This window comes from Passer montanus, unplaced genomic scaffold (genome assembly GCF_014805655.1).
Source record: "Passer montanus isolate IOZ18808 unplaced genomic scaffold, ASM1480565v1 scaffold11, whole genome shotgun sequence".
In the NCBI taxonomy this organism is placed as follows: Eukaryota; Metazoa; Chordata; class Aves; order Passeriformes; family Passeridae; genus Passer; species Passer montanus.
This window is the reverse complement of record NW_024357613.1, coordinates 2,431,217-2,488,467: the sequence shown is the minus strand read 5'-3', so window position 1 is coordinate 2,488,467 and position 57,251 is coordinate 2,431,217. Positions and strand designations below refer to the sequence as shown.

At 41.0% G+C, this 57,251-nt stretch overlaps 1 protein-coding gene and 1 long non-coding RNA gene across 7 annotated transcripts; one reads left to right on the top strand and one right to left on the bottom strand.

Annotated features, from left to right (window-relative positions):
- Positions 1-21,881: 21,881 nt before the first annotated feature.
- On the bottom strand, positions 21,882-25,043 carry LOC120510725 (translation initiation factor IF-2-like). Of its 3 annotated transcripts, none has more exons than XR_005629570.1 (3): positions 24,860-24,904; positions 24,262-24,732; positions 21,882-23,085 (listed from the first exon to the last, which is right to left on the bottom strand). XR_005629570.1 is itself a non-coding variant. In XM_039726853.1 (3 exons), the coding sequence occupies exons 1-2, from the start codon at positions 25,026-25,028 to the stop codon at positions 24,308-24,310; spliced, it is 531 nt and encodes a 176-aa protein (XP_039582787.1). In that variant the 5' UTR covers positions 25,029-25,043; the 3' UTR covers positions 21,882-23,085; positions 24,262-24,307. The 3 variants fall into 3 exon arrangements, 2 of the variants coding, with proteins under 2 accessions (XP_039582787.1, XP_039582795.1); XM_039726853.1 differs by lacking the exon at positions 24,860-24,904 and adding an exon at positions 24,923-25,043; XM_039726861.1 differs by having other exon boundaries at positions 24,864-24,913.
- On the top strand, positions 23,014-43,836 carry LOC120510737. Of its 4 annotated transcripts, XR_005629575.1 has the most exons (6): positions 23,014-23,148; positions 31,870-31,996; positions 32,669-32,772; positions 34,343-34,458; positions 35,484-35,636; positions 38,192-43,836. It is a non-coding gene; the product is annotated as an uncharacterized LOC120510737 (long non-coding RNA). The 4 variants fall into 4 exon arrangements; XR_005629573.1 differs by lacking the exon at positions 35,484-35,636; XR_005629572.1 differs by having other exon boundaries at positions 34,343-35,636.
- Positions 43,837-57,251: the final 13,415 nt, after the last annotated feature.

The following is a 57,251-nucleotide window of genomic DNA, read 5'->3' as shown; positions in this document are numbered from 1 at the left end:
TCTTTGCTATTGAGATGTGTCAAGGAATTTCAAAGGCAAACAAAATTTTGCCATTGAAAGCAAAATTCCTACACTGTCAGGCAACCCTTGTCTTAGACATTAAGACTGAATTTTTATTTTGCAAATTATTCAAGTAAGAGAAAGCATAAAAACCCCCCAACTCAGTTATATTCAAACTCATTTGAACAAGGCACTGTGGATCCCAAGCTAGTGTAAAAGCTGGTCCAATTATGAGCAGGGGGTTGTACCATAGGAGGGCTCCAGAGGTCCCTTCCAACCCAAATTATTTTATGTTGCTAAAATAAAATATTTTAACATCACAATTTCTATTTTTTCTAGACTAACATGAATTTAGACTTCTTCCAGATTTGAACACTTTTTAAAAAAAAAATCAAAACTAGGCTCAGAGCTCATTTATCTTTTCTTGATTATCAGTTACAATAAACAAATCTGTTACCGTCAACTGGAGGGCTAGAAAATAATTTAAAATTACAACAACCTCTTGGTGTCACTTTAAGAAGAGTGAACAAATGCTCAAGAGGAATCTTCACAAGGCGTTTTGCTAATTCACTTACTGTGTAAGAAGGCATAACAGAACCAGCAAGACGTCCTGGCTCATATTATAACCAAGCTTTATTCTGTAACAGCTTCAATGCACTAGCAAAAACCTTACGTCTTTATTGCCCAAAACCATTGCACTGCAGCTAACTGAAATTGCCTGATGTTTTAAACTTACTTGCATGAAAAAAATCTCTGTAATTTGAGTTTTTCTCTGGATCAATCAGTGGAACACTTAAGAGTACAGAAAGAGGAGAAGTGTGGCAGACAGGCTGAGGTGGGCTCCCCAGTGCACAGCTGGACTCTCCCTTTTGCCCACACTTAGGGAACGCACCATTCCATGTACACAGTCCCCAGAGGAGTCAAGCAGGAGGGAAGTCTTATTTATTCTAGAATCCATGAGCCTGCATAAGTGGAAATTGTTTGTTTTGTGAAGCTATAGATCAATCTTCCAAGCCTGTTTCTTTTAGCATGGCTCCTGTGGGTTTTCAGGAGCTAGAACTACCCCACCTGTGACTGAGAGTGACTTAGAGTGACTGTTTCTGTGTCTCAGGCACAAAGAGTTGTTATTAGAAGATGAAAAGACAAAAATTGCAATAACATTTATTGATTAAATGGCCTCATCACTTTTATTTTGAATGCACATTCAACGCTATCCCAAGATGTCACCCAGTGTCAGTGTCCACTACTGCTTTTGGTCCACATGGCTTCTCCTTTCATTTGCTCTCCTAGGGGTTGAGGTTCTGTCTTGTCTACAAATACAGAACCAGAGGAGGAAGCAGCAGGAGGAGAAAAACCAGCAGCAGTCCAGACAGGACAGGAGAACTTGTGTTCCCAGCCTGTGAACATGGAAACCTGAGAGAGATTTGTACCAGACCAGGATGAGGTTTACAGCATCAAAATTCCACACAAGTCCTAACACCTAATGTCTACTGTTGGACATTTGTTCATCTCCTAAAAAACATTGATTAAAAAAACCCACACCAATAATTTTTAACTTCATCTCCCTAATCCCTAATTATAAAATGTGATTATCAAAGAACAAAGAATTTGCCCTACTGTCTTTATGATGACAATTTACATACTACCCCATCCTCGCAGTACAGTAATTTTTAAAGGGCACTAAAATATGATAATAACAAGTATTATGCTTGCTGATGTATTATGAAATGTATCCCATTAGTCACTTTATATCTGAAAGGCAGAAAAAATTTCAACCTAGCAACAGAAAGGCTTTTAGGATTAAAAAAAATATTTGGCAGGCAGTAGGCGTGTTAATCTATGCCAGGAGGAACCCAATTGGAGGTTTCTAGAGACAACAGGAGCATAAATAAGTTGCCATCCATGTCGCCCACCACAGAGCTGGAAGAAAATTCAAAGCTTTGCAACCTGAAGGAGCAAAAGAAAAGCAAAGGACAGCTTGGTGGCAGCTGGCTCTGGGATCCTGGGGAGGAACTGCTGCCCTCCAAAGCCATGGAGAGAAACACAGCAGCAGAAATTCCAGCTCACCTGGGCCCCACTGTGCCATGCTCCTGCTTGTCATGTGGGTCACAATAAAGACACCTCACTTCCTTCACTCAGAAGAACTGATCCACTACCAAAAATGCTCAATTAATGATGGTGCTGATGAGACAGATTGAGAGATTTTTGCCAACACTTCTTTTTTCCCTCCTACATAGGAAAATTGCTAGCACTAGAGATTTTACTGGAAAGCAGAGCAAGCAGAACTCTTCAATTTTGGACACAAAGCAAGCCAGGCAAAAGACAAGAATATTTCCTGTTCTTTATTTATATCGGTGACTACTAGAAAAGTTTGGGTGTTGTTTTTTTTGCTATATCTCTAAATTATTCTGGAAAGAAAGTCCCTTCATTGGCCAGGCAAAGACTTTTCCCATGAGAAGTGTGTTTTAATCACACCAAAATTTTCATTCAATCCTTTTTTGTTTGGACAAGGAGCTCTTTCAGCATTAGAGGAGCATGCAGCCAGAAATTCCCTGTATAGCTCAAGACTGATCTGCTAAAGAAAAAAAAGGCAGCAAAATTTCATTTCCCAGGTGTGTCCAAGCTCAGGACCAGGCAGTTCAGAGGGGAGACTTAGAACTTCTACAGGATTTATTGAAGTTAAGAAATATCCCCCTGCCTCAGCAGGACACATACCTCAGCCACACAGTGCTATATTCTCTAATGTCATCCTAAAATGGGACGGAAAAATTGCTTTTTCCACTTTTGAAGGGACACTGCTTTAATGTCTGAACACAGCAAGTAAAATGAGCAAAATGAGTATCAGCTGGAAGGATATCAACCTGTTAGAGAGCGTCCAGAGGAGTACCACCAAGGTCATTGGAGGGATGGAGCACCTCTCCTATGGGGAAAGGCTAGAAGAGTTGGGATTTTTCAGCCTGGAAAAGAGAATGCTTTGGGATGACCCAATTGTGACCACCCATCACCTAAAAGGAGCCTACAGGGAAGATGGAGAGAGACAATTTACTAGAGAATGTAAATGTACAGGATAAGGGGGATTGGCTTTTAACTGAAGAGAATAAATTTAGGTTAGGTATTAGGAAGAAATTATTTATTGTGAGGGGGGTGACAACACTGGAACAGGTTGCCCAGAGAAGCTGTGTATGCCCCATTCCTCAAAGTGTTCAAGGACAGGTTGGAGGGAGCTGGAAGCAATTTGGTCTGGTGGAAGGTGCTCCTGCCCAGAGCAAGGGGGTTGGAACTAAATGACCTTTAAGGTCCCTTCCAACCCAAACCATTCTGTGGATCTGTGGTTCTATTGAGTGAATTCATTATGCATGCCACCCCTGAGTGCTGGAGAGAGCTGGCCTATTCAAGGACACCCTTTCTGCTGCACAATGCAGGCCAGCAGAGGAAGGAGCCTGAGAAAGGACAAGCCACACCTGCAGGAGTCAATGCTCCTGCTCTCAGTGGGAGAGGAAGGTGTTTGCCTTGTTTCACTGGCAGTGTGTGACACTGTTCCTGCCAAATCCTTGGGAAAAGCTCTATACTGCACAAGAGGGCAGCAGGGTTGCTGAACTGAGTGTTTCACAACACCAACAAACAAAGAAACACTGTCTGTGCCCCTTGCAACCTGGCCCCCAAATGCCAAGCACAAGGGGCCTGGAGGCACCCCATGGAGGATGCCAGTGAGCAAAACACTGCTGGGCAGGAGAAATGGTCTTCTGCTGGTTATCTGAGAAGCCTTCAGATGCTTCCTTTCTTACTAGAGAGGCTGCTGGGACTGACAAACCTCTGCCTGGAGTGAAACCCTTCCCACCTTTTATGTTAAACAGAAGCCACTTTACTCCAGTTTGGAGACAAGTCGTAAGCAGTAATTCGAGGATACCTAAAATGGCTGTGCACTTCCCTTCTGCTCAGCCCAGTCTTTGTGTTCCCTCTCATGAATTAGGGAGGGCAAACACAGCCAGACAAAACACGGGCTGAAACCTGCCATCAGAGCTCGGCCCCATCACACACCAGTGCCCGAGGCTGGAATTCGATCATGGGAGAGCTAATAATAACAACACACAGCAAAGAGCAGAGTACCTTGCTGCTGCTGCTGAAAGCATGAAAAATACCATCTTAATTTAGAGACTTTTTATGGCATATTATGGCAGGGCATGCCCACAAACGTGCTATGAAGTGCTATGCTAGGGTATGTACTCTTATTGCAATAATAATAATAATAATCGTAATAAAAATACCTGCTGAAAATACAGTTAAAAAAAAAAAAGGACATTCTGCTGTTTATTCAACAATAAATAGGAAAACTATGACATCCACAAAATACTGTCTCTTTAAAATAGTCTAAAATAAACTAAAATGAGCCAAGTCACTTTTTTACTTCTGAAAGCCTGTTAATGCCCCCTTGGCCTGAAGAATATTTCCCACAAATTATTCTGATCTTTTTCAGGTTTGTTTTACATCATGTTAATATATTCATTTTGTAAAATTTTATTCTTAAAACTAGTAAAGCTCACACTCAAAGAAACACTGGAACTTCAAAGCCTGGTGGCATTTCATGACTTTCATTTTACCTGAATTTGAGAAAAAACCCTAAAAACTCTAAGAGATTGCTGTGAGCTCAGGTAGGATGCAGTGCTTGCATACATGTCAGAGGCAGCACATGTGCAGGACCCATTGCTAGGCTGGCTTCTTGTGCTGCTCCTGCTGGCAAACAGAGGGGAGCTGAAGATCTGCTGTTGGGTTGAAGTAGGATCTCAGCTTCAGGCAGCCTGAAATTCCTTGCTCCTCACTGCCCTTGGCTCCCAGGAACAGGACAGGTGGAGAAACTTAGGCATACCACGGGGCTCCTGTCCTTGGACATCCCTCACCACTGGTACTCTGCACCAGGGCTCCCCAGAGCCAGGCTGGATTCAGGCTGTTCTTTGCTCTTTCACAGCATCTCCTATAAACCACTGTAGTACAGGAGCAGGCTGCACCACCACCAGCACTGTCAGAGCTTTCCACATGCACCCTGGGAGGTGACCTGCATTTCATTTAACAGCAGCTTATAATTATTATCTGGGGTTTCTTAGTGAAATATTAGAGAAATCCTAAATTCGGCTGGAAAAAGATCAGCCTTTTCTGTTTGCAGTTACTTGCTGGAGAGATTATTCTCAGGAGTTATAAACCATCCTCCAGCAAGGAAGGAGTGTTTGGGATTCCCAGCATTAATGCTCCTAAGAAATCATTTGGCTGTCACTAACGTTATGTAAATAGATGGTTCATGTTTATACTCTACAAAATGCATTTACAAGAAAAAGGCTGACTAATTCAGAGGTCAGCTTCTAATTCAAGGTTAGTGCTCAACAGTTTTTTTCCCCTGCCAAATAAAACCACTAAAGGCTAAATTAAAACCATGTGCTCTAACTTACCTTTATGTAGTTACTGATATAAAGAGGGTGGAAGCAATTTTGCTGTCACATTTAATGTCTCTGTCTAAGGAGTGAAGTAAAACATCCTACAGGAGCTTTTGCACAAGGGCACACATCAAGGGTGCCTGACCTAGAACGTGTGAAGTGCTTGAGTACATGAAAGCCACCTTTCAGTGACCTGTCACTGTTACAGACTAGAGGCTTTATTTCCCAGGAATACATTGAAATAAATAGCAATTGAATGAACAAATCATCTTGTTACAGGGAAAAAAAAAAGATCAGCATGAAGACATTTGACCCATACTATATGGTAATATTAGAGATGGTTGCCAAATTTCTGAAAACTACCAACTTCCAAAGTTTGTACCAGCATTTTATTCTCCCTTCTAGCCATTTGTTTATTGCTGCTTAAATGTTATACAGTGTTTGAAATTTCACTTAAAATTGAAATGAAAACTAAACTCTACTCCTTTTTAATAGCTTCTCTGGTGTAAATATCACTTTAAATTTATCCATCACTTAAAACATTTTTCCTGGAGAGAGTGGGAGTGCTCACCTGAGGATGTGAGCAGCAAGTCAGTGATGCTGTTCAGCTTCTGCCAGACTAGAAGTAGGGAGTGATGTTTCTGTTCAGCCCCATGAACATGCTCCCAAATTGTTGAAGGACTGAGATCTGTCAGGCCCCACCTCTCAATCCCTCTGTGTCTCAGAAACGTTTGGCCCAGGACTGTGACTGTGTGTCAGGGTGACAAAACCCCAAGCAGATGTAGTGCTTGTTGAGCGGTGACACTGAGGTGTGCAGGCAATGCCCATGCAGAGCCAGCCTGGTCAGAGCTTCCCAGCTCCCTGGTTTCTGAGCTATGGACCCTGCTTGGGGTCACGTAGCCTCTCCCACAGGTCCCAAACACCTCTGGTGTTACAGTTGTAGAAGAAAACCTTTGGCTTACGAATGGAGAATTCAGCTGTGTGGCATTCATCTGTAGAACCAGCCAGCTCAGAACGATTTCTTTCTGGCAAAATTATTGTGGTTATCTGACTTTGAAGTGTAAAATACAAGCTGAATTATGAAATAAATTAAAAATGTTTGCACTTCTTGGCCTCAGTAAAAACAACCACTTAGTTTGTATTATGGAAGTTTGCATCTGTTCCACAGCATTAAAAATGTCACCTGTCCAAGAGCTCGAGTTCCCCACAAAGTCCAATTGTTATAAAACACTCACACATCACAGTGGCCAAGTGCATACCACAGACTACAGGTGCTGAAGGAAATACAAATCACAGCCAGCTGTAGGATGTGTGTCCAATTCACTGAAGGCCAGGAGATAAAGAACATCCATCTATTTAACTGCACTGGGCAGGGACAGCATGGGCATATGGTGGCAGAATGCAGGGCTGGGTTTCCGTGCTGGCTGCCTGCTTCCACCTGGGTCAGGAGGGCTCCTCTGCCCCCACAGCACTGGAAGGGTCCCTACAGCAAGGGTGGATGTGTCAAATGAGTCTCCCAGGTGCTGGGTGTTTGTGTCACCTGGAGATGCACCCTGCCCCGAACAGAAATAACAGGGATGGCTCCAGGTTCAAGGCACTGGCTCAGACATCGAAGTGACGCCACAGCCTGAAAATTACTGAATCCATTCAGAGCAAAACAAAGATCTCACAACTACTGTGAGAAGTGCTGAGTACTCACTTTTTCAAAAGGATTTCTCAGATGCTGAACCTCACATGTTTCTGCTGAAGTCTCTCATTTCCCAAACCCGTGTCTCATTTCAGGCTTTATGTTCATATTGTACCTTTAAACCCAATGAATCCTAAATTTCTTTGCTAAACTGAACTATCACTGAATGTAAAAAGATCCATTTTCAGTATGTGCCCAGACTAGATGTGGTGACACCAGAAGAACTGCTGCTACAGTCATCTCATATGCAAATGTTTTTGTCTCTAAAAATGGTGACCACATGCTTTTATTGTGGGCTCAGTCCGTAGGTCAAGCACAGTGTCCAGGGGTGGGACCCAGCACTGAAGGGGAATAATCAGAGGATTTATTATCTAACACTGAGCCTATATAACTTTAATAACTCCCATTGCATCTGTACCCAGATTCTGACCAGGACTGTAGTGGTAACATGCCTTCCACGAGGCAGGATATACTGCCTGAAAAGAAAGAGCTTTAGGTTTTTGGATTAAGTGGAGAAACGGTTTTGAGTGGATCAGCCAAGATAGCAATAATTGTTATGAGGCTTAACGTAGCTTGTGCAGAAAATATTTCTCAATTGCTTATGGTGGATTGTCAGATGTAAGAGCAGGCAAATTGAGCAGACTGTGAAAATAATCCTAGCATAGCTTCCAACAACAGAAGTTAAACTTTTTTGTTGCTAAGAAATGTGAAATTACAAAAAGCAGTAATACCAGTTGCTTCAGTACTAACAAAAGCATAAAATATTGTTAGCTGCAGTTATTCATTATACATTATCTGATTAAAAGAACCTGATAAGTAGCATTTTCCAAGGCTTGCCCTTAGATAAAATTATATTTTGGCAGAAAAGGTCTTCTGTATTGACACAGATTGCACACTGAGAAAACATTTTTTAAAACTTTACTGAAGAGAGCATATCTTTCCTGCTGCTCACTAAAGACTCACATCATATTAAAACACTTCCAAAGGTTTTTCATTATTTGAACAGGGACTGATCAGTTATTTGTCTGAGCAATTTCAATATGGTAATGCAGCAGTGATAGAATTTTTTTGAAAAAAATAAAACAGTAAACTAGATTACAACCAAATTATTTGTATTTCAATTTTATTCTTAGTTGCAGATGCCAGTATCAGCTCTGGGGGATGCTACTTTCTAAAAATTTAATGAAAAATGAGAATGAATGATTGCTGCCAGCTAACTGTTGAAATCATATATATTGCATACATCCATAATAGATGATCATTTAATCTTCATTTAATCTTGAAGGTTATGCTTAGCTTTCAATCATTTAGGGGGTTTAATCATCTCTCCAAATGTCAGAATTACCAACCTTTGTCAAACTTCAATTTATGGGAGTGATAAGGCAAGCCTTCACATGGCAGTTTATCTCTATACCCTAAAGTTGAAAGATCTTAAAATGTTTTCCAGCTAATAGAAGTTATTTTTGTACAGTAGTTAAGAATTGCTCAATTGTAATTTAAAAAATTCCTTAAGGATGAGTTAGACGGTGATGAAGGAAAGACGTTTTCAGTGACTGAAATACTCCTTATCTTCATCTCACACTGTGTTAAAAGTTTGACTGCTCTAATTTTCAAGCTATCTAATCTTTTATGTGCTAAAGCATATGAAATAATGCATTATTAGAAGTATGAATTACAAGAAGAGTTCATTTATTTGGTGTTCTACTTACCCTTTATCTAAAATGTATTATGTGGTTAACATTTTTTCATTTGGTAATATTCATTAAGTCTCAAACTTTTCTTTCAGAGAACAAAATTGCTTCAACCTGATTGAGATATTTTATCTGGGGAAAGAGTTACTTTCTTACAAAATCCATTATCATCAGTAAATGTTTTGATGCTTGAACTGGATGTGAATCCTGTGTATAAGGGATGTTCTTTACTGGGAGATCCATTCAAGTGAGTGCACAGGCCTCAGGAGTCTCCCAGTGGAAAACAGACACATATTCTTCCTTCAGAAATGTGAGTTTTTCAATTTCTTAGAACATGTGGAATGTGTTATATTCCTTTCACTGTTGCATCTGAGGCATGCATGACTGTTTTCTTTGTATACACATAGCTGGAAAGAGTGCATAAATCTATTAAAGGCAAATTCTATTTAATGTTGAGCTTTCAATTTAAATTATTTTCATTGTAGAAGTAAGGAGTTTTATCACTTGATTTTTTGTAAAGATATGATTATAGCACTAAGAAAATGCATATAATTTTACCAATAAGGTGAAGCTTATCAGAGTGGAATGCCACAGTTGAGTGAAGGGGACATTTCCACCTTGAAGAAAATCAGACGATGCTTGAAAGGCAAAATAGAATTTCCCTGAAATGTCCTTTAAAATAATGTTCATCATTCCTACCTGAAATGGTGGCTGACCTGCCCAAGAATGATGCTTTCAGGACAGATGATTTGTTCTTCAATGAAAACACAGTGTGAGCACGCACTTGTGCTTTTTAGTTTAGTCCTAGGACTTGGGGATTTGTTTTTTGTTTTCAAGTGTCACTAAATCTTTCTCCCTGCCCCTCTGCTGCAAGATTAATTATTTTCTGTACAAGGGCCCTTCTTTCAGAGTCCTCCATTATTCTGTTTTGACCATACTGGGGAACTTATCCAAGTCAACAGAAAGGCAGCCTTTATCACAGAGAGGCTGTTCATGAAGTGGATGGTTTCATATATTGCTGTGAGAGAATTGCCTTAACATCGCTTATTCACACTGCTGTGCCAGGTGCATCCACTTACATGGCTCAAAACGCTGCCACCACCACATCCTCTGCTGCCAAGACCATTATGTGCTGCGAGTGATGGGGCAAGAGGCAGGACTTAGATCTTCTCTGCTGGGAAGCGGAGGGAGAGAGACCGATCTTTGTGGCTCAAAAGAAAAAAAAAATCTGCTGTAGGGAGCCTTTTAACTCGCTGAGGCTCTGCTACTGTGAGCGCTTCGGAAGAAGATGGGGAGGAAAATAGCAGGAGTTTAGAACAAGATTCTGCTCTGCATCACTGCCCCAAGATACTGTAAAGAGGACAAAAGGAAACTGGGATATAAATAGAGAATGACATTTTCCTTGCATTGTCCACAATGAATACATTTGTACATGAACAAAATCGTTGGAACGAGTCAACATGCATGCCTGATGCTGAAGAAAAGCTTGTTTGTGCTTAGTACATTGAAGACATTGTTCGAAAATAGTTCATCCTTTTGTAAATATTGCCTCGGCATTGGTGCCAGGGTCACTGTTGCTTTGCGCTATCAGCTGAATAAGTATCAGTCATGCACATGCTGCTGGGAGAAAATTTAATACGGGCACCAGATTTAAAAGCAGAAAATTATCCTCTTAAGGACTGTCCCCTTCATTTGTAGTTAATACTCCCTGCTTTACTCTTAGTCGTCTTTCTTCAAAACTTAAATGATTTTCTCACAACTAAATGGTGTTTCATACATGCCACCAGGAAGTAAAACTTGCCCCATCCCTCAGGCACTGCTAATGTGTGTTCAGAAAGCAGATTTCCCTTTCTGACAAAACCCTGGTAGGAGGAAACCTTGCCTTTGCTTTTCATCTGCAGTGAAACAACTACAGCAGATACAGGCAGCTCCCGCCCCGTGCAAAGTGGCTGAGGTCAGCTGAGCGGCGCCACGATGGAGATCTTGGCTCTTCAGTTTGTTTGCTGTTTTCTGGAAAGACATTTACATGGCAACAATCCTTTTCTTTTCTCCAGAAGTTTTGAGAATCCAGCAAAACAAATACTTGTACCACATGCAAAAGCAAATCTACGAAATTAATACAGTATGTTCTGCATCCAGTGAAAGCTTCCTTGTATCCCTATGCAGAAGGCAAATATGATGAACAAGATACATCTGTATTCATCCCCATACCCAGATTTTTTGGCAAGATAAACCAAAATCTGAAACTACAAAGTATGTAGGACCCTCCAGCATTTCGTGCTAACAAGCAAATACAGCTATCCCTATGATAAAGTCAAATAGATGAGGGAAAGTGTACTAGTGACTTGAAAAAAAAAAATTGATCAATGGAAAAGCTGAAAATTATACCTCTTAAAAATTCTATGATGTCCAGGCAATTTTGAAAATGTTTCTCTGCCCTAAATAAGGCATAGTTCAACTTCAAATAAGATGTGATAGGAACTATTGTATCAGACTTACACAGCGTCTGAATATAATGATGCCACACATCCTGAAGATTACTATACTCTGCCACTCTGTGCTTTTATCTCTGTGGCCATGCCCCAGGGTTAAAAAGGTTTAAATCCTCCAGATTCAAATAGTCCAGGCCTCCAGATTTTGCAGGTGGGAGTTTCATTAGGCTGACAGAACAGGAACATCACGTGTTTTTCTTGCAGCCTAGTTCAGTTGTATTCACCCACCTTCACCTGGGCAAAAGTGACAGACACTCAATCTGCTCCCGGCTGGTGGGACAGGGCTGGGGGAACACGAGTCCTGCTCTGTTGCTGGCTTCCTTGGACAAGTGGACAAGTCCTGAGAGAGCCCTCTGGGAAGGACGGTGGTGTAGCCTGGAAGCTAGGGAGGCTGGAACTAGGTACTCTTCAAGGTCTTCTTCAATCATCCCAGGAATCCCATTTTTTCAGGAGGCCTGTGTGCTTTAGTTCAACAGCTGCTTTTATGCATTTGAACTCTGCCAGCATTAATGGCACAGAAGTTGTGCTCTTCTGGCTGTTCCCAGCTCAGATAGACTTGTCCTGTTACCCCCTTGATTACAGCTCTGGTGGGTTTTTGCCATGTTATTGCCTTTTGTTTTTTGACATGTTATCACCATAGTAAAGTTTTCACATTGTGCTGTCTCCTAAAAAAGGGTGAAATAATCTATAGATCAAGGATGAATGTCCAAAGACTGTACTAATTAATTAATTAATGGGAAATTTACTTCATATCTTGTAATAAGGATTTGCTACAAATTACTCCAAAATATGTCACTTCAGGTTTTCTGATAAATACCTTAATGAAAGCAATTTTTATGTTTTCCAATTCAGGTCTGCTGTCCAGGAGCAGTTTGGAGATTGTGAAATACTAGATAATTGCCTGCAAAACTGTTACACCTATTTGTTTGTCCAGAAGTAGTATCACAGTACACCCCAAACTAAAACATGCATATGCTTTCACGCATGTAGGAGCCAACTAATAACAGCAAAAAGTATATAATTGAAAAAAATAAATGCAGGCCACTAAAATTCATGGTTCAGTCTTTATTATTACTATTATTGAAATAATTTGTGGCTACTGCACAAGGTGATACATGGATTTTTATTTATTTATTTTTTATATTGGTTCCATAGGTTTTGGACCTAAAATGTTGAGAAGACTGCTCAAAACCAACTACAGTAGCCAAATGGCTTTTGTTTGAGCTCTGGACACCTTGAGCTCTCATTTCAGTGTAGCTCTCTGCATATTTTCCAGCACTGCAATGAGTCTAGGATTCCATCCTTCCTCTCTCAATGATTCAAAAATAATAGGGAAACCAAGGGTTGAAAGTAAAACAAAATCCTTTTGCAGTTAAATTATGTTGACTAGAAATGTAACTTTAAATCAGAACTAGAATCCATTTCCATAGCAATCACTGCAGTGATGGGTTTTTGTACATGGTAGAATTTCACAGACTTTTTGAGTAAAATTTGTAAACTTTATTTAAAAAAAATCGAATTAAATGTTCCTTCGGCACAGCAGAAAAAAGATCAAAGCTGCCATTGTAGAAGTGAGGACTGATTACTCATAGTGGACTGAGTAACAAAGGAGACAGTAATACCTATCTTAAGTAGGTCTAGCTTACCTCCCTAATTGCATTTCGCAGTGGGTATAGAGCCTCAACCTTCTTCCATATTTCTGATAAGTGGAATGGAAGTTTATCCATATCGTCATAGGACAGAATGATAGCAAAGACATTGCAATACAATGGAGTTATTTCAAAATACTGCTTCTCTCAGTATTGGGTGGTTCCTTGATAACCATGAATATAAATATTCAGGAAAAAGTACTGTCAACAAAGGAACATCATATCTTATGCCCAGGGAGTGATTTAAAGTAAGCAATTTTATTAATAGGGTTCTGGCAGTAGCCTATACAAAGTTTTACCATTTTACCACTGTCTTTAGATGACACTCTGACATCACAAACACAATATATTATTAATTAAAATTTGCTTTTATCATCCAGGTGTCCCACTTCAGAACAGGGACCTTTGCTCTAGGCAGTGTAAAAATTCATTAGAAATGTGTCTCGAAAGATTAAGATGAGTATCTGGCTAGATCTTGGCCTTGATTGCAAAAGAGCACTGTCAAGCATCTTAATAACATATTTACTGGTGCTCAATTAGATGCTAGAGAACAAAATTGATCACCACACTTAAAAATATTTGCTGCTGCCTTACAGCAGTGAAAAATGTTACTATTCATCATGCACATGGCAGAACCTTTGGCTTAACACCAGTTCCTGCCATCACCCTCCAAACCTTGTGGAGGAGCTGCCAAGTGCATCCAGTCCTGCTTCTCCTCACCTACAGTTTTCCATGTGTCCCTGAGCAGCTGTGACAGGGAAGGCTGTTGAAGTCTGAGAACAAAAGCCCCCCCCCCCCAACCCCCCCAAAAATATGCCCTTCCTGTCCATCTACAGGTCAACAGATACAATGGTCTCTTGCTTATCAATGATTTTTAGCATTGAAGAACTGCTTTACCTTTATTAGTAGATTTGATCAATAAGAATAAAAGAGGGGAAGAGAGGTGTAAATGAGGGTCAAACTATCAGACTATTCTATATACTCACCTTCATCAACCCTAATCAGGTTTCCAGTAGTGCCATAGCTATCTCCTTCCATGTTTTTCTTTTTCTTTTTGGCTTTTCTGAAGGTGGGGGAGAAGCCTGTGAAGCAAATTGTTGTTTTCCTTTAGTGCAGTGGGTTTTGTTTGTTTGTCTGATATTGGCTTTCTAGCTTTGATTTTGCAATGTTTTTTAAACACAGGCATTGCCATGCCTTTTTGCTAAAGGCAGACAGACCAAAGAAACATGTGCAGCACTTAGAAAGTGGTAGAAGAGTTTCACGCAGTACCATAATAATGAGATTTTATTTTTTTTTAGATTTTGTTCCCTGTCCCTTTCTCTGCAATTCATAATGTTTTACATGCTTTTTGAACCACTGCCAAGCTGTTCATTGATGTTTTTGTGGCAGCATTTATTGGAGCCCCACGAGGCTGCTCTGGAGGGGTAGGAGCCAGCCAAGACCCCTCTGTGTATCACAGGGCATTTATCCACAGCAAGGCTCATCTGCTATTTTCTTGCTCGGTCATTCTGCTTTGTGGCCTCGTCCCTCATCCTCTCCTCATCCTCACAGTAATTTCTGCACTTTTATTCTTGCCCCTTCACAGAACACATCTGGGCATGCTGTTGGAGGGGCTCTGATTGGACTCCCAACACCACAAAAAGTGACCATTTGTTTCTGACCTTTGTTTCCTCTCTTTCGTGTGATGTTTGTCCACATGCAAGTCTGTCTCTTTGTCCGTGCACCTTAAGATTTTTGAGAGCCTCTAGTAAATGGTGTTAAATGTCTTTCTTTAATTCCTTTTAAATGTGTTGACCAGATTTCCCCTCCCCACAGAGGGATTTGTGAGGCATCGCCTCCCTTTGCAAAAGCTGCCTGCTTCTTCCCCTGTGTCATGCTGGTTTTCTTCAAAATACTTTTTCGATACAATTAATAGTGGGTTTATATATATATATAAAAATATATATATAAATATAACCAGCCAGCTATATGTTCTTTTCTGGTTTCTCTATTTGGGCATAACTTCAGGTTTTTAAAGGATGCTTTTTAACTTGTAGCAACCCTGACCAAGTTGGTTAGCTATGTTCATATTCTTTTTAAGACTTTATAGACCTGCAATATATGATCAGCCCTGAGCTGGAGTAGAAGTGAAGTGTGAAAGTCTTGGAGGAGTAAATTGCAGGACTTAGAGACTCTTATATCTATGGTCTTCTCAGCTATATGCTGAAGACTCCAAGAAAACCCATGTTTTACTCCTGTCTCTGTGAGTGACCTTCTCCATGAATCCTTTAGATGGAGGGGAAATGGGAAAAAAAAAAAAAAAGTTTTGTTCTGGGTTTCTTTATTTCTGGGTGGGCAAACTTGGTCCTTGAATCCAAGCACAAGAGCAGTCACCTCAACTAAGATTTTAGAAGTAATGAGAGTTTAACAGGAGGAAAAATTGGGACCGCCCATCAAAAACTTGGATGCAAGGATGCATGGGATAAAACTGGGTAAATAGAAAAACAGAAAAACACTACAAAGCTTTCCTAATAATAGATTATGGCACACTAGCCAGACATTTACAAAAATGCACCAAACCCTATTTTCTACATCAAGCAAGTGAGCTGACCTAATCTGACTGGATTTCAGGAAAACATTTGTTAGTATGCTACTTGAAAAAAAAATAAACTGAGGAAGATAGCAGTTGCTAAATTAACTCTTAATACAAATAAAAGCTTGCAAAGCAGTTTGGTAGGGAAAGTCTCAAGCTAACAGAAAGTTTATAGTAAACTTCCTTAAAGAATGATCTCAGACACATCTTATTAGTTATTTTCACTGACTACTTTAAATTGGGAATGATCAACTGAGGATTCAAAGCTGGGGTACTGCCTGCACAAAGTGGGGCTGGGATATTGTATAACAATGGGCATGAGAGTCATCTTACATTATAAACTTGACTCAGTACCCTGCAACTCTGCCTATGCCAAACTTAGGAAAAATTCTTCAGTATGGTATTTTAACTATAAAGACAAACCAAGTGGTCAAGTTTCTTAGTTGTTCTGCAGGCACAGAAGTAAAATATATAAAATAAAATTGCTATATAAAAATGCCACAATAAAAAGGCCATGCAGCCAGTTCCAAGGGAAGTAAAAAAAAAAAAAAGAAAAAAAAAGAGGAAACATATTTTTGCTTGTTTAATTACAGACAGTCATAATGTTAGCTAACTTCCACAAACACAACAATGAAATCCTCCAGATTCTTCTATTAAAAAAAGCAAAAAAGAAAATTCTTATTTTTAGATGTTATTCAAGAGTGCCATACAATCCATTCCTCCTTCAACTGTACGGACATCACCTGTAAACTGGAGATTAACCTACAAGATCAATAGAAACAATATAATGAGACACTAAGTCCATTCTTCTGTTGTTCCTGTAAAGTATTTCAGAATTTGCTGCCTTGCTCCCAGAGCTGTCAGATGAAGCCAGTGCAGGACAGTGAGTCAGAAGTGCTGTACAAACTCTGGAAGGCTTACCTGAGCTAACACACTACGATGTGCTGGAGGTAACCCAATCCTAGAGACAGCTCTGTGCCATGAGCCAAGCTAGCTCACCTGCAGTGCCCTGTGCTCTATCGCGTGCGTGTGCCAGCTCACGTCCATCGTCGTGCAAAGTGCAGAGATTCCCAAACAAATCTGGACATGCCGGGAAATTCAGGGGAAGCCCGTGGCTTGTATGAAAGTGATGACACCCTTTCATAAAAAAGCCTTTTGACAGCCTTGTCATGCAATACCAGTATGATAGTGCAAAGGTCAAGGTCACAAGCTAGGAATGAAGAATGTCTGCTGTCAGTAGTCATAAAAAAAGGGTACATTGGGTGTTTTGGTCAATCCTTTGGTCAATCCTTACAGCTTTTGAGGTGTTGAGAGCAGGTAGCTTCAATATTAAAATTAATACATTAAAAATCAAAATATTAGTTGCCTTGTATCCAGGAGGCATAGGAAGATATTAATGCCACCATAAGAGGCACTGGCAACATCTCATCTGGATCACTGCGCTTACTTCTAACCCCACAGGTTAAAAGAGATTTCCTGGAAGTGGCGGTAAGAAGGAGGGTTAGAAGAACAGCCAGTGAAAAGCACCCTTTTCTGTGACAGGCACGGCACAGCTGGTTTGGCTGAACTCAGGCCGAGCAGGTTTCGGCAGTAAAGTGAAAAACTCAAGGGAGGACAGATGGGAATGGACTTTATGTTGGGTGAGAGAAATATCCTTTAAACTAAAGTCAAAGACCTTGCAGAATGTGAGAGCTTCAGCTGGTCATGATACACAAGAGCTGAAATCGTTAACCATGCAGAGGAACAGAAAAACAGAGGCAAGCTGATGGCAGGGGCAGCTTCAAGATGGAGTCCAGTGTCTCTGCATGTTAAGTTGAAGAGTGCAACACGACTGCCTGCGATAGAGAGGATCAGGCCTCACAGCAGAGGAGGTCTTCTCCAGCCCTGCCCATTTGTCAAGGACAAAGCTGGCTATGAAAGCTCTGATTTTCAAAACACGTATCAAATTTACCCATTTGTCACCGGCCAGTTTATCACCACCCACTATCTTATATTCAATAGTGTTACACAAGAGTGTAAATTAATGTGGAGTGCAATACTCCTAATTATTACAGTTGGGGAGCAAATGGGGCCATGCATATGCAAATATCTAATTAGTCACATTGTGGTTGTCTGTCTGTGGAAATACCCTGTGTGACTATGAAATCATACTGCCTGCTTTGGCTTATACAATGATGTGTGTTGCTGCGACTCTTGCATAAGGAGAATTAGTCCTTCTGTTTTAATAATACTGCACCATTCTGCTCAATTCTGAGCCCTTAATCTTGCATCACAGTGAAACACCGTAACAGCAACACATACTTGTCTATTTTTCCAATTCTCTATTTTGTAAAATGCTAGTTCCTGACCTCTGCTGAATGCGTACAGTGGCCTACCTTGACACAATATTAGATTAATCTTAAATGAAAAGAGTTTCAGTGCAGCTGTAATAGAAAAAAGAATATGACTTCACCTACCCAGGAATTTTGGGTTTCGGTCTTCTTTTCTCAGAAGAATGTTATCGTTTCACTATGACACATTTGTAGTTTCATGAGTTCTGTTTGTTTTAGCCTGAGATGACCTGGCCTTATTAGTTCCTTCTATCCCCTCCAGTTTTGGTGGGGTCCCAAGCGCCTCCTTAGTGGTATTGCAAAAGGAAATCCCCACAAACCACATAAATCCCTAAAAAAAGCTGATGGCAAAACCGAGCAGATCTGTGTTCGGGCAGGCAGCGTCCTCCCCTTGCGCAGCGCTGCCGCGGGTGTCGATCGCAGCCCTGCAAAGAGACAGAGAATGGCACAGCAGCCTGCAGGTTCTGCTTGCTCTCCATCACTGAAAGGACACCCTCACCTAGAGCACTTTTTCTGTATTTGCTCAATTTTAAGATACCTCTTTGCTGGGATTTCCAGGGTAACATCATCACTGTGGTGCTTCTGTAATTTACAGATAAAGGGTGACAGAAATGTGGTTTGGAGAACTGAGCACGATACAGGGTTGTGTTCACTAAGGCTGGCAAGATCCCTACCTTCCTGCTCAATTTGTAGGGCTAACTGGTTTCTGAATTATCACTACTTTGTTTTGTCAGCAATGGATCGATAAAGAAATGTTTCTGTGGTTTTATAAATACCTCTACCTTTTCTCCAGAATACAACAATTTCTTATCTTACTGCTTATACACAGCAATTTAGGTTCCTTCTAATTACTACTTAATTTTATGGTTAATTTCACCTCCTTCCCCCTCTTCCAAAATGCAGTCATGTATATTCTTATGTACATACGCATACCTCATCAAAATTATTTCAGCATAAGCGTGAATACCACGAACCAAAAGTTTGGCATCCCTGCTACAGTGAAAGATGACTGCCACCTATGGGTAAGAGCTCATGTTAACATATTTAGATAAAATTTTAATATTATTCTTTTTAGTTCAGTTTGTAATTATCTACCAGGACAAAGTTCTGATTAATTTGCTTATATTTTGTCAACAACAATCACTGAAAATCATGCTCTGAAAGTTAGGTACTAAACCACCTCCCATACAAAGGAGCACCAGCTTTATGACGAGTGAAAAAATGGGGTACGACGTTCTTATTTTTCTTATTCTGAATAAAGACTACATAGAAGTGCTCTAATTCCCTATGCAAAGTAAAAAGACTTATTGCTATGCAGCTAGGTACAGCATATTAGATAAAGCTGTATTGAATGACGACGATAATTTTAAAGTTTAGCCGTCTCAAGGTTTTAATGTTTTGCTTGCTATTTCTTTTACTAAATACATACAAATAGCTTAGCTGTGCAGTTCCATGAAAATGTGTGTATAATCAGTATGTCATAGTAATTTTATTTTCAACATTTTTCATTTTTGATAGTAAAATGAAAGCTAAGTGGGGGAAGGGAGGCAGTAGAAAAATGTATGTCCCGATTACGTAAGCCTCAATTTTTCTGATAATCAATCTGCGCAGCATTTACCTAGAAAACTCAAAAGAAAGTACAGACTTGAAAGCCAAATTTATCATGTCAAAAATACTTTTTTCTGATTCAGTTTTCAGGTACTTAAAAGCAAACAGCCTGACAATTCTGTATATCTGACTACCAAAGAGAAAAGCGCTTGATTACGGCTGCTACATTGTGGTAAGCTGCATTAGAATGGACATTACAATCTCTTTCTCAGAAATACCATACGTAAAAATTGCTGGAAGTCTAGCAAATTAATACATGTATTTCAGTTTGGGGAAAAAATAATTTTGCTCCAGTAAACAGAAGCTAACTATAGCCATTATATTTCTCCCTTTCAGGGCTGGGACACGGTATTTCTGAAGGAAGAGAGATGAACTTAACAAAAGAGAAAATGTTATTAAAAGAGAGAGCAACTAATACAAACTAAAAAAAGTCAAATACTGATTTTTTAAAAAAATCTGCCTTTTAAAGTAATCTTAGTCCAGGCCTTCTCATTCGTATTGTATTTTGCTAAATATGATAATTGCCCTATCTAAAAAACCCAAAATCAGTATTACACTAGTTCTTACCTCCTCCATTTTCACTAAATAAAACTAATACTAAACCTATATTATAAACTTGCAAAATACTGTAAAAGTGGTCAGCAAATGCTGCTCAGATATCTGAGGTTCACATATCACCATTTCATGCTTGCTTTCCAACGGCATCAGTACCCTTTATAATCTACATAATTCAGACACCCTGCGGTAAAATCTTTGTGCTTCATAGATAAAACCATCTTCTAGGTAAAGTCACTGCTCCACAGTAATAGATTAGTGATCTATTTTCCTGACGTATTTTAGGCCAAAAATAGCATTCTTCAGTTTAGTTCCTTGTGTCCACTTTGGCTACCGAATCAAACTGTCACCGGTCCAGTAACATTTCCCTGTATTTTCAAACCACAGTTTAAACTTAAACCACTTAGTCTCCTTTGATGGGAACTTCATATCAGACAGAAATTACTCCTTAGCACGTTTGATGAATCCAGCTTAAAATAAAACACCAGAACTGCATGAACATCTGTGACAAATGACTTGTCTCAGTCATCCTGTTCTTTCTTATTTAATCTCCCACTGGAGTACAATTTCATAGGTACACTATTTTACAGTGCAGACCTCCTCCCACCAACCTACTGCTTGCAAAAGGAATTTTAAAAAATATTTTCCATGTGTCATACCAAAATCTGAACAAATTATAGTTGAACCTTTCAAATAATTAGAAGTGAGAAAATGGAAATAAACAAATAAGCTGGTACCTCAAATTTACAAAAGTAACAAAAAGGTAAAGAAATTTAGAAATGCAATCAAGGATTGTTAAACTAATAGATCTGCTAATGGAATATGAAACAAATCCTCCTTTCCTGGTGACACATCACTGAGTTACTGCCTGCATATCATACAAGTAAAAAGGAAGAGAAAATATTTTAGTTAGTATGATGAATTTTGAGGTATTCCTATTTCAGTCTCTTTAAAAGCAAGGCCATCTTAAAAGCGAGGATACTCGACAAGATCTACTTGATATTGGAAAATCCAGACAGGTTTTTCCTGATTTTTTGCCGCCAGTGATCTCTGTGTTTTACAGAGGGAGAAAAAATTTCCACAAATCAGGCAGCATTCTTAATTCTCTGAAGTGCTTGCTGTTAATTTTATACCTTTACAGAATGACAAGTAAAATTCCACTTTCCAAGTAAAGAAATACAGAACATTGTATCATAGCTTTAAAAAATGATATTTTCTGTTCTATATAGATATCTCATCAATTTCACTTGAATGCTGCTTATAACACAGATTTTACTTTAAATAATAGTACTTAATGCCCATGTGGATTTTTTTGTTACCTAATAGCTTTCCTAGATTGGTCATGGATTTTTTACTGTGCAATGTATTTTTTTCAGTACTTAGTTATATGCCTGCATTCTCCAACAGACGTTCAAAATATTACTGCATTCTGATCTATTCCACTGTTTTGACACTGAAGTGCATTAAGATACTCACTATGTGTTTACAGAGGCAACTAAACAAAAAAACATGATGTTCTGGAATGAACGGGACTTTATTCTAATGGGGGAAAACCTGTTTGTTCGTAATAACTTAGTTTGTAGCTGAGAGAAAGAGAGCAACACACCTGGAATCACCTCACTGAAAATTCCAGAAATGCAAGGAGCTTCACAAAAAGTCTGCAGTTACCTTGTTTTTTAAATAACCATGCAGAGCTGACAGCTATTAGCAGTAGCAAGGACTTGCATAACGAGGACTTGAAGGAAGGCTTAGTACTATCCATGCTGGAGTGATTTAAAGAGAATGAAGGCACGTATTTCTTTATGATATATTATGTAACAACAGAGAGGGCAATGTGAGGCATTCAAAAAACTACAGGACTCACACTTGATCTAATTCTTGTTATTTATCAGACAAATATTTAATAGTGCTTCCAGCAGAAAGCTTATGAAACACCAAGCATAGGAATGTTATCCGGTATAAATTAGTTTGAAACGTTTTAGGTGACGTATTCTATGTTTTGTACATCTTTATGAAAATGTAATAGGCCCTCTAATTCATCTGCTTCAAACTTCTGCAATACATGCAATCTCAGATAAAAATGTCAAAATCAGTGATAGTTGGACCCTCTGGTTCACATTAGTGTGAAGAGAAAACTGCTGTTGAGCTGACATATTGATAGATTACGAGTTCTGCTGAAGAATAGCTAAAAATGGTGATTCAGTCTCGTCGCTACTATATAAGAAGAATAACAGAAGTGGTGATGATACTCATGATATCATGTCTTTTATCAAAACCCTAAAGGGTATTGGTGCATCGAACACATTCTCTTTCTGAGAGCTTCTAGTTCCAAAAAACATACCTGCGTAAGTAAATGAAACTAAATAGGCCTATTAAAAACCAGGATCACTTTATGCCCTAAATTTATTTAAACATTGATATAAATAGCAGTTTGTAAAAAGACTTTTTTTTCTGGGGGGGGGGTGATCGATCCTCTCTCTGTTGTTTTTTTTTTTTTTTTTTTTACAGTAGAGATGCTGGTCTTGTAATGACGAAATGGAGAGCTAGGAGGATTATGAAACACAAGTAACATGAAGGGCAAATCTGACTGAAAGAGAGGGAGAATATTATTCTGATTATTTAAAACTTCACTGGGTTTCTCTACTAACTTAAATCAATACAGGTCCCCTGAAACCTATATGGTGATACAGATGCGTCCAAGATGCATGTAAGGTAATGTGGATCATCATCTTCTGTTAGGACAGTAAATAAAAACACTTGTATAATCATCTTTTCTGAACAGCTGCCTAATCTTTAGATATGCAGAAGAGAACTTTTAAATGAGGCACCTTAAGTACTTCTGCTATTCTACCCCTGGTCCTGCTGTTATGTGAAACTTGCGTGGTCGTTAATGCTGAAGTGAAGCCAGGTTTAAACACTGACTTCTGCCCCTCAGTGCTTCATACTTCCCTGTGCTGCTGCTGCAAATCACCACAGAAGGCTCAAGATGGAGGGAACGGGGCTTGGGTGGCTTGTGCCTTCCTCCCACAGAGATCACAAAATCCTCCCGGCGCTCACTTCCGATGCATCCAAGGAGTTCTGCAACAACAGAAGGGGAAACAAGGCTTCACAGTCCTCATCTTTCACTGACAGGAATAACAGGTAAGGAGAAGGAGGAAACAGCAACATGGGGGAGGATGGGGGTAACGATTTCATTTTAGAGGCTCCCCTTTTCCAAAGGGAAAGAAACCTTGACAAAAACTTCATCACATCACAGAGATGTAGACAGGTAGGCACCTCAGATTTCTGATAACTCGGAGGGTTTGTTTCAGGGAAGATTAAGCATTAATTTGATTTTTAGTTTTACATTTACCGGGGCCTCTACAGCAAGAATTTGCAGCTTCTCCTGCAATAATTAATGTTTCATGTTGCACAGGAATTTCTGATTACATTAAAAAACCCCCTCCAACAAAACTGTAACTTAAGCTGTGTTCTTAATTTGATGATGGATGGGGAAGAAAAGCAGCAAGGCAGAAAGTTTATCACCCTACACTAAAATGCAGGGAGAGCCAGAAACCGAAATCAAATTAAAAAAAAAATAAAAAGGTCTCAGCCTTGTTCCGTGTTTTTCCTACAATTCTTACACATGCATTTGCCTTTTGAGTGTGCAGGCCGACATCTTTAGGATATTCAGGCAACGCATTAACACACTGTAGATACGGGAAAGGAATAAATCAGAAATATTTGTAGAGTGTGAAGCAGTAAACAGCAACCAAGAAGAAATGTTTTACGTAATGCCATCATGGCTTGGCAGCAAAGTAGATTTATACCATGTTCTTTCAAGCCAGTAAGCCTGGTAACAAGTGAAATGGGTTAATTTTTCTGAGTTTGGAGTGCAATTGATTTATGTTTTTTCCACGGTGCTACGCAGCTCTTAAATGTGCGAGCTCCTGCGGATGGAAGTCTGCTTTTAGGACAGGCCCCGCAGTGACAGGCTGCGGCACGGCAGGGAGAAGCCCAGGTGACTGTGGCGGGGCAGCGGCTGGCGATGCAGGGCGCAGCAGGTACCCCGCCATCCGGCCAGCCCGCCTTACGTAAGGACTTCATTTTCGCTCGCCTACAGCTCGCCGCCGCGCCAGGCACGGGAGAGGAGGCTACTCCATCATCTCCCCGTGCAGCCCCATCCCCTATGACCGCATCCTCGCATGTTTTAATTCTTTAATTATTTTTTCTTTTCCTCCTCTCCAAACAGCACATCTACACAGTGGCGTTTACCTAGTCGCTCGTGCCTCGCAGCCCATCCGGGCGGCCCGGCCCGCGCTCACCGGAGCGACGCCGAAGGGCAAACTCCCGCTCCCGCTCCGGGCTGCGGGCCGGCTCCGGGCGGGCAGCTCTGGCTCCTCGGCGGCGGCTGTGCTCCGCTCTGCGGCCAGCGGCGGGCAGCGTCCATTGCAGCTCGGCGGCTCCGCGTCCGGAGTCCGGGCGCTCCGGCACCCGGCCCCCGCTCCCCTAACACCGCTGGCCGGGCGCGTTTATTTCTCATCCCGTCCTCTTCCCACAAATCCACCGTCTGCGGCCGCCGAGCCCCAGCGGCGGCCCGGCCAGCCCCCGAGTCACCACCGATCGCTCTCCCCTCTCGCTCTCTCTCTCTTTCCCTCTCGTTTCGAGCTCTCCCCGAGGAGGAAACAGCACGGCGGGGCCGCTCGTCCTGCGTTTCACCGCCCGGGAAACGCCGCCGCCGGAGCGCTTAAAACAAAGCGGAGAACAGTCACTTTCCACACTGTTCCCTCCCCGCGCCGAGTAACGCGGCTGGCTAGGGGAGCTCGCCTAGCAGGGCTGAAACCCAAGGGGGGGCGAAGGCAGCAGAACCCACCCACCCAGCCAGCCAGCCCCGAGCCCCCCGGCTGCTCCCCGTTCCCGGCGCATCCCGGCGCACCTGACAGCCCGCCGCGCGCGCTGTATTTCCCTCCCTTAGCGACAGGGGAGGCGCGCGCCGGCCGCGGCCCCGCCATTGGCGGAGCGCAGAGGCGCGGCGCGGCCATTGGCCGCGGCGGCGGCCAATGGGGTGCGCTGTATCCGGGAGGCAGCGGCTGCGGAGCTATTTAAATCCTGGCCGGTGATGTCAGCGCGGGGGGGTGGCGGTGGCTGTCAGGCCGCGTTAGGAGGCGCGCGGCCGCCGCCCCCTCCGCGGGGAGGGGCCCGGGTACCTGCGCGGCCGGCCCCGCCTCACGGGAGCCGCCAGCGCCCCGCTGCCCTCCCCGCTGCCCTCCCCGCTCGCTTGCCGCGGGTTCATCCCGGGGCGCTGGGTGCGCTCTCTGGCTGCGCTAAGCCCTGGCTCGCGGAGAAAGCAGAAGGGCCCTCTCCGCGCTGGAAGCGCTTGTGCCAGCTGTTCGGGGGTGGCACCCTCGCTGTAGTTCATTTGCACCCAGTGCCTCTCGGTGACACTGAGCCCCTCCACTCAGGAGGGACATTGAGGGGCTGGAGCGAGTCCAGAGAAGGGCAGTGAGGCTGGTGAAGGGTCTGGAGCACTCGTCCTGTGAGGAGCAGCTGAGGGAGCTGGGGGTGTTTAGCCTGGAGGAAAGGAGGCTCAGGGCTGACCTTATTGCTCTCTGTGACTCCCTGAAAGGAGGTTTTAGCCAGGTGGGGTTGGCCTCTTCTCCCAGGCAACCAGTGGCAAGACAGAAGGGCACAGCCTCAAGCTGTGCCAGGAGAGGTTCAGGCAGCATGATGAATTTATTCACAGAGATGGTGGTTAGACATTGAAATGGACTGCCAAGGGACATGGTGGAATCACTGCCCCTGGAATTGTGATGGAAACTTAGCCATGATGTGACCAAAATGCAGGCATCTTATTTACACCAAGGTGTGTCACCCATGATGGGAGCACACAGCTGGAAGATTTTCTCAGTTTGCAGATGGATGTGTGCTGTGACCATAGTTTTTTGGCCCATATAACTACAGGCATTTTGGTTGCCAAAAAATGTGTGTTAAGCTACGTGGCTGCAGAAGGACATATGCAGAGGTGACATGTAGAAGTGGTTCCCTAAAAGCAGTTCTGTGGTATGGTTAAGGTGAATGCAGAGGAGGTCACTGAGCTGCATATTGTTGATGCCAAAGAGGATTTATCATGAGGAAATTAGGACCAAAAGCCATGAGGAAGGAGGCTGTCACTGAAAGCATGTTTGTTTCTTTGCTGTGGGAGGGTATGGCAAGAGAAGTAGAGGACAGCAGAAGGCTGATCATGGAGGTGGCTTCTGAGAGGTTAGGGATGGCATATCATAACTTGGGGTCCTCAAGATGAATCTGATTTTTTTTTTTTTAGGACATTCTTCCACTGTGACTCAGATGGAAGAATGCAAGAGCCTCTTTCAGGAATTGACTCCATGTGCCTTTTCAGTCCCATTGGCATTTCCTTGTCTTCTCTATTTGGGAGGCTGCTTGAAATAAAGATTAACTCACTGCACTCAGTGTGTTGTTTATGTACTGTATTTGTCCATTAGTGCCACCATACTCCAGATTTGCTGTGAGTTACCAACAACGTTCAGGAATAACACTTTTTATTATTTTGACTGCACTTTTGCCCCCTGGTTCCCAGCTCTGTTACTTCCAGGGTGACTTGGGGAAGTGTTACCTTCCTCTAAAATATCAAATTAGCAAGAGATGAAAAGCTGGGCAGAGGTGTTCATGGTGGCCCTGTTCCTGACACATGCATCTTGCTCAAATGCTTAGAACTAGTGATGAGATCTGACTTGAGAATAAATTTTTCTCTAATATGGCCAGTTGCATTTGAGGTAAAAAAAAAAAAATGGTAAGGGGGAAGAATCCACCCCACTCAGCAAGACGGAATGTGGTTAATTTTGTAAAAGAAATTTGGGTATTTTGGGGACAAGAACCTTTGGACAGAGCCATCACTCTAGAGTAGTCTAAATGTTAAATTTGTTGGCAGGGGGTAGGAGTGGAAGAGGTTAATATATGTAAGTGGAAGACAAATGGGTATTTGTGGACTTCACAGCTGTGGCAAAAACTTACAGGGTTGGAAAGGAATGTGAAGAGCTCATCTCATCTATCCCATGATTTTACTACCATAAAGCAGGATCCAACCTCCCTATCTCTTTCTTGGTAAATACCCAAATTATGCAAATATCTTTAGGGATGAAACCTGATAACCTCCCCATGCATCTCTTTGAGTGCTCTGCTTTCCTTAGCTTAGGACAGTCTAGTTCTCTTTTTATGACCCTGAGAGAGGGCAGTCTCTGACTCTTCCTCACTTAGTTCCACACATCTGCTTAAGAAAGGTCTGGAGAAAAAGGCCAGTAGTTATGTCAACATTTCCTCGTGGTTTTTGGTTGTTTTTTTTTCCCTAAACAAGCATGGTGAATTAACAAAATTAATGGCAGGTGAAATTTGCAGCCCTGGGGAAAGTAGCACACACTGCAGGGGAAGATGGATGGATGGTGATGAAGTGATGACATCAGCTCTAAAGAAAAAGGTAGAGACAGCTGGGTGCAGCTCCAGTGAAAAAAGGGGGAAAAAAAACACCCCTCCAACCTGCAAATTTTAGCAGGCTTAAGGAGAGGGATGCTGAATGATGAGCAATAAAATGCTATTGTAAATGATACTCACTGGACATTACAGTGTGTAGCAGCAGCTCAATTTCAGAGTTTTGAAGGGTGTGCAAAGATCACTGCTAGAGCTAGGTAAACAGAGACATGGAGAAACCAGGAGGCAAGTGAATAGCTGAAGCTCAGATGAGGCAGAACTCATCTGGAAATCCTTTCCCAGTCTCGACACTGCTTCTTCCTGGCCAATCTTTAGAAATCATTCCTGCTCCACACTAGTGATACAGAGTACTGTCGTTTTTCCTGTTAAGAACACATTTTGCAGAAGGGTCTATAACAGTTTAGGATTCAGCTGAATTCAGGCTACAAGATGGGGTCACTGCAGTCCTCTGGTTTAAAACATCACCGATAAAAATCTTACTTTAAATGTTCTGGTCAGGACTAGTGAAGCTTTTCAATTTTTAAATGTGTTTTGTGTGGAAAATCCCTCTGTTAAATAATTAGCAAGTGCTCTGAGCATTACTGCATATTTTATATTTCATCTGCCTGGAAGAAATGGACAGTTCTGTTGCTATAGATTAACTGCAATCTATTTTGTAATACTCTGGCTGCTGGAAGAGAGAGACTTCTTATTTCTTCTTATTTCTTTTACATCCAATTACTCAAGGAGCGGAGCTGGGCAGGAAAAGGGTTTAGCCATACCTTTTCTTCTATTCCCAGTCCCAGTGGACATTTCAGTTTACAAAAAAAAAATCTGCACAAACTGTAAATGTGAAAACCAGAAACTGAGTGGTTCAGCAGTACAGAGAATTCCAGTGCTGGATCTTATTTTCTTGGCAGGCATTAGCTAGGATGGCTTGTTTATTTTACCTTTTACATAGCCTTATTCCACATTTTAGTGTAACTTTTCCTCAGTCAGAAAAAAAAAATCATTGCTGTTGCATGAATTAGTCTTAGGTACCAATGGGCACTAATTGTGTTTAAAAGGAAGAATTCAGCATGAAAAGCTGCTCAGATTTAACCTTTTCCTCTTAGAAGTGGCATTACAAATGATTCTTTTAATGGAATGAAGGATGAGATCACCTTTTCAGTAATTTTGATGATCAGCTCTGTGTTCCTGAGGCTCTTTGAATGGGAGGCTGTGTCAGAAGTGTGGCCCTGGCTCTGCCGTGGGCATTTCTGTACATCTCGCTGCTGTTAGGCCACACCAGCAGGCCTTGCTGTGACAGAGAGCTAACTGTCACATCTGTTTTCCTAGGAAGTTGTTTCATTCTGTCTTCAAAACAAACTTTGAATTCTGAGATAGTTTTATATCCCTAGAACTGCAATGGGCAGCACCATTCTGAAGGAAAAAAATGCTTCAATTGTTATGTGTGTTGCACCTAACAGCCCTCCTGGCAGTCTGTGGGAGCCTTTAGTCTGCCAGAAGATGCAGGTGTGGGTTCCTCGGCCTGAAGGAATTGCTATGGATTACAGAGCACAGACAAACATTGATTAACCAAACGTGCCTTCAAACACACAGAAGTTCTCTAAGAGTATCAGCTAACTTCCTAGTCTCCTCCTCTGGTACAGCACCAATAGCTCAAGCCTCTAAGCAGACCTGTGCTTAATTTCACAGGCACTGCTTAGCTGGCTGCTCCAGTTTGGTTTGCAAGCTGTGTTATACAGAAGGTGGTCACCTGTGCGCGCTGTCTCTGCACGCACTGGGGCTCAGTCATGAATGTTGCCCACATCAGTTTCCTCCATGGAAACTAACTAACTAACTTGCCTGGTTAGCACTTGCAGCAAGCATCCTGTGAAGCCTTTAGAAAAGTCTCTTCCAGCTTGCTGGAACACACAAACATCCCCTTTCTACACCATCGTGGAGTAGAAAGGGGATGTGTGCAGTGGTACTCAGTGGTCTGTTAAGGACCAGGTCCCTAGTCAGGCCAATGAGGATTGCAGGGAAGAATCAAGGGCTTGGATAAAACTAATTCTCCATTCTGGCAATCAGATGGGGAAATGAGTGTTTCCTTGCAGCCCTGCTGCAGCTTGCGCATTTTCTTCTGTCTCCCAAACACTGCAGAGACTGATGCCAATGAAAATAACAGGCAGAAACATTTTTAACATTTATGCTGCTCATTTGCAATTCAAGTATGGTGAACTCCTGTGTGCTGAAAAGCTGGGAGCAGAATAGAATGGACCGATCTGTTTATGAAGACTGCAGGAGTTATTTAGCAGCTCTGAGATTTAGAGGATTGTTTGAATGTTATTGATCAGCATTTCCAAAATGGTGTTGAACTGGAGCTTTCCTGTTGTGATAAAGCTGAACGACTACAATTTGATGCTTTGATAGTAGGCTGGCTCCACATATCAAAAGGATGGGACACCAAAGAAGGCTGTAAGAATGCGTTCAAAATAGCAAAAAAGGGAATTCCATGTAGTATTTCCTAGGTACAGTGTTCCTAAGGAAGTGAAAACTTTTACTTTATTCTTTCACAAAACTTACCTCTATGTGTACAACAAAGTCTGTTTTTAAGGATTGGCTTGTTTGAGCAAATACTTTTAGATTTAGGATGAAGGATAATGTGATGTGATATCATGTCAGTGGGCAGTATTAATCTCTGCATCATTTTCCATAAAGGGTATAGAACTTCAGAAAAATGTCCTTTTACAATCCCCTATAATGAAGGAGGAAGCTTGTCAGCTGATTTGCCCAGTATGTGGATTATTTTTGTTTTTAAAAGTTAGCTGTCACATTTCACTGTGGTCTTCTCCTCACAATCCTGAAAAACACATTATTCAATCACTAGCATAAAATTTTAAGTCCAGAGATGACTCTTACAGTAAATACCAGTGTGACATTTAATATAAATTCTTGCCTAAAATATCTGCAATAAATCTTAGATCATATAGGTATGCATATGTATGTATTGGTACTAGAGGATGATGTAGTTGGGGGTTGAGCACCATGTTCCAAAAAAGCAAAGCCATACAAACTACTCATCACCTCTTCATCATCTGAGCATATGCAGACACCTACCATTTTTGTGACACTGTTTTAATCCTATGTGGATGTCTTCATGAAGACAGCTGCATTTTTAGCATACATGGAAGATTACTGAGCTCAGCACAGAGCTATTTCCAGTCAAGAATGCAAAACAGCAGAGATGGTTATTGTCCACTTCTTTCCTAATGGACATATATTTAGAGGATAGAGGACTTAGTGAGGAAATCAGACTTTCAGCACCGTCAGACAACAATTCCCACTTATTACATGACAGATTTCACCTTAGTGGCATGAGTGGAATCATGACACATCCTCTTCCATGGTTTTCAGAGTTGATTTATAGTCTCTACCATGCTTGTACAGGACTATTTTCCTTTCTATAATCACTTAAAATGCCATTCTCCTCTAGTTTCTGTGGAATTTGAGGTTTGTAGTAAGGAAAGGGATAATTTTAACACAAGAACTGAAATTGTGTCTGACTCTTGAGTAGATAGAGAAGAATATCTCTAGTGCTATTTCCATAGGTCTTTAATTTCTAAGATAAAAAATATATATCTGTTCTCTGGTACCAACTTCTCTTGCATCCTTTAAATAAGTGTTCTGTTAGGAGTTTTAAAGCACACAGTGCTTTTCAATTCATTCAATTCAGCATGAGGGAGAAGTGTGTATCAAATTTAAGAACCCAAATGGAATCATCAGTCACTCACAAGGCAAGAAAGCATTTACAGCTTCTTGTCCTGGGCAATACAGAACACTGACAAGCTACTGGGTTAACTTGTCCTACCCAACACAGAGCAGAAGCCCCTGGAGTGAATCCAGCATTACTTAACTATGAGCTGTGTCCATGCGTCTGATTGGTGTGTTGTTTTGGTTTTGTTTTTCCACAGGAATCATAATTCATTTGCACAAACAATCCCTCGTCCATAATGAATGCACATACCAGGATTTATAACAGATAAATTAAATGAGATGTGCTCAGGAGACAGCAAAGCATGCAGTAGAAAAAAGGGAAAGAAGTACCCTTTTCATTCTGCCTGATAAGAATGATCACTCAGAGCAGGATATAATTTTAATTTCTAAGTTATCCAAATACCCACATCAAAAAAGGGAAACAAAGAGAAAACAGGTCATTATGGGCACATTGGTATCACAAGTGCTTTGGTATCTTGCTCTTGTGTTGCATTCAATATCTGATTGTACAGCATACAGCACCAAAGCACACAGCATTTATAAAGATGTCATTAAAAAATGTAACAGTCTAGGCTGCAGGAGGCAGAAAGGAAAAACCTGTTTCCACTTAATAATTTGTCTGAATCTTACATGATTTTTTTCCAGGGCAAGAAAAACAACGACTGTTAAACAAGTGGCAAGTGAGCTGCTGCTCAAGAAAGAGGTGCAACTCTACATGGCATCATTAAAAAATGAGAGCGAAGAAGTTGTGATCTGCTGTAGACAGCTGAAGGTGTGTGTTACTCTTCAAATTAATTTAGGTAAATTTAATTTATCAGTAAATCAGCTATGATAAGATGCTGGAGAGGGATAACCAGGTTATAGGTGTGGGTGGGAATAATAAGCACAGCAAAACAAGCTGGTTGGGTGTGTGGGGAAGTGTGTTGCTGGACCATCTTGTGAGATGCTTCAGCTGAAGTATCGTATATAAACTTGTGTCACATGCTGTTGATCAGGCAGAATTCAAATGCTGAAAAGTCTGAGCTGTGGCTGTCTCTGGCTTTGTGTGATTGCCAAAAAAACCCAGTTTGGAACACTTGATAGCATCTTAACCTCTAGTTTCTGCTTGTAATTCTACATGGTGCTGTTTCATGGTGATTTTGAGGTTATTTGAAGGACTCTGGAGAAGGGAGCCTGAATGGCATATGGCACTGGAATGGACCCAGCAACTGCTGGAAGATGCAAGAGGATTCACAGGGGAGGAGAAGTGCAGAGGGCAATGGCGAGAAGCCAAAGTGAACAAGCAGGGAGTGCAGAAAATGAACAGAGAGGTACCATTATCTACCACGATGGTGTAGTTTAAGATGTTACCTAGGGCTGCTTGGACCTGTGGGAAGCTGAAGAGTGCTCTTTGCTTAGCATGGCAGACCTGCTTGTCTAATTATTTTATCTGTGGTATTTCTAGAATACAAGTAATGTGCAAGCTGTACTGCAATGTGGAGATAAGCAATAAAGGCAATTCATCGGCTGGATCTCCAGATGCTGATGCCTGAGGTCCCTCATAATCTGGTATGTGCCCAGCAGGAGAGGAGGAAGTGTAGTAAAGAAGAGTCATAGTGCACTTGGTTCCATGGTTCAAACAGCTACAGCTGTCAAACAGTAGTGCTTCTTGGTTTGGAGTTAGCTTGGGTTAAAACTCTTCAGGCCTGCTTGCCTGGGGCAAACCTCCAGGCTACAATGCTGTTAGGAATTTGCAGCTTAAATCTCTTTGGCAGCAGTTGCCATTTTTCAGCTTTTGTGGCAGTGGGAAATCTCAAGGTATTTGTGAGACACCTGGGAGATACCTGTAGGGATAGGGAGGAAATCTGTGAGAAGCCAGCTGCAGCTTAAATCTCTTTGGCAGCAGTTGCCATTTTTCAGCTTTTGTGGCAGTGGAGCAGGTTCCTGGGAATGGTAAGGGAAATCTAAGAAGGTATTTATGAGACACCTGGGAGATACCTGTAAGGATAGGGAGGAAATCTGTGAGAAGCCAGAAGGATGTCATGGGCCTGTGGTAGACCTGCAATGAAGAGGAGGCTTCACTCAGTTTCTTTCCCTTCTCTCAGTATGTTCTCATCTTTTCCTCCTCAGGGGTGGCTCCTCATGTTCTTGGGAGATTTGAGCTTTTCTCTGAAGCCCACAACTGTCTACTTCCCACCCTACAGCAGTCCTCCTCTATCAAGTCAATTGTACCTTGAAAAAGCCTTCTTCGTGGCTTTGCTGTAGCCTCTAATTATTCTCTGCTGAAAAGAAGGGGATGCTGGTGTGGCTCCTGTTACAGAGCAAAGAGGAGGCAAAAGTTGAGTGGGGATTATTTAGGCCAGAACAGAGGTTCTGTATCCCAAGGCACAGTCTTTGGGATGTGCCAAGGACTCAGCTGCTCCTGCTGGGCTGACCACACTCAAGTAGTACAACTGATGTCAGAGGCTCACAGTTCAATCTTCATTATATTGCTGTGTAGTTGTCAGGGATTAACTTTTCTTGGGTAAAGCATGATCAGGCACATCTTATTAAGAAAACATGACTGGTAGCAGTAGCAGAACTGACCTAATACAAGAACACTTGCCCAGTGACTCAATGTACACACACATCATCAAGCAATACTAGAATGAAGAATGAACCTACAACCAGTAAAAATCATCCAACCTGAATGGTGCTCTCCACCTCATGAAACTCATCTACCTCAACCTGAAGGGCAGGAACAGAGCCCTTCCTTCAGGGACATCTGGGACCAAGCCTATGTAGCTGGAACCAGCACAATTAATGCTGCTCCTCCCATCTATTGACAATCGCTGATCCTGCCAGCAAGCAGAGGGGAAGTAGAGATAGCCACTCTTCTGTAACTTTGGAGTGTCCTTTGCATTATTAATCACTATTTCATAAAGGTAATGAATAGTCACACTCCTTCCCACATATCCAATTATTGCACAATAATTAATGTGCAATTCAGCCCATCCTGACCTAAACCACAAGATGCTGAAGTCTCTTGAGTCAGTTTAAGACTGTCTTATAGGTTTCTAAACCAGGATCAATTAATGGTAGGTGTTTTCTGCATGCTCTCTGCAAACTCCTGACCCAGTTCCTGCCCTTTGCCTTTCAGATCTATTTTCAATGCAGTGGTCAGGCAGTGGTGGCTATTGGATATATCAGGACCATAGCTCAGTGGAAAGAGCCCCGATGGACACACTCGCCTCTTTTGCCTCTACACCTTTGTGTGTAAGTAGAGGTTACGTTTGTATGGATTTACATCTACTTTAAATGTGCAACATCTACTTGCTTAACTGAATGTGCATTGGTGGAATAAAACATTTTCCTCTTCATTCCAGGCCTGTTTTCTAGGAAAACTAAAATCTTGTTGATGTATCTACCTCATGGATAATGTCCACTGTCTCTCAGCATAAATAAACCACAGCTGTATGTGTTTCCTGCTAGTTAAACTGACTTAAATGACTAATCATCTTTCATTCATGTATTGCCTTTGGTCTTCTCAGGGTCCTCATAACCATGCAGAGTGTAAAACTGGATGATTTTCCCACTAAGTTATCCTTAAAAGAGTTCAGTCTTCTTGAACAATAGAAAGTTACCTGGACTTTATTAATGAAAGATGAATTTCAGTGTTTGGAGAAGCTCTTTGTTCTTTTTCCTGGTTTTCAAGGAAGCTGGTTCCTATCATTGCTCAGAATGCGTCCACAGTGGCTTGTCTATTTGAGTTTCAACTCATGCTTCAAATTCCTTTCTTCCTCACTAGTCCTGAAGTCTGAATAGTCCTTTACAAACAGGTAATGTAGGACATTTTAAATATTATCCTTCTAGTCACTCTCCAAAGCCATCTGTCATGATAGGCCTATCGTGGCTGGAATTTAGTTGCAGACATTCCAGGATTTACACTCATCAAATGTCTTAGGTTGCAAATGCAAGATGTTGCCAGGGGTGGGTATTCTATTGCCATCTGTCAGAACCGGGTGGGGCAGTTTTCTTTTTCTCCTCCACAACCCATCCTCCATCCAGGGAGATATCTTCTGTTAGTGGGCCATTGAGTGTCACTGCATGACTGATAAAGTTACATCATCCCACTGTGACATGCTCCACCCAGGGGGAGGAGCCAAGCATTCCTACCTGGATATAATCAGAGATTTGGAATACCTTTTGGAATTTCCTTTGGAAATCCAAAGGATTTCCTCTGGGAATCCTTTTCCACTGGCTTCCCAGAAGGAGCAGCCTTTTTACTATTGCATTCCCAGAGGAAGACCAGGTCCATCTACACCAGCACTGGACCTTCAGAGGAAAACTGCACCCTTCTACAGAATCACTGCTTTAACAGAACCACATCTGTCACTCCAGGAGGACTGCAGCCACTCTTTAAACAGCCTGCTACCAACACCCTGACCAACAAGGTGTCAAGTCACATTCTGTCAGTGTTGTTTTGTATTTCTGCATTTTTATTTTTATTTTTCCTAATACAGAACTATTATTCCTACTCCCATATCTTTGCCTGAGAGTCCCTTAATTTCAAAATTATAATAATTCAGAGGCAGAGGATTTACATTTTCTATTTCAAGAGAGGCTCCTGCCTTCTTTGGCAGACACTTGTCTTTTCAAACCAAGACATCATAGTAGCTACTTCATAGATACCATCTCTTTCTACCTCTGCATCTACCTCTCCTTTTCCTAATAATTAAATTGCAAAATCTTTGTAACTGAGAACGTTGTCATGTTGCTCTCCGTTTAGAGAGATGTCTATTATAATTGGCTTATCATTCATGACTGGAATTCTTAGGAAGCAGTGAAATAAAAATTTTTTAAAACAATTTAAATTATGTATTCATTCAAAAATACCATGTGTTTTAAGGGACTATTTTAGGATATTTGAGTGGAATATTCCTGAAAATACAAAATGTCAATGATTCAGGCTTCTATCCATAAAATGATACCTCTATCACTCCAATTGCCATGAAGTGCTTCTTTTTACCTTGTTTGTAAAGCCAATTATTAAACACTTTTAGTGTTTATCTGAACTCTCACCACAAGACCATAAACTGGATCAACCTTCACTGTGGGAATGCAGTGATATTAGGACAGAGCAGTTTCAAAAGCTCAGCAACTGTGTATTCTTTTAGATACTTAAAGTAATAGATTTTCTAAGCTGTATAATCTCACCAGATTCTTAAAGGACACCATCTGTCTGTACCATCACAAAAGTCCAAGTATGCCCTCCCCCTCCCAAAAAATGCAAGATGTTTTTTAATCATAACTGTTGAATGTATTTTCACAATTCAAGAAATTTAACAATGTTTTTGAAGATGAAAGAGCACCAACAAAACTGAGAAAGCAGACTGTGGGACGTTCCTCCCTAGACCTGATGGGAATGTGGAATTTGAACAATGTTTGTCCTTTGTTCCCCCAACTCAGGAACACCATTCTTCCTGTACTATGGACAAAAATCATGATACAGATCTCTCGATGTACTGTGGGAATAACAGGGCAGGAAACAAAAGTTAAATATTTGCAAGTGACCGAGTCCTACTCTGTTTGTACCCATGATAGCAAAGGATCCATTCTCTGGTCAGAGAGACTTCCTATACTCCGGCTTCCTATACTCTCGGACACCATCCCTTCATCTCCTTTCTCAGCAGAACCATTAAATTGTGTGCTGGCATGGGTTTCTGTGGAAATCCCTCATGCACATAAATGAGTAGAACGATGATGACAGCAAAGTGCCTCAAGCTGAAGTATCAGGATGCAGTTTCACAATTCGCCTACACTGCTCTCAGTCCATTTTGCCATGTCCTTCCCCTGTGCCCCACACCTGCCAGCAGCAAAAGTGGTCCTACAATTACACAGACTGATCACCCACCCTATTTGGCAAAGCCAGCTGATTTTGGAGAGGAGAGAATCTGTTTTCTGCTTAGGCAGGTCTCTTGGCCCCTACACAGCCCTGTGAGAGTCAGCACCAACACACAACAAGGGGGCAGGGGCAGGGCACAAGGGCAGGACATAATGTTACCCGTATCTTTGCAGATGATTTAAGTTGGTAAAATCTCCCACTAGAAAAGGCATTAGAACAGACTGATAAAAATGAATTTAGAAATTGCCAGGACTTGACAGTATCTAGTCTTGAGTTTCAGCATGGTTAAAATATGAAACTGCTCTATTGCTTTTTGTGGTGTACCACTTGAATTGGGTGCAGGAATTGAAGGTGAAGGGTTTGAGATATTTTTGGTAAGCATAAGCCAGTATGTCTGATTTCTGCACCAAGAAAATAAACTAAAATTGTAACCAAAACTAGAACTAGTGTATACAGCAGGTGGATAGAATATGAAAAGTCAATGTGGCTTTATCACAGGGAAGTTGTACTTCAAAAATCTATCAGAGTCTTTTATGCTGAGTGTATGAAAGTAAACAAGGAGTTGAGAGGGGATCCAGGCTTTCAAAATACTGTTGACCAGGTCCCTCAGTAAAAGCTCATAAAAAAATAACTTTGATGAAGCAAGAAACAAAATCTGTTGGTTAGTAACTGCTTAAAAGCTGTGCAGCAATGGATAAGAATACAAGTGTTTTCACAATAAATATTTGTTACAATTTCACTGTTATTAGCTTTTCATTACCCAGTGAAAAGGTAAAGAATACTATATAATGGTAAGGTTTACTGATGATACTAAGTTCTTTAGTATCTTTTCTAAAATCAAAAGCCAGCTATAAGGGGATGCAGGAGGACACCATGAATGAGAAAAAAGCTAACAAAATTAGGTAAACATAAGCAAATCTTAACTTTTCAATACAGACTAATGGTTTCTAAAATCACTAACATTCAAGAAAGAAGCCATAAAATAATTTTGACCAGTTTGATTAAAATAGTCACAGTTCAAAGGTAAACCACAAGGAAAGAAACAGATTGAGCAGGAAAACATTGTTAAAGCACTCTACTTTTCTCGATCTCATATTTTTCTAGGTTACAAGGAAGATCAAGAGGAATGATCAAAGGTGTGGAACATTTCCATCTGAGGAGACAGCAAATGAAAAGTAAACAGACCAAGATGTTTCTATTTGAAGAAAGGGTAATTGAGGGGATACTATGAAGGAAATCTATGAAATGGTGACTGGTATTAGGGCAGATAGAGAGCAACCACATATAACTTCTCACAATAAGAGAATTGAATGGGAGTCTATAAAATTGTCATTTGGCAGGTTCAAAACACAAGGAAGCAATTTTTTTCCATAAAATAGAAATGAATGTAGAATAAACTTGTTGTTATGGTAATAAAAATGAGAATGGGTTAAAAAAGGAATCAGAGCCATCTTGGAGAGAAATCTATTGAAAACTATTATGCAGTGGTCTAGAAAGAAATCTCCAGCTTGGAATTATTGGGAGTTACAGGATATACCCTGGAAAGAATTGATTTGTATGTCTAATGAGCTTTTCATAAGCACCCACAATTGGCCACTGTGGGGAAGAGGGAGCTGAACTACAAAGACCTCTGGTCTGTCCAAGTACAGACATTTTAACCTCTACTTTCCAAACACAGTAAATTACTTTAATGAGGCTTCTAATATCAGCCACATAATGTGAGGTCAGCAAGATAGGCAATATTTTAGATATTACATCTAAATCCATAGATATTACATCCATATTGCCTTGATTAACAGCTATGAAATATCCAAAGGGCATTATTCAGCATCATTCAAGTGGAACTGGTCTTATGCCATGGATGCAACAGACCTCTATATGAGACCGGAGCACTTTCTCCTGGTAAACACCATGCCATATGTTTTTATCAGGCACTAATTTGGGGGAGAATTAATCTTTATAAAGTTATTACATTAGAGTGTCCTAGTTATGTCAAAGTATAGAGCTGGGGGCTTCTTCATTTGTACAAATGTTGCTAAACATTTAATTTCAGATTTTCAGTCTGGTGGATAATAAAAAATGACTACCACCAAACTTGGAGCATTAAATTGAGGCTGTGTTTTTGGCAGCTCATCGTAGACGGATTAATATTACTGAAATAGCTTTGTTTCTCAGCAATACCTCCTTAAAAACAGCTTCCTCTGAACACATATTTCTATTTTATTGAGAAAAGGAAATACAGTATTAGAAATCAATGTTTTTAAAGGGTAATTTAAAGAAATCTATCTTGGCAGATGCTGAAATATTTTCAATTTAAAACAAATAGTATTTCTGTCATCCAGTTGGATTTTTTAAATTAGACCATTACTCCTTGATAAGTTAATTACAAAACAGAAAGAGACTCAACCAATCTAAAAAAGCATATTGATGAAAGCATAGAGCACATGTCTAAAAGCTACTTGTACTGATTTATGGGTGAAATTTTACTTTTTATATAAAAAAACCTTGTCTCCAACGTCTTAAATCATAGAGAAAAATGCTCAATTTTTCACCTTATCAAAACTAATGTTTTACATTGGTACACTGATGGACTATTGTTTTCCGGTGCTACCATCCATTATAAAAAGTGACAGCATCATAATTGAAATTATTTAAAATATGTTGCATTTAGATAATTCTTTACTTTGCTATAAATATGACTACACAAGAAATGCTGCTACTGGAAATTGCTAGGATGAGCTACCAAAATGGAATCATTGCTCAGCAGACCATATTCCTCTGGGGATAGGAAATGAAAAATATCAGAACTTCCTCTGAAATGCAGAAAGGTTAAAGGAATGGAAGGAACAATTTTTGTTGTGTCTGAGATGCAGACAAGGGAAGCACAGCGTACGTTGCAACCATGGGTTGAAATGTCTTGAGGTCTATCAGCTGAATCCCAGTCTCACCAAAATCCCTGACAAGTCTTTCAGCTGAGTGAAGTCACAATTTCACTCCAAAGATTTTGGTGTAAAAGGAAGTAAAACTCACCCCAAAAAAATTGCACTGGGTGATTAGTTTCGTAATCTCTGTCCATGGATGTCCCTGTAACTGTGATGCATGGCAACATTTTGTGCTTTTTACAGTAAGACCTTGCCAGGGTGCCCAGTGGGAATCCTTCTGGATTAAGTGCTGGGGTCTGAGCCAAAGTCGTGGCAGGTATCAGTCTAAGTTTAACAAAATGAATAGTGGCAAGCCAGAACCCAAACTAAATGCCATCTATGAGTAATTTACCCATATAGAAACTGTCCCACAGAGCCAACAGATGTTGCTGTCCTGAAGTAAACAGGCAGATTTAGCATTTTCAGATACTGTAAAATTTTACAGAATTTCACACAACTGGCCAGCTGGTGAAAAAGAACCTGGCCAACTGCAGAAAAATAGCAGAAATAACAAATCTGGGTTATGGGAGATGTTGTGTCCATGAAACTGTACAGTATCTGAAAAGGCTAAATTTGCTTGTCCACTTTAGGGCAGCAACACCTTGGTGTAAGAAAATATTTCTCATATTATAAATGCATTAAACAGGACTGGCCCTAGAATTGAACCTGGATGAACACTGCTGGTGACTGGTCACCAGCCAGTTTGAAGCACACCCTTTAATAATGATCCTTAGACTGTTCAAGACCAGGTGAAATCATAAGAAATTTTAACAGAAAAGTGTTCGCAGATGATTTCTATACTTCAAATACAGGAAAGAAAAAAAAAAAAGAAAAAAGAAAGTATGGGACACAATAAAACCACTAATTTTCAGTATATTGTCCACTGGTAATTTTAAAAACCCAGAACTTTTGAAAAAACAGGCAATTTCTTTAATTACAGGAGAAGTCTCCTTTATACAAGGCTTTCCATATTACTGCTCACATCAGTACTATCTCAGAGATAACAGCAACCCATAAATTACAATATTGTATTGTATTGCTTACCTTCTTAAATGTGGAGCAAAATTTAGGCAGACACTATGTATTGGTTGTATAGCTTCATCCCCTCCTGATGAACACCAATACAAGTACCACTGTAAAGTTTGTAAGTTTATGCTGTTACATGAGACAAAGTAATGATCTTCACTTCTTCTATTTAAAGAGAAAACCTGTCTTGTGATGGTTTTTTTACCTTTACCTTACAAAGTGATATAGTCTAAGGACCCTGAAGGACAGGCATGTCAGCTCTGCAGTGTTGATTTGGGATTGTTCCAGGTTAGACGACTTTTTAAATACCCCTAATTTACCACTATGGAACAGTTTGCATTTTGATATAAATTAAATCCCTGTCTGTAAGTGTGGACTTCTAATTTCCACATAGGAAAAATGGAAGTCAGAAGTTCTATATGAAAAGTAAACATAAGCAGCATTGAAAATTGGAAATTTGGGTCATTATTCAATGGTTCACATTAACATGTATTAGGGAAGTTACCGTGGACATGGTAGCAGCACTGTGAGTCCAGGTTCCAGGTCTGTCACTTGCTGGTGGCCTTTCAGCAGGAGTTTCTTGCATTGCTTCATGGTGGAGCAATGTGAAAGGTCAAGTGGGGAGTGTCACTGAATTTCTGTGTTAGGGATGTGCCTGGGCTAGGAGAATGTGGCTGAGTCCATTATCAGGGATTTGACTCCTTTATTTATCATAGTTATTAACGTACCAGCTCAAAAGGTCAAGTGACTCACATGAGAATCTCACTTTTCATTTGAAGAAAAATGTGTCCCTAGCCTTGTGGTTATGGAGAAAAGATAAAAATGTAAATGTGCAAAGGCTTAAGAAGCAGAACGATACTTAAAAAATCATCAAAAGACACACTACACATGAAGAGTTTTTGATCTGATGTTATGATCTGGGGGATGAAATCATGACTTTTGAGTCAGGGATATGAAAGATTAGGACGGACAATAGAAAAAGGAGTAGAGCAATCTCCCAAAATACGAATTATTTAAAGAGCTATTCCCACATGTTTAAAACTTGAGGTAATAATTTACTGTCTGCTGCTGTAGACTGTGATCCTTCTGGCTGTTATCTCACTTCAGTCAGTTGGAATTTTACTGACCAATAACTTGACATTTGTTGTTGCAAAGTAGATCCACAAAAGCCACATCTGTCCATGCAGCCCAGAATTGCTCTTCCACAAGGGCCTCAAGACCTGCTTCAGGGCTGGTGCCTCTCACCAGTCAATTATTATACACTTATTTTTATTTTTAAAATGAACCCAGATTTTACAGGAAATACAGGAGAGCTGCATGATACAGTTTGCTGTGCAACAACTATCAATGGTCAGGCCTGAAGTAACATTTTGGTCAGAGTTTGTTCTGAATAGTGAAATGCTGGAACAAAAGGTGAGGTAGTTTAGTGAGCTTTCAACTACTATAAAGAAGATCTAGTAGATAGAAGAGAGGCTGAAGAACTCAGCTGAGTCTGAGAACTCTTTGGGTAGAATTTTCACATTTGCCCCAACTCCAGCTTTTTGCAAGTGCTGAGTCTCTTGGCACATCTCTAACTAGTCTGTTGCTGTAAGCATTCCTGTTCCATCTCTGAGTATCCTGTCAAGAGCTTCCCACAGGCTTGGTGATGGAAGTGTGGGGTGCAACTCATGGTATCTTGCACTGTGAAGTGTTTTCCTATTAGTACTTGATATTGCTGGCCAAGTATGATGAGAGAACTTCTCTATCAACTCGAGGACTCCAAAATTCCATTTTGATCAGCCAGTGGTTAGATTTTGAAGGGAAGGGCACAGCTGTTTCAAAAATGAAGTTTAGTGGTTCTTCATAAATGCCTTCCATTTCACATCCTTTGATGTCAGGAAACCTCAATATCTCAGAAGTTTCCAAAAGTTGTTTTCTAAAAAATCACAAAATTAGAAAATATTCTTTTAGTGACCATACATCCATACTTTTCACTTTGAACCACTTCGCTGTGGTTCAGCTTAATTTTTTTGTTCATCTATCACTTGCAGACTGATAACACCCTGGTGTCCAGTCATGGCCAGCTGGGTCTTAATAATGTGAGATAATGTATAAACACATTTAGCAAAATGTTATTCTATCCCAGAGACAATTGTTGTTGAAAATAATCCTAAAGATGACTGCAAACCTGAGAAAGGAAGAGGATTATTGGTCAATACACTACCATAAAACACAACAGACTCTTTAGCTTGGCAGAAAGTTATCTTTTGTCACATATTTGCAGCCTTAGGGTTGCAGCTGTACAACAAGAGATCCTTATATGCTTCTTACATTTATTAATATTAGGTTGTTCTACTTGCATCACAGCTGGAGAATGTTAGAAAGTATTTGGGAGCCTACTGAACAAAACTCCTTCTGCTTTTCCCTTGCATGGGCTTGATCCAGGAGCAGTAAGTGGAGAGCTGAAAGGTAGAAAAGAACCCTCTAAAAAAGCTGTGTGATAAAAGAAGACAGATAAGAGAAATACTGGAGCTTTTAACCCCCTCCCACTTAGCAATGCTGTTTCTTGCACCTTCAGTTTCATCAGACTATCTATCCTACCAAATATGCCTCCCTTTCAACTTTGCCCCAGCTTTGGACTGGAGGTAGCAGCAGCTGCAAGACCCCATAGGCTGTGATTATCTGTCTCCTGTTGATTATATTTAAACATATGCTAAACTGTAAAGGTCATTTTTCTAGCATGACTCTGGAGTACACTTAATGATAGTCTTGTTACCAATTGACCTCCTGTACCTGACAGAGATTAAACATCTTGGGCAAATTTTTATTGCTTAAATCTGTGCCAAATCCTTTTAATATGTGAAGGACTTGATCACTTTTAAACTGGTGATGTAGTACAAACAAGATTCAGTTGTTTGATGCCAAGATGCCTGCTTGATTTTTGCAGTAAAGGAACAGAAATTCATAACCACTATGGGAAGAGCAAAAGAAAACATATCTGTGCAGATCTTTGTTGATAGCCTAATCTGATTCCTCAGTACATCCTGCCTGGACAAGGTTGAGTGATGCTGCAGCAGCCAGCAGAACTACAGCCATGCTACCTCACGTGATGAAAACACATTATCTGTGTCCATGGCTTACCATCAGAAGCATAACCTAGCTTTCAAAATAAGGGATATACTTTTTAAAGTATTCATATTGAGGAAATTAAAGCAAATAAGATCATGTTGTAGTGTTGGTTTTATCAACTTTTACTTACTCTGCTTCCAGCATATTTAGACTTAAACATACCTGAAAAATCTCACTAAATCTACAGTCGGGCTATTTCTTTTATGCTCCATTGGCTATTAACATTTCACAGCATGTCACAACTGGCCATTCTGATTCTATTGAGCCTTGCTGAATGGGAATTTTTGTATTATTTAAGAGCAATTCATGGCACTGCCTATATTCTATATCACTTCCTCAGAAACAGGGATGATGACAGGTGATGTCTCAAAAGCTAAGTAATCTTCCACTACATACCCTCTGTCTACAGTGAGTTCTCTAGATGTTGTACATGAGGTTCACCAGGAAAATTCATCATGGCATGTTACCTACTTTATTTATCCATTCCACTTGATACACCTACTAAAAATAGCTGTTCTTAGACGAGAGAGCCTTGCCCTCTCACATGTGTCAGTCTGCAGGATCTAATTCTGTAGCTAATTTTACAAAACTGAAGAGTCATAAGATGAATGGGCTAAATGGGAAACTGTATCCTCCAGAGATATGTTGATGATTTAAAAATTTCTTAGGATACATGTCAATTAAAAAGAAAAAGGAAGAGGAAGGATTCTATACACCTTTTCATGCTTATTTCCTCTTCTTCACTGTTGTTTCCCTTTTATTGCATCTGTCCTCAGATAAGCTTTTTGTTCACTAAATCAATTTTGCCATTTTGCATATATTTTCTTTTATCTTCTTTATTTTGGAATCTTGGTTGTGGTTTAATCTGGCAGGCAGCTAAACATTGGACAGCCACTCACTCACTCACTCACTCACTCACTCAGTCAATTTTCCCCAACTCAGTAGGATGGTGGAGGAAGTTGCATAAGAAAAATACAATTCATGGGCTGAGATACAGACAGTTTCATAGGACAGAAAAAGAAAAGTAAAATTAAAAAATAGACTATGCAAAACAAATGCTGCACAATGCAATTGCTCTCTACTCACTGACTGATGCCCAGCCAGTTCCTGAGTAGCAGCCCCTGGCCACCTCTCCCCCAAGTTTATGTACTGAGCATGACACTATGTGGTGTAGAGTGTTCCCTTTGCCAGTTCAGGTCACCTTGTGCAGTTGTGTCTCCTCCCATCCTCCTGTGCCCTCCAGCCTGCTTGCTGGTAAGGGTGGTGTGAGAAGCAGAAAAGGCCTTCCCTGATTTCGTGTAGCAACAACCAAAACATTCCCGTGTTATCAATATCATTCTCATCCTAAATCCAAGCCACTGCACTGTGATGGTTACTAGGAAGAAAATCAACTCTATCCCAGCTGAAACCAGGACAATGTTCTAGGTTACACTACTACTGTATGAGAAAATATTTCTACTTATTTCCAGGCATTCTCTGTATTTTTGTTATTAATGACAATGAGATTGGAACCAAGTTCAGCATCAACCCATAGCTGATTAGTGGTCTTAGTATTTCTGATAAAAATGAGCAGATAACAATGACATTTTGAAGGAGAGGGTAATGATTATAAAATTTTGCTCATGTTTTGAGCTTTTGTTGATACTTTAAGTAGAAAAGGTAGATGGCTGAATTTAACAGTCTCTCACCACTAGAATGGTGTTCTTTACACCATGACTGAAAACTGCACTGACAGGAGACCACAGAAAAGCTTGCAAAACCTAAGCTTTAGGTGTAACATTGGCTTAACATTTAAGCCTGGGTTAACATTGACAATAAGTGTCCTCTGCACTGAAACAGAAAGAATGGGACAAATTGTGACTTGCTGGGCATAGGAACAAGGACAGAAGGAAAAATTAAGTCTTTCACCCAGTCTTTCCTTTCTGTGCTCAGAGGCAGGTTGTAGAATACAAGAAATTATGAAAAACAGTGGTGGAAAAATATTGAGCAGCCTTTCTTCAAAGGTGGTGCTGAGCAGGTCAGCAAGGTTGCAAACTGAGGTGGGTTTAGAACAAATATGAAAAGAGTAAATCTGCCACAGTCACAAGGTCATGCAAATACCACTCAAGTATCCATGAATATTTGAACTGCAACTGCTGCCAGAAATTAAAGTGGTTTTTCTTTCAGTGTAATTCTACAGGTAAAAATATATTTTTGTACATAGGATCAATTCCCACGGGAAAGTGTGTGTTCCAAAATAACATAGAATGCCCTTTTTCATTAGTTTATTTATCATGGAATAGAAGTGTCCACACAGGCAGCTTTACATTCATAATTATATTGTAAGATTTTTAGTGGTTCATTTTTTCAGTGAGTCAAGTCTTAAAACTATTACTTGATGGAAAACCCCCCAACCTTTGAGGAAGAACAGGAACAATATTGATATTGCTGTGTTCTGGAGATGGTACCCTTGCATGCAAAATCCATTGCCCTCTTTGGGCAAATCTGGACCATCACACACAGCAGTGTCAGCAATGGAGCACTGTGATTAGCAGTTTAGGAGAGAAATGTGATGCCATCAGAAAGGAACCCAAAGAAGCAAAAAGATGGTAGGCAGAAAATTATATATCAGCAGTAGTATTTCTAAAAATAATGGTTTCCAAACTTTTCCACAAGGCATTAACAGCTCTTTAAGGGATAATCTTTATTGCTTTGTAATGTACAAAGCAATAAACAGCTGCTGAGATTGATTAATAGCCAAAGCAAAGTTGAGGCATGTAATCAATCTAAAAAGCCATTTATTGTGAGTATACTACAAAGCAATAGAGATTATTGCTGTTGCACAACAAACCATAACAGGAAACACACAAACACATACACACACATACAAACAAACAGTTGTTTTCTTTTCAAGGCTTGGAGTGCTATGCTGCCTGTTCCCTGAGTTTTTCTCTCTGACAAAGGCAGGCAGCTGGCCTTGCAGCAAGCAATCTACGGGGAAAGGTAATGCCCTAGGAACTTCAGTGTTATCTACAGGAGAAATAATATTTACTCTTTCAGTTTTGTAGCTAAAAATACAAAATTTCACAGGTATTAATCTCATCCTTGGTAGCAGTACTGATGTTTATATGACCAAGAAAAACAAAAATTTAGCTTACCAGTCAAAAAATCATCTAATTCATGCAAATGCAGTGCTCATTTAGAAATTAAGACTATTCACTTTTGTGGGGTATTTTTATGAATGGCTACTAAATCACTTCAGATTTTTTCAGAGTAACACTGAATAAAACAACTAGCTTTCAACTCCAGCTGTTTCCAGCAACTACCCCACCTCATTCTTTTAATGCAACTTTAATACAAGTCTTAATATAGTTTGGTTTTGACTTCTCCAGTCTTCCTGGGAGGCTGTTTCAGAATCTTATCTCTCTACTAGCTTTAAACCTTTTTAAAAATTTGCATTCTGATTTTTCCAGGTCATATAATGCTCATTTGTTCCTGAGCATAAAGTATAAATTGCTTTTTATCTTCTTTAAAGAGACAATATGAACAGAGTCTCTCACCCTTCCCTTTGGCAGAATAAACAAGCTGTGCCACTGTAGCTTTATGGCATGATAGGCTTGTCCCTGGATCAGTCTCACCATCCTCCTGAACACTCATCCCAGTCTCAGTCTCTCTCCTGAAGCTGGGTGCTTTGGATGGCACTGAGCTACAGAGGAGCTCCCAACACTGCCTCCTCCTGACACATTCACCACATCTACTGGAAATATCTCACCCAGCAGACCCAAGGATCAAATTTGCTTTTTCCACATCCCCTTAACATTTGAAGCCAGTGGTTAACTTGCACTTCCAGGCATAACTCACATATTTCTGCTTCTGAACTGATGACCTTGCAGCTTATGACAGAAATTTGTATTAGTACAGAAGGGCACAAGCTTGCAATTTGCACTATTAAGTTTCAGTCCATTTTTATTATTCTAGTTCTCAAGGTTATTCAGGTCTTCCTGTATCATATTGCCATCCCTTTCCTTATTAACTGTGTCTCCCACTTCCGCATCATCAGCAAATTTTATTAACAAATTCCGTCTTCCTATTCTAAGGTAATGAATAAAAATATGACTGAAGAGGTATCCTTGAGGAACTCTTGGTAAAATACCACTCAAAGTCAGCTATCACAATTCTCCAATTGGAATTCTCCAATTTCACATTTACTGGAAATACAATTCAGCTCAATGAAAATTAATTTTTGGTTAATCCTAGTGGATCTAAACTTTCCAAACTGTTATCTTCAAAAATCTGAAACTATTTAATATCTGCAATTACCAAAAAAATTAATAACACCTACTTAAAATAATAGAAAGAGGATTTTCATAAATACATGTACATACCTCTTTAGATATATAAAAATTTGGAGTATAAGAATTGTACTCATGATGTAGTGGTCCCTTTGGTTGCTTCTAAGCATTTGACTCTGATAGTTAAAACAATTGTTTTAAAGCTATTATTGCCTTAGCAGCCAATTTTTCCGTTTATCCAGCCTTATATTTAATTTTTATCACCTTCATACTATTCCTGCAAGTCACAACTACCCTGCAGAAGATGATCTCCAGACTTGAGATGGCATTGTCCATGTATTCCTTTTCTCTGTGGGTCTGAAATTTCAAATTTCCTCATGTTTCCGTTTTCAGCAGCCATGCCATTCTTATTTCAGGAAATGCTGGACCTAGATTCATGACCTTCTTAGCCCTTCTGTACTTTTTATCTTCTATTTTTTTTTTTTCCCAGCTGGGGAGTTCAGTGTCAGCAAAATCAATGCAAATCTTTCGATAATTATCAGTGATATTTCTTTTGTTCCTGCTGGTATTTATTTGCAAAGGGATTTTCAGTGAAGTACATGACCTTTTGTCAAAAATTTTAGAGAAAATTCCCACTTAGAACAGTCAAACAGAAGCTCTCACCTGTCTCAGCTGTGTGTAACCCTACACTTGTGCTCAGGAGGCATCCCGAGGCTGCACACCACTGCTACTGCTGGCCTGGTTTAATCTAGAAAGTTCTAGTGGCAGAAGTTCTGCTGGCATGTGCCACTGACATAGCTGTTTTGGCAGGATGTGTTCACATTTGGCTGTTTTTTAAAGATGCAGTATGTCCTCAGATCATCACGCTTTTTTATCAGCAAGAGAAATCTGGTGCTGTGGGAGATTAACCCAGAGTACCTTGTGCCACATTTTGTAGATTGCTTTCTGGTAATTCTTTGCAGCATGTTGTGGAGCTGCACTGTTTACTGTGAGGTACAGTGTCCCATCCTAAAGTCTGAGTACATATTGGGTCAGATTTGAAAATGCTTTTCTATCTTGTACAATAACCTATTTTTATATGTATTGTTTCCCCACATTGCAGATTTCTCACTGCCATAAACCCAGACTGTATCCAACAGCAGAGCTTTCTTGCTCATTTAGGACAGATGAAAGAATTCTTTAATATCCAGAGAGGAGCTTAAAATATTGGGTACTGTGGGCAAGTGGGACACAGAGACAATGAATGATAGCTAACTATTTGCAGTAAGTATTTGCTAAACTACAAGAGCAAATTGTAGTTTTGAGACATACTGTAAACACTGGATGAGGGAAAATTTCAGAGTTGGATGTAAAGTTTGTGTTATCCTCACAGCACATTCACTCTGAGTTAAGAGATGCTTAAAGCAAAGACAGTGGGGAAATAGGTGGTGCCAGCATTCTGGAAAGCTGTGCCAATCTGGGCATTTTGGCATTATTTGACGTGTTCAGACTCCAGTAAGATACACAAAATTAAGTATTTCCTGCTGCACGGTCTTTTCATGCTGGGTAATGTACTGGAAATCAGAGATGAACTTGATACAATGAGCTTTGCTGATTGTGGTGGAACAGTAAATAAGGTTGATGTCCAATTCGGTCCCATCTTGTTTTGAATACATAAAATGAAAGCAGTGCTTCTCAGTGGTGATCTCTCTGGAGATTATTTTATTTCAATGTTGTTTGTGAGAAAGCCCATGCTCTCCTTCCCATCTATATTGTTGTCAGTAATAGAACTACAAAGCCAACGCTGGCAGCAAAGACAAGGCAGATCTGGTTGGCAAGGTGTTTGTGAAAACAAAAACTCTGTAACTGGACAAAAATAACACCAACCCACAAACCTTTAATTTAGCAGTCTCCTGCAAAACACATGATGGTTCTCATAGGGTCCCTCAATTTCAGTGGAGTCTCATCCTGTTTCCTGAATTCAACAGAGGCAGTGGCAGTGCTTTGTATTCTTTCATAACATTTCCAGATATTAGAGACAAGAAGATTCCTTAGAATAGCTATCATACATGTAGAATGTACAGATGGATGGAAAACACATAAAGCTTAGAGACTGTATGTAGGCATGGAACCTGCTGGGCTTGTGCATAACGACACGTGCAAGTTCCAAACAATGAGTCTGACATGTTATGGACCTGTGGTCTGCAGGCAGCCTCTGTGTACATGAAAACAGGCTGAGTTGTTCAGGCAGTAGAAGAGAAGGCTCTGGTGAGACCTTATAGCACTTTCCAGTACCTAAAGAGGGCTGCAAGAAATCTGGAGAGGGTCTTTTTGCAAGGGTATATAGTGACAAGATAAGGGGGAATGGCTTTAAACTGGAAGACGACAGATTTAGATTCAATATCAGGAAAAAAATCTTTGCTGTGAGTGTGGTGAGACACTGGAACAGGTTGCCCAGAGAAGCTGTGGATGCCCCATCTCTGAGAGTGTTCAAGGCCAGGTTGGATGGGGCTTGGAGCAACCTGGTCTAGCGGAAGGTGTCCCTGCCCATTGCATGATGTTTAAGGTCCCTTCCAACCCAAACCATTCTATGATCCTATGACTTTTTGAACTTTGGCTGAAAACTAATATTTCAGCAATCTTAACATGCCCTCCCACCAGATACAATTTTACAGGAGAATCTGTTTGGAGGAAAGGCAAGGAATGCTGATGTAGATATCTTGAGAAAGCAAGTAAGATCACCATTTTAATGTACCAGCTCTATTCAGTTAGCTCCTTAATGGCTTTTGCATCTCAACAGTTTTGACTTTATCCACATTTCTGCACCCAAAAATCCCTTCCAATTTAGTCAGTTCTTGGTATTCTTAACCACAGGCTTCTGTGAATTTTAAGTGCAGTGTCTGAGCTCAGTATGCCCCATAATGAATGTACAGCCATCCTAAGTTGTGCACAACAAAAGGCTCATAAAAGAAACACTAAACTGAAGGTTGGGTCTTCTGAGAAAAAAAAAAAAGCCCTTTCTTTTTCACCTTTGACTAGTTCTTAACTTGCTCTTTAGGCTCTATGTTGGATTGCAACCTTCAATGACCTTCACATTTTTCTTCCAAATTTATTTATTCTTCAAGATAGGCTGTTTCTCCAATATTTCTTCCTGCGTGGCCCAAAAAAATTTGGGTCTTAAATTGACAAGGAGCACCAAAGTAATGGGGAGTTCTGTTTGTCTAGCTGTTTCAAAACGCAGAGTAGAGGAAAATCAAGCATTTCACTAACATGCCAGGGGTTTCCAGTCACTGGCAGAGGCAGCAGAAATATCAGGAAATCAGTGAAAGCAATCATTGATGTAGGGACAATTGCATAGTGGCTGTGCAGCTGGTAGATTGCTCACAATGCTTAGTTAGCTGGTACAAGAAGTCTTTGCATGCTGTGTGTCAGCACAAACATGGGTACAACTGAAGCTTATTTCACTTGGGAAGCTGGTGTAACTTCACTGGGAAATCAGCTTTTGGCTGGAGGATTGAGCACTGAGCATGGAGGGAATCAGTTGCTGGTTAGAGCAGCAGAATTTGTAGGATGCAGTGGTTAAACCACACTAAGTAATGCAAGCTAGAGATTGATCATGGCAATTTCCAAAATCTAAAATTTCAGCAAAATCTGAAAAAGATTTTAAGACATTTTTTAAAATGTATATCCAAGAATATTTAAGGTTTGAAAAAATCTCTGGAGATCATCTAGTCCAACCCTCTTGCTCAAAGCAGTTAACTAGAGAAGGTTCTTCAGAGACTTTTTCAATCAAATTTTTAATATCATCAAAGATGGAGACCATACAAGCTCTATGAACAACCTGTTTTAGTGTTTGAGATGCTTAGAGATAACCATTCTCATCAGAGAAATTTGGTTTTATTATTAAATGGAGTATTTGTGCCTCCTTTCTCTTGTTCATTCACTGTGCATCACCAAGAAGTCTGTCTCCATCTTCTTTGCACCCTTCCTTCAGATACACACGGATAAGTTCCCACCAGAGCTCCCTCTTCTCCAGGCTGAACAGTCCCAGCTCTCTCAGCCTTTCCTCGTACTAAAGATGCTTCATTCCATTAGTCATCTTGGTGGCCCTTCTCTAGATTCCAGTGTGTCCCTGCTGTACTGGGGACACCATGAGTGGACCCAGCACTGCAGCTGTGGCCTCACTGGTGCTGCACAGAAGGAAAGGATCACTTTGTCTACCTCCTGGCAGTGCTTTTCCTAATGCAGCCCAAGAAGCTGCTGGCCACCTCTGCAGCAAGCAGCACATTGCTGGTTCAACCTATGTCAGCTGGCATCCCCAGGTCCTTTTCTGCCAAGCGCCTTTCCAGCCAGTTGGCCCCAGCATGTTCTCGTGCAGGGGGTTATTCCTCTCGAGGTGCAGGACTTCACATTTCCCTTTGCTGAGCTTCTTGAGATCCCCTCCTTGGCCCAGTTCCAGCCTCTTTGGGTCCCTCTGAATGGCAGCACAACCATCTGATGTCACAGGCACTCCACCCAGTTTTATATCATCTGTAAACTTGCTGAGGGCGCACTCTGAGGATGAGTGGTCCCCAGTTGCATTTTGTGTGGCCAATCTCAACCCTCTGAGCTCTGCAGTTCTGCCAAATTTAACTGCAGCTCCAGATCCATCCTAATAGCCCATGCTTCATCAGTTTGTCTGTCAGGGGTAATGGGAGACAATCAAAAGCCTTACTTAAGATAAACAGCGTACGCTTATCCACCAACTATGAGGTGACTACCTCATCATATACCCAGCACTCTTTCCTGTGACAGATTTTCCTGCTGCATGTAATGGAGATCTTCACAAACTTGCTTTATTAAGACTTATTAGACCACTTGATACAGGATTGCTTCTAACTGCTATGAAATGAACAGCTCCACCTGCCTTTGTAATGATCTACAAGTGATACAAAACATTGAGCTTATTTAACAGCACATACCAGATGGTTTATGCAAGGTTGAATATGACAGGAAGATTTTTGTCCAGATTGGGGGTGGGACTGTTGTTTTACTTTGAAAAAGAGGAAAGAAATGCAGACAAATGGGGGCTGCATTGCCACTTGTGTTGCTCAAATTGCACTGGAGGCTGCTTTTACAGGTCAGCAGCTAGAAGGAGCAAATGTGGTCAATGAACACTCGGTGGGTAGTGTTTAACACTGTTAACTAATTCTGAATTGCACTGAAATATAGGCTTGCTATGTTTGGATAATCAGGTAAGTTTCATCTCCAGACAGATTTAAGTTAGCCAGACCAAAACCTGAGACTGGATACCAGCACAAAGTCCCTTCCAAGATTTTCAAATCAAACAAAATTTTTCTTAAAAAGCACTTTGAATGAATATGACATAATTGAATACTTTTTCATTGCATTTTTTTTTTCATTAGTGAGGCAGAAATGTTCAGAACACACTGCTTTTACCTTAGCAATCACTTCAGCAAATACTAGCTTACCTAGACCAAGTTAATTTATAGGTTTTGATGCTATTTCCATCCTAAAGCGTTGTTACTGCAAATAAGATTTAATTATGTACCTGCATTTAAAAGAGGTGTTGAGGGAGTTCCTTCAATAAAAAGCACGGGATAGAAAGGATTTAAGTGAGAAAGTTATGACAGTTGAGACACAGCAAAGAGATCACAAAAGAAATATTTGCTATAATTGCCAAAGCTCAGAAAATGAATAAAATTTAACTCTTCAATGTGATGACCTAGAAAATAGAGAGGAGAAATAATGTGCATATGAAAAGGATTAAAGAAGAATCCAAGAAAGGAGGCTTAGTGGGTTTAACTGGGTGGATTTAAAAATTGTTTAAAGAATGATAACAGTAAAAAGAAATTCAAACTGGCTTTACCAGGAAACAGTTTTTCTGTGAAACTTCCCATGTATTATTTCAATAAAAGAAAGGTTCAGAAGAAAGTAACAGAAAATGAGCTAACTGTGAATGATCTGAAAATAGCATACATACATGCACGCACACACATTCTTTTGGCTTTTAAAGAAGAATATACAGAGAAAAGCGGGTACAATAATAACAAGGTTTTCATTACTTCTGAGGTATTGAACTTGGCTGCCAAAGAAAGAGGACTAGATGTCTAATAATTAGAGATAAAGTAGAAGCTAGCAGAGATAATGGCATGTGTTATGTAAACCAGGTAGCGTTACACACGGAGATCTTTTTACTGCTATCATAATGCCTGTCAGAATCAAAAAAGGAACTGGAAGAGGGTATTTTTCTAGAAGAGAGTGGCATAACAAAGCTTACCATAAAAATCAGAAAGACAAAGAAATTTAAAATATCCACAAGCTTCTTATGTAGCAAACATGAAAAAGTTACGTTAGCAAGCAATTATTAAAAGGAACTTCAAGCTAGTAAGACATTTATATACATTTACATATAAATATATATATATAGGATTAATTGATTTGGGGAGTGCTTTCAGATATATCTGAAGTATACAATAAAGGAACAAAGGAAGAAGTTTGGTCAGAGCTGTATTTGTTGTGTTTTTCTATTATTCACAGAGGTAACAACTACCCTCCTACAGCAGTTTTTAGATAAATTTCAAAATGCACTCAGAGACAGTGAACAAAGTCAGTCACAAACAACCCACAAAAGGCCTGTCTTTGTTGTTGTTACATGTCTGGAGATTTTCTGATACAGGCTGTGATCACATTACTCACTGCAATAGCAGGAGGCACGCGAGGGAGCTGTTCTGGTTCACCTGGCCAACGGGACCCAAACCTGAAGGTGGATGCATTTTTGGTGACACCTTGCCAGGAGGCAGCCTGGGGAAGTCACTGCAAGTGACCCCTTTGTGCCACTCCAACAAAGCCATCTGGCCTGTGGGACCCATGGGTGTGAAGTTCTGCTGCAGCCAGTGTGAAAATGTCCATCTCTTGGCCTTCCAGAGAACAGGAGGCAAGCGGGAGATGAGACAGCACTTCTGCCCTGCCAGGGAACCAGTAACGTCAGCAATCCAACCTTCACTGCCTCACCAGAGTGATCCAGGCACAGGACAGGAGCTTGTGGCTGCTGCTACAGTGTCTGAGACCCCCAGTTTTTTACTTTGGAAAACTTTCAATGTCTCCATTTTGAACCTGTAAATCTGAGCTGAGAGAGAAGATATTACAATGATGCTGACATCTGAAGAGTCAGAAATAGCCAACAATCCACGAGAATGAGAAGGGAAACAGAGTGTAGCCTTATCAGTGAAACAGGCATCATAGCTTTAAAGGAGTGACCCTGAACAGAGCATCACCTGGGCTTTTATCCAATAGTCTGAGGTCATCCTGTGAGTGTTCAGCTCCTGCTGCGTCACCTGTCTGTCTACTGTCACTTGTTGTGTCTCTTGTCACCTGTCTGGCCACAGGTGCCGTGCCCTTTATAATGCAAGGAATCAGTTCCAGTTCCCAGCCACCACGGAGACTCAACCACCGCTGACCACCAGCCCAAAAGAGAAAGATTGAGCATGAGGACTAATTAGCATGAGAAGCAAGAAAATCATTAAACCAATAGAAGGTTAAATACTAATAGGAGACTTCGCCAATGAATTGTGATTTGTTTGCTAAAACGTACATTTAGTGTAATTTAAATGGACTGCCCATGGTGGTGGTGGAGTCACTGACCCTTGGAGATGTTTAAGGAAAGACTGGATGTGACATTTAGTGCCATGATCCAGTTGACCTGGTGGTGTTCAGTCATAGGTTGGACTCGATGATCTCAGAAGTCTTTTCTCAGAAGTTAATCAATTCTGTGATTCTGTAAATTTTTGGGAATCTGAGTTGATTTGTGTAACATTTCCACTCTGCACCCTGCACAGAACAAAAACCATCTCCTGTCTAAACCGGGCCGTGTCTGTGTTTAGCATCCCTACATTGGCAACAACAGCAGGTCACCCCAAATAACTTCTGCCAGCTGTGCCCTGGCCGTGTGCCAGCCACCACCACGCTGTCCATGAACGTGGGCCAGGCCTGGCCACGGAGGAGAGCTCTCCATGAGGAACCCACCGACCTGCGGGCCAGCGCCGCGGCAGGAGCCCGCACGGGCACTGCCATCCCCGGGATGTTGGGCACACCATCCCCGGGATCTGAGCACGCCATCCCCGGGATGTGGGCACTGCCATCTCTGGGATCTGGGCACTGCCATCCCCAGGATCTGGCTACACCATCCCCGGGATCTGGGCACTGCCATCCCCGGGATCTGGGCACTGCCATCCTCAGGATCTGGGTACGCCATCCCCAGGATGTGGGCACTGCCGGCCCGGAATGTGGGCACTGCCATCCCCGGGATGTTGAGCACACCATCCCCGGGATGTGGGCACTGCCATCTCTGGGATCTGGGCACTGCCATCCCCGGGATCTGGGCATTGCCAACACCGGGATCTGGGCACTGCCAACACCGGGATCTGGGCACGCCATCCCCGGGATCTGGGTACACCACCCCCGGGATGTTGGGCATACCACCCCCGGGATCTGGGCACTGCCATCCCCGGGATGTTGGGCACACCATCCCCGGGATGTGGGCACTGCCAACATCGGGATCTGAGCATGCCATCCGTGGGATCTGGGTACTGCCATCCCCGGGATGTGGGCACTGCCATCCCTGAGATCTGGGTACACCATCCCTGGGATGTTGGGCATACCACCCCCGGGATCTGGGCACTGCCATCCCTGAGATTTGGGCACTGCCATCCCCGGGATGTTGGGCACACCATCCCCAACATGCGGGCACTGCCATCCCCGGGATGTTGGGCACACCATCCCCAACATGTGGGCACTGCCATCCCGGCCAGGCAGCGGCCGCGCCGCGCAGGCGCCCGCAGGTGCTCGCGCGTGCGCCTG

Coding starts and splice junctions, on each gene's coding strand:
- LOC120510725 (XM_039726853.1), bottom strand. CDS start 25,028: ATGGCCGCGCCGCGCCTCTGCGCTCCGCCAATGGCGGGGCCGCGGCCG. Junction 24,733..24,922: donor CGCGCGCGGCGGGCTGTCAG/GTGCGCCGGGAT, acceptor CTTTGTTTTAAG/CGCTCCGGCGGCGGCGTTTC.